The following is a 65,580-nucleotide window of genomic DNA, read 5'->3' on the forward strand; positions in this document are numbered from 1 at the left end:
TCAGCCATATGCAGACACATGTCCCCATATCCCCTCCCTCTTGAGCCTCCCTCCCAAAGTAATAGCCTTCATCTCTTAGGATTTTACAGTTTCTAAAGCTGCTTGGTGTGTATTATCTCACTGAATCTAGGAAACCCAAAGAAGCTTCTGTTGGCCAAGATCCCAGGAGTGTACTTTTAGGAAGAGTTGACGTCCATCTCAACCCTTCTGACCCTGATACTGATCCACTTCTTGGTTCTCCATCATCATGCAAGTACCATCCATCCACAATTACCACACCCTATCATTCACTGGTCACCCATCCCATCTCTCACAAAGCAAACACACAGTATATTCTGTTTGATGGTCACTGGTTCGGTAGCCCTATAGCCAAGTGGGAAGCTTCTGTGCTTATTGGGAGACACACTGCCCACGTGTACTAAGTATACAACTAAGCATACAACATTTGGAAAAATCACTTAAACACTTTGAGCCTCTGCTTTATCACATGAAAGTGGAAATAATAAGTGCCCACATCACAAACTTTTGAGTACTAAGCAAGGTAATTCCTTTTATGTTCTTTTTTTCTTCCTATGACCTGTCTTACCCTCTTCAATTCTCTGTTCATAAAAATTTGCATATTTCCCTGCTTTTAAAATTGATCATTTTATTCCCAAGCTTAAAATCTTTCAATGATTACTTGTCTCTGAAAAATGAAGCCTAAACTCCACATCAGGACTTCTAAGATTACCCCTGACCTGGCCCTGGACCACCTTCTCACTTTCTGTCACTTGGTCACTCCAGGGTCTATGTGCTCCAGAGTCTAGATCCTGCCCTGGATGGCATGAATCCTGAATGTTCCCTTCTGTGTCACCAAACTTTAATCAGGCTTCTTCCTACTCTAGACCCTGACCTCCCTTTTCTTAGAGCACTTACTTTAGAAAACTTGTAAATTTTTTCTCTGCCTCTTTGTGATGAATGCAAATCTGTTTTAGAGACTCTTGCAAGTTTTACAACCCAGGACTGTCTTTGTCAAGGGCTTGGAGCCATCTCTTTGAAGTGTAAACCTCCAGGGAGATAGCACCCCATTTTCCAGTTTCTGTTGGAGGGTTGGAGCTAATTGGTGGGATTTGCTCCAAGTTGGAAAACTACCTCCTGTCACAAGGGTACAAGAAGCTTTGCTTTTTCTTTGGGTGAAGCTGACGAATCCTGACCTTGAAAATCCCCCTGCCCTGTTTCAGTGGAATTAAGGTCAGACTGAGTTCCGACCTCTCTCCCCTATTACAATAGCCTGGAATAAAGTCGTGCTTGCCTGTCTACATTTCTCTGGTGCAATTTTTGCTTTGCCCATCCCCAGATGGAGCCTGTGGTATGTTCACGCCTACCTTAGCCCGTGTTCTCTCAACTTGGAACCGCTTTCTCTCTCCTACCCACAGCTCTTCAGGCATTCCTATGTCAAAGGATTTACCACACAGCTCACTGTGCTTGCTTCAGCACACTACCCGCTTGGACTAGGAGTCTATTGGAGGCAGAAACTGTTTCATTCAAATTTTTGTTCTTACAGGTTAACCGAGTGTTAAGTGCTCAGCAGACCCTCTGCAAATGCTTGGTGCCTATCAAGCAGAATAAACAACTTCTCATCCCAGCAAACTGACTTTCAGCCTCTTATTTTATTGAGCCTGAACAAGTAAATTCAAGTCAAAAAGGAAGTTGGAATTCAAAAGGAAATCCCACAGATAAACCAGGAACAAAATACTAGTATTGCTGGTCAGCAAAGATGTTGAGAAAACTAAAACTGTATGGTCTTTTTGTGCAAGAGATAAACTACCCTGGTCACGGGAAGTGGTGGTAAAAACAAAGGCAGTAACTTCTCACGCTTCAAAAGTGTAGTTCCTTCCAAATAAAATAGAAATAGCTCTTTAATATTTCCATATAGGTTAAGACTTCAACACTTTTCCTAAGTATATTTTAGACATTAATAAAGCAGATGTTGAAACAAGATTTTGGGTTGTGTGTAGGCAAAATCCCATCTTAGTTTGGTGACCACACCTAGCCTGGGGAACATAGGTGCTCAAAGAAAAACAAAAGTGGAGTATATACACACTAAGCCAAAGTTATCAGCACTTCATTTACCTGTGCCCTAAAATATCTCAAAACTGAATAAATATGAATGAACGTTAATTTTCTAGACAAACCACCTGTAATTTTTAGCAAAAGTGTTTTCAGATCAGCCAAAACAGAATTTTTCTTCTCCAATTGAACATAAGTACATAGAATATTAACAGCAAAGAAAGTCATATTTTCCCAAGGAAAGGGCAATTCTACTTGTACAGACTTCATCCCAGTTTGAGAATGATGAGATCTTCAGAGGAAATAATGGTGTTCCTGTGGGGTGCTCTGACATCTCCGATTGCTCGGCACCTTGATATTAAATTACTCAGAGGTCCCATTGGTCACTGTTTGTTAACGCACATGGAACCAGCAAGGGAACTGGCAACTGAAAAGTATTTTCCGAGAAAAAGCAAAGATACTCAATTAGAGTTTTAATAAGAAACCCAGGAAAGCTCAACAAGAAAATAGTTAAATTAACTTCAATTTTATTATGTTTAATCTTTTTCCAAGGTAGACAGGAAAGAAGCTTAGATGTAAAATAAATTAATTTTATACTGTTTTAGAGACTTCATATGGATATTAGCCATGACCTTTAGAAGTCACATTGGTTTTATCTATTTTGGAATGACAGTAGCTAAAAGTTAAAAGCTAAAACTAATAGTGGGAAGGATAACTGAACTATATCCAATCACTTAAAATTTTTGACGTGAGGCAGGGACTACAGAGTCTAAGATCACATAACTAGCCTCTTTCATGTTACCTAATTGACTGGAGAGTAGTCAGTTTATTTCTCAGTAAACTGTCCCCCACATGGAACACTTTGGGATAAATATTTTGAAATTTTTTCATGGCTATGTGTTCATATGTGTTTTAAAATAGTGTTAACTTTGGCAAGGACCATGTGCATCCCATTTATTGTGCTATGCATTTGCTAAATTGAATGGTTGATGTTTTGATCTTATATTATTGGACTTTTCTATGGAATTTGACTCTTTAATGTTCCCCTAAAAAATGCTGTCTTCCAAATCCAAATATATATATATATATATACATTTAAATGTGTACTCAATGAACCCAAATGTCTGTTTCTCAATCAGCTCAACTTCTTCTACTACCGAATTTTCTTCCCTTGCTCTTTTTCTCTTGCCAGGTTGAGTTTGTGGTTCTACATTCCAAGTCTGGGTCATTGTCCAGCCTCCATCTCTTTTCTCTCCCATATCTAAGTTTTCTTGCAGATTTTTCGTTGTACATCTCACAGCTATTCTCATCCCTCCATCCCCATTGTCAAGTGCTGCCTTGGATCAGGCTCTCATTATATGTTTTTCAAAAGTCCCCCCCTGACATTATTACTTATCATCCATCCATCTACAATACTACTATCTGATTAAGCCTAAAACGCTGTTCTGATTGTGTTGCTCTTCCGTGTAAAACTCTTCAATAGCTTCCCATAACTTACACAATAAAATCTAAGTTCCTTGCAAGATTATTTTTCCATATTCTTTTTCATTATGGTTTATTACAGGATATTGAATATAGTTCCCTGTGCTATACAGTAGGACCTTGTTGTGAGACCTTTAAGAATCAGCTTGTCCATTTCTGCAAAAAAGGCAGCTGGAATTTTGATAAGGATGGATTGAATCTGTTAAGAAGCAGAGAAAAGGAGAAACAAACAATAGAAACAGAACTACAGGTGAGCCAGACACTGGACTTATTAGATAGAGTCCTTGCAATAACTTATTAAATAGAGCGCTTGTCAGGTTCAAGAAAAAAATGACAACATGGAGAATTTCACCAGAGAATTATAGATTTAATGTTGGATATTTAGTATAAATAATTGTAGAGCATCTGTGTGAACACTTAGCTTTTGACAAGCAGCTGGAATAGAGAAAGATCCTCCTAATCCAACCTGGAATTAAGTTTTGCAACATATGCATCTGTGTCTCCCACCTGAGTATGATTTTATTTTCTCTCCAGTCTATGGCTGCAAGAGTATACCTCCTGGTTTTGAGGCAGGTTTGGGGCTGCAGATTTTAGAAGTCATGGGCGATTTCTGGTTTGCATTTTCCTGAGGATGCAGTGCTTCTGGTATTCCAGCATCCAAGCTAAGAGCGTGGGATGTCTGATAGGGTGCCTTGTCCTTGCAGGTCTGAGACTCAGAGTCATGTCTCTAGCTCGTGAAACCTACGAACCCCTGTTTACTCCTCAGTCCCTGAGGAACTGGCGTCCCCGGTCCTAGCTGGTTTGGTAGCCTGAATTTCTCCTGGTGCCGTGAGATAGCCAAGCTCGGCACAGTCTCTGCTCTCTGCTCAGATTTCTCCTTGGTTTCTCAGTTCCTGTCCAACTTAGTTTAAATACCAGCAAACACCTCAGGGGAAATGCAGCAAGGAATGTCAGGCTCGACTTTCTCTTCCCTCTCTGAGCTTGGACCCTCAGTTTTGGCTGCCTTGGCTGCTTTCTGATGTCTCTGAACAGATTTTCTTTTGGGGGGTGGGTGTGGAGAGGTAGGTGAGAAGTATTGTTTTGGGTGTTGCTTTTCTAATTTTGGAGGATACAGAAGGCTTGCTTTGCTGGAATCTAGTCGCTCATTAGCTGGAAACACAAGTATCTGCTAGAATATTTTAAAGCAATCCCCAGTTACGGTATCATTTTGTCTGTAACTGCTTCAATATGTATTACTAGCAGATATGGTAGGTTCAATGAGTTTAACACAAGTCTGTTATAAAAATAACAATAATTAATATAATCTAAATATCAAGTCTATGTTCAAATGTTCAAAAAAAATTGTCTCCTGAATTTGGATGCAAATGAGGCCCAATCTTTGTATTTTGTTGATGTCTCTTTTAGTCTATAACAATCCCCTATTTTATCTCATGTTCATTTATAATAAAAAAGTAATCATTTTTTCATATAAAATTTCCCATATTCTGAATTTTGCTGTTTGCATTCCTGTCATTTAACTTATCCTCCAATCCCTGTATAACTTGTAAATTGAAAGTTAGGTATAGAGGTTTGATTATGATCAGGTTTTTAACAAAAATACTTCAGAGTACGCAGATAAGGTTTTATGAGCCTACTCTTAATGATATATTATATTGACCAGTAGGCCCAGGTGTTACCAGCACAAAACATTTTTAGGTGAAAAAAGACATTGCCAAAGACATACAGTATATGCCAGTTTTGTAATTCCCCTGTAATCACGGTGGCTCTCTTTAGGTGATATTATCAATGGCTTCATTTTGCTTAGTGTGTTTTACTTTTAGTTATAATTGCACTTTTATTCAGTTTTAAGGGACATATAAATTCATCTCAGAATATTCAAGCACTGTTAGAGAAACAGTGCCTGCCCTAGAAGAACTCACATGCGTAGAAAGAAAAATAATAAGACACTATTTAACAGGGTAGAGTAAAAGAAACATCCACTGGAAGTCTCACCCTGACCTAGTGTAAAGCAATGGCTCTCCAAGGGGTGGGACTACCCTTGGTGAGCACTGTGGATGGAGTGTCATGTACCCCCTAAATGCATATGCTGACATCCCAGCCCCTAGTGCCGTGGTACTAAGAGGTGGTCTTTAGTCAATAGCTGGATTCTCCTGAGTCCTGCTCAGCTTCTGACAGCCTTCCTCCAAGAGGACGATCTACCCACTCAACCTCCTCTTCCAGCCTGGACACAGGCTGTGCTACACATGGACAGATCCCTCACGCCTGGGGGTGCTTTGATTTCCCTTCCAGCCTGGGAGTGAAAGAGTGTACCTCCCACAGAGCATTCCTGAACGTATTCATTTTGTCAACTGTGACTTAGACAACCTGGTTATTGTCTTTGTGGCCATATTTTATAGCTGTTTATTCTCTCTCCCAAATTAGAAAAAAGAATCTCTGCTTGATTTCAGCTCCCTGTTGGCCCAGGGCTGCTAAGAAATCTGGGTAAGAGGTGCTTGGGTCCAGCCAAGATAAGGCAGGTGCCATACTAGCTGGACTTTGCACCACTCCACCCTCTACGACCAGTCACTGATTCCTACTGGACGCAAAGTACAGTGTGAGGTATTAGCAGCTAAGTTTGGGAGGACCTCGAAGGTAAACAAAACGTGGCTCCACCTCTGAAAGGAATTTACCATCCTGTTGGAGAAATCACGGTGACACCAGAGTTGACAATGCCAGGAGAAGGCTTCTTATCCCATTGCTTTTGAAACATGAGCCACTATTTACCCCAGCCTCTCTGACAAGCCCCTGCCCCTATTTCTCCAACCTATCCATTCTGCCTCTCCTTTGGTCAATATTGACATTAGTCCAATAACCGTTATTGAAAGGGGCCTGGGAGATGGGGCTCCTCCACGTTTGGGGAAACAAGATAAACACACAGAAGTATAAAAGTGAGGGATGTATTCAGAGAAAAGGCAGTACCCCACAGTCTGAGTAGGGTTTCAGGGAGAGAGATGTTAGTAGATAGGACAGTAATTAATTAAATAAAAACATTAAATCAAAGGTCGTCTGTAAATCTCCTTACTCTGCCTAATGATCACACAACGGAAAAATTATGGGTAAGTACAAATATTCTGTAAGCTCTGTCCTATTTCCCCACGGAGGGGTTATGTGATCTGGCCACAGCACAGATGGAGGTGATGGAGACCTCATCCTGGAATTAGATGGATACAGTCAAGACTGATTCCCTGGCTAATGCTCCTTCCAGATCCAGAGCCTCTCCGCGGCCCCGTGTGCCCCTGTGACATTTCCTGTGCCCACACGAACTTTCTTCTTTCTCCTGCCCTTACGTGTTACCTCTCTTTGCCCTACATCAGAGTGCTCTGACTCGTACCATTAACTGCAGGCCTCCTTGAAGTCTCATTTCCTCTTCTAGTTTTATTCATTCATTTCTTTATTTCTTACTGAAACACTCTTTAATGGCCTAGTAATTTCTCCACCTTTTAACAATTACCTTTAATACTCAGGTCTCTTTTCTGAAAACTCATCGTATTTTTCCTAGTCCTTTGAATTCTCATCAGTTATTGCATTTCCCACAATCAGCAGCATGACAGTGGTTCAAAGACTGGCCATTAGAGCCAGATGGCCTGGTTTAAAATTCTACCACCTCCACTTAGCAGCTGTGAAAACTTGGGCCAAGTCCCTGCCTCGGTTTTGCGGCCTGTAAAATGGACACAGTAATAATACCAACAGAAACGGTGTGAGTAATACATAAATGACGCGTATAAAGTGCTTAGAACGGTGGGAAGCGTAGATTCAGCTCTCAGTATAGTTTAGCTATTTTTATTATGATTGTCTTTGGCATGGTATGTTATCTCCATACTGAAAAGTTATTTTCATTGTTAGCATGTACACGCATGTTACTTTCACGTTAAACGTCGCGGGGCGGCCTCAGTCGCGGTAAAAGGAGAAAGAACAGCACGCTGGTGCTTAGATTGTTTGAGGCGATTCGGCCCTTTTGCGATGTTCTATGCTGCCACCTGCTGGAACTCTCGGGAATTGTTCCCCTCAAGAGGAGGGGAACCTTGCCATGCTGTTTGATATAATTTCACATTTACACAAAATAAAGTAAAACATATTACTCGAAGCATTCAGTCATCTAATATTCATCTGAGCAACTTGTCTCACTGGGTGGCTCTAGTGAATAACTGAATGTGATCTGAAAACCCTCAGAAAGGCATGTAGTCTTCATATTTATGATAACGACTGTAAATGCTCTCTTAGTTATAAGATCCGCACTTCAGGGGACATTTTAATGGAAAGCGGAATGTGAGATAAATGTGACATTTAGAAGATCCTATTTTTTAAATTAAGTGAATTTAAATTATTGCTATCATAAAACTGTTTTCCTCTTGTTATTTAGAAATACTTCAGTATAAAATGAGGAAAATGATTAAACAAATAGGAGACACTGAGGTAAAACATCAATAATCTCTATTCAGAATGTTAAGGAGAATATAAAATATATTAAAAATTTTTTTCCATTAGTTCCAGTAGTTATCAGATTTTTGTTTCACAGAGTCCAGGGTTCTATAATATTTTTGTTATGTGCTATGGCTAAGCTTTGAGCCAAAGTGAGAGATAAATCCATATGCAAGCGCAGAAAATAATATTGGAGAATTTCATAAGTAAAGCTTAGAAAGTATAAGACCTCATGATTTAAAATTTCTTAACACCAAACAGAACCTTAGAACATGTGACATCTCTCATAAGCGCTTGAAGACAGCGTGGTCCCTGTCCCTTGAAGCTCACAAATCCCAAGTAGTGGAGGGTTGGGACACATCTCTAAGACTTAGTAATATTAGCAAATTAGCCTATATCCCTTAATAATCACTAAATCATTAAATACTGGATTCTGTCTAGAAGAAGCACAGGTGAGGGCCAAGAACACCAGGTGAGATGATGTGACAGGTCCTCTCCTAGCTTTTCTGCTGAAGAGGTGTGTGCATCTGGGCACAGCTCTGCCCCACTCAGGACCCTAACCTATAGCCTGTGGGTTTTGTACCACATGGTGGTTAACATGCTGGATGTCAAGAACACAAGTGAAAGTCAGATGAAAGCTATGAAGCCCTTCCTGGAAAAATTCTCATGTCCATCCCTCACATACACACACACACATACCACACACCACACACCACACACACACACACACACACACACACACACACACACACACACACTCTTGCCAGATCCCTGAATAGATCTCTTTCTTAGACTGCTTAAGGGTAAAGAATCCATGACCGTATCATACGCAAGGAACTTTCCAGGACTAAAGTCCAAATAGGAAGTGTAGGCATCATGATGGCTAATGTTATGTATCAACTTGACTGGACCACAGGACACCCAGACATTTGGTCGCACGTGATTGGGGTGCGTCTGTGAGGGTGTCTCTGGACGAGATTAACATTTGAGTCCGTAGACTAGGAGAAGCAGATGGCCCCTCGCGGATGCGGGTGGTCCTCACTCAGTCCACTGAAGGCCCGAATAGAACAAAGAGGCCGATTGAGAGGGAACTTCACCCTGACTGTCTTCCAGCCGCCACATTGCTCTGCAGCTGCTTTAGGGCTCGACTAGGACTGGAACGTACACTACCAGCTCTCCTCGGTCTCCAGCCTCCTGACTTCGGAACGTAGCACTTCTCAGTCTCCGTGGTGGTGTATATAATCTTTATCATAAGTCATATGTACATATGCGTGTATTCTGGAGAATCCTGACTCCTACAGGTATGTAAGAGGAGAACCCACACTCCTGGAACTGGGAAACTGGAAGACTGAGACAACTTAAATGTTGTGCGTGTTTCCCTCTTCCTTGCCCACCAGGTGCAGTTTTGCGATGGCAGGCACTCACACTGAGAGACCTTTCCTAATACCCTCAGGAAGCCTCAGAACGTCTACCTGGGGCATAGCAGGAGCACCTGCACCCGGGCGTAAATGTGACAACACACACGTTTGTCGGGAAGTACGTCTGTCCCACTAACAATTCCAACTTTGTCTGAGTCATAAGTATTAGTTGGTACTTCTTATCCTTCACAGCCTCATTGTAAAATACGTGACCCCCATTTATTCCCAACTTCCTGTTAGTGGTCTGCTGTGAATCCACAATGCATCCCTGTATGTATGGCCCTTTTGGGTGTACTTCTAGACCGAAGGTCTACAGAGGGAGAGCCTGACTCCCAAATCCTACCATATAAGAGCACTCTGCCTTCCTTGTGTTTGGTGCCTCAAGTTCATGGCCATGTTTATTTGCAGGTGACTTGGATCGTCATGAAGACACACGGACTGAGAGTCAGGGGAACCCCAGAACGGGCAGGGCTGCTTCTTCTCAGTGGGCACTTATCCTGAGCGTCAGGAGGCGTAGCTCACAAATGAGTGCAAGATGTGCTCAAACTTATTATTATTTTTTTTTTTTAGTTATTTCTGAGATATACATTTTAAAGTAATAACTAGAATTATGCTTTATAACATTATACCAGAACATATAAGATTTTTAGAAATTTCATGTAATGTCTGAAACATTTATCTTAACATATTTCCATACAAATAACCCAAAGAAAGTTTAGTATTAGTTGGTTTTTTTGTTTGTTTGTTTATACTGCAGTTTCTTATTAGTCATCAATTTTATACACATCAGTGTATACATGTCAACCCCAATCGCCCAATTCATCACACTACCATCCCCACCCCACCGCGGTTTTCCCCCCTTGGTGTCCGAACGTTTGTTCTCTACATCTGTGTCTCAACTTCTGCTCTGTACCATTTTTCTAGGTTCCACATACATGCGTTAATATACGATATTTGTTTGTCTCTTTCTGACTTACTTCACTCTGTATGACAGTCTCTAGATCCATCCACATCTCAACAAATGACTCAATTTTGTTCCTTTTTATGGCTGGGTAATATTCCATTGTATATATGTACCACAACTTCTTTATCCATTCGTCTGTTGATGGGCATTTAGGTTGCTTCCATGACCTGGCTATTGTAAATAGTGCTGCAATGAACATTGGGGTGCATGTGTCTTTTTGAATTATGGTTTTCTCAGGGTATATGCCCAGTAGTGGGATTGCTGGGTCATATGGTAATTCTATGTTTAGTTTTTTCAGGACCTCCGTACTGTTCTCCATAGTGGCTGCATCAGTTTTCATTCCCTCATTGTCTTGATCACTGTTTCATCCTCAGCATCCACACCATGCCTGGTACACAGCTGGTGCCTGATGAATATTTGTTAAAGGATATAGATCACTCATCTTTAATTAACTCTTGTGAAGAAAAATCTCTTCTTAAAAAATCCTTTCTGTGGTTCACACTGAAACCACCTCTTCTGTGTGTTTTCTACAAACCATAATATGGCTTGATCAATAGATTCATACTTCAATTTTAACAATTTAATAAGTCATATAGATTTCAGTTATTTTTCCTCCCTGAGTTTCTTTTCACACACATCACAGCCTTTCTGACACTAGGACCCCATATTTGAACCATTTCTTTGTACTTCTTTGTGAAAATTCTTCCCTGACCTCCAGGGCAGGATTAGATGTCTCTCATGTGTTCCTTTGCACCCTTGTCTCTCCATATACCCCTTTGATGTCAAGGCCTCATTTTGTCTTTCTGTTGAACAAAACCATGAACTCTTTGAGACAAGGACAATGTCTTATTTTTGTAACAGTAGTGCCTATCATATAATAGGCCCATAATTTATATCTGCTGTATTATTTAAAGACAAACATACAAATCAATGAATGTCAAAACAGCAAGACCAACAAAATTCATTCTTGACCAGTAGGTGGCAACAGTAGAAAAATGTCAAAAGAATGACCCCTGGGATGTGACCAGGAAGCCTTTGGTGTGGGGTCTGGGTTGGGCTACCAGTTTTGCCAGAGGAAGTCACCTTATATATTAAATTTATTAATATAAATTTAGTCGCTCTTGTCTAGATGCCCTCCAAATTTGCTGCACCTTTTTCCAGCTTCAGAAATCTGAACTGGTTTAATTATTCCATTTGTAATAATATTTTTGTTGGACCTCTTGTCCCAGTAGCCTAACTTGTAAAATATTTATTTTCAAAGAACTGATAAAAGTGTTTATATATTTTTCTTATCTAATTAAGCTATAATTTGAATACATATATGATACATGCCCCGATTTGAAAGTATACTTTCCTATTCCTGAATATTTGTGGATTTGGAGAAATTCTGCCTTTAATAACAACCTGATATTGGAGGAAGATGAAGTTACCCAAAACAAGAAACTGTTATCACTGAACACGGAAGCAGAAATGAACGTGAACAATTTTCCCTTCAGGTTTAACCACGGTCCAAACATTCTAGAAGAAGGGACACTCTGCAATAAAATTAAGAAAGAATGTTCCTCTCACATTTATTTACATAAATTCCCATCCTTTGAATAAAACTATTTAGACTAGTGCTTCTTTTACAGTGCAAATGAGTCACTCGGAGAGTTTGTTAAAATGATGCAGGGAAGGGTACGCTGGGACGGAGTGAGAGAGTGGCATGGACATATACACACTACCAAATGTAAAATAGATCGCTAGTGGGAAGCAGCCGCATGGCACAGGGAGATCAGCTCGGTGCTCAGTGACCCCCTAGAGGGGTGGGATAGGGAGGGTGAGAGGGAGACACAAGAGGGAAGAGATATGGGGATGTATGTATATGTATAGCTGATTCACTTTGTTATAAAGCAGAAACTAACACACCATTGTAAAGCAATTATACTCCACTAAAGATGTTTAGAAAAAAACCCCACAACAACCTGGCCAGCCATGTGACCAAGAAAAAAAAAAGTGATGCAGGGAGTCCGGAGTCCGGGGTAGGACCCGAGGTCCTGCATTTCTCACAAGCTCCCAGGTCAGGCTGAAGGTCCTGGACCATGGACCACAATCTCAGCAGCCAGTACCTAGAGCACAATTATTTCCAGCACTTCCAGGACAAGAATAACCTGTGTCTGTATGTTAAGGGTATCTGATGGCCTCAGGTTGAATCTTAAGGATATGAATATTTCTTAGTTATAGTTGACTTATCTTAATACACTTAGCTATTATGTTGATTATTTTTTGCAAAGACAGTCATTCCCTGAAATTAATGTTAAATCTCTTCCTAAGGTAATCCAACCTGCAATATTCTACTAATGCATAACAAACTCTCCCCAAACTCAGAGGCTTTAAACGACAGTAATTTCATTGTATCTCACAATTTTGTGCACCAGGAATTCAGGCAGGCATTGCCTGAACATTCAGTTAGTCTGGTCTCCCGGGTCCAAGATGTCTTTATTTACAAGTCTGGTGCCTTTAGAGCCATGGCTAGAAGGCTGAGCTCGTCTGGGCCCCTCTGCTGTTCCCCAGTTTCAGGACATCTCTAGACGGTCTCTTCAGCAGGGCAACTGGACATCTTACACGATGGTTCAGGTTTCAGGATCAAGGTGGAAACTGCCAGTCCTCTTAAAAGCAAGTCGTGGCCTGTCAGGGCATCACTTCTACCGTGCTCTGTTAGTCAAGACCATCACAGGCCAGTCAAGGGTTCCAGGGAAGGAGAAATAGGCTTTCCCCCGGACAGGACGAGTGTCAAGGAATGTGCATCCATCTGGAACCTCCCACAGCTGCCTAATCTCAGAGAACAGATGGACATCATGGAACCAGTGCACATCTGTGTATTTGTGTTAAGTGGTAGGAAGAACTGGAACATTTATACTGTTTTTTTCCTCCTTATAATTAATTGGTCATATATTCAAACTGAATTTCTTTGCATCTCTCTTCAATTCACTTGACTGTTGTACAAGACGGAACGCATTTACGTTTGCAAATACATTTGTTAGTGTTGAGATATGTATCTCTCTCCTGGCCTCAATTCTCTTCTCCTTAAACTGAGTAACAACGCATGTGACTGCTAAGCCTCCTTGGAACTCCATGATTCCAAGATATTTCATCTATTTTGTCATCTCGTGTAATAGACTTATAGTAGTTTTAAAAAATATTTAATATATTTAATGTCTCAAAATTATACCAATCCAAACAAAAAAGTATGTATATGTACTTATATAATTATATATAATAGTATTAATACTATATTATATATATTATTATAAATATTATATATAATTACCGATATATATAAATTATATATATTATATGTATATTAAATATATATATAATTACCTATTTATATCCTAACTCTCTGCCTCATCCTTATTTCTGGCAAGTTCTTCAAGAGCTTCTGCACAGTTTAAGTATTGCTTACTTAAAGATTTACCACTTTAATTATAGCATCCTCCCTCTTTGAAAATCCTTTAGATGTTTAGGGAAATCTTACAGCTCATTCAAGCCCATATAATTTATTTATATAACATAATTTTAAAGCTTAACTAAAACCTTCCTCAGTTCAAATTATGATTGACTGTTTTAAATCTTTTGACCTTTTTCTATTTCGTATTAAACATACTCTCGCAGCTATAATTTCCAAAAAAAAGTTAGAGCATAAAAAAAAATTGCACCCATTTACTACAACCTCTAGCTCCCTCTAAAACTGAGTGATAGTGAATCTTTGGATTGACGTTCAAACCTAGAACAGGGAAGAAAAAGAAGGTTACATTATCACAAAAATATCACAGAATTTTCTAGATGTTTCTTTAAAACTGCTGGTATGTAGTGACTTTTCAAGAGAATGAAAAAACATGTTTGTAACTCAGGCCAGAAAAAGAAAAGGGCTGGGATTAGGAGAACCAAACATCTGCAGATGCGTTAGGTTCAGGCAAAGAGCAAGATGCCTGATGAGAATACAATACAAAACAAGAGATGAAAGGTCAAGATGGAAAAGCCAAGGTGCAGAAGGAAAGGAGGAAGTACAGGGTCTGAAGATTCGGGGCTGATGCCAGCCAGGGGCCTGCAGGCGCCTTTCAGGAAATGCAAACGCTCAGGAAAAGCAGGGACTTGCAGTTGATGTGCCCAAACTCTTGTTCATCCCATTTTAGATGTAAAATGGAAACACTTTAAAGATAGTTCTTAAATATACATGGTTTTATCTCCACATTTGGAAAGTAGCTGTTATGGGCTGAATTGTGTCCCCACCCCATGCCAATTCATATGTTGAAGCTACCTTAGAATGTGACTATCAGTACTTAAGAAGGACCTTTAAGGAGGCGATTAAGTCAAAACGAGGCCCTAAGGGTGGGTCTCATCCAATCAGACTGGCATTCTCATCCGGAGAGGACACACAGATAGGAAGGATATAGGCACCGAGGAAAGACCACTTGAGGACCTTGATCATCTGTCTGGCTGAGGTGGTGTCTCCCAGGTGTCTCCACCATGACGTTACGCTTTTCCTTCTGTGTACACAGTAAGGAAACATTTCAACCACCCTGAACCTGTTTCCTACTGTGGTAAAATATGGACAAAACCCCCTCACACTGTTTTGGAAGCAATTCTGTGAAATGATGTTTTCATTCTGCTGATGGACCCGAGCAGCACCTACTCTACACTTACCCTGAGCAGGACAGGGGAGCTGCCTGTGCACACAGATTTCACACACACACACACACACACACACACACACACACACACACACACACCCCTGCCCCCCATCCCAGCCCGGGCCCAAAGCCAACAAGTGTCTTCTAAAGCGCTCTCTTCCAGCCCATTCCCCGTGAGCTGCAGCCCCCAATTTCAGATTCCATCCCCTTTAATACCTCTCCTCGTTTTCTTAGTCAAAGAAATGTTGAGTCATAACAGCCATCACTTAATACAGTCTTCAACGGTACAAAAGTCTACCATACTCTCCCCAGTAAATCTTGTGGCCACTTCTATTCAAAAGTCTGGAAAATAATAAATAGCAAGTAATTTTTTTATCATCCCTTGATTTCCTCTTCCACTGGTATCAGTTCCATCAGTTACTCATCAGCAACCTTATGGAATATTTACTTAGCACCTTTTGGACACTATTACTGTTTTTCATTCTAACACTACTAAGATAAAAATACAAATTTAAGAGTAATAGTACAGAATATCTAATCAACTGATGATAGAAGTTTACTATATAAATTATAACTGAAGTGGGAAAATTCCCCCCAAAATAGGGGTAAAAGATTAAATTTCCCTGAAAGAACTATTAAGACTACTGCAGCTCTAGATAAAACAGAATGCTTAAGTACCTTTTTTTTTAGGCTAGAAATACAGTAAGAGTTCAGAGAAAAGGAAAGATTAGAGAAGGCTGTTGTGAATGAAAATGTCACCTGCCATATCAGTAAACAAAGGACGTTGCAGCCATCAGGTCACTGCAGCGGCCCCTATGGTGAGCCCTGAGGGGATTCGGGATGAGAAAACACTGGATACTAACCCCAGAGAGCTAAGGTGCATATGAAAGGAATGATTTCAATGAGCCCAGACTCTTGCATCTTCTCATACATAGAAAAGCACTGAATTCCTTTACTTGAGATGTCTGGTTTTCTTTAATTAACAGCAATCTTTTGATGTTCCCACTGCCTGGTCCGTGTTGCAAAAACCCCTCTAGATCCTGGCTCCTTCCTCACCTCTTGGGAGCCGTCCCGCAGAGCTATCTAGGAGACTGCCTCCCGGGCTTAAGCCCTCAGGAAGTCTGCTGAATAAAACGTAATTTGCAACTTTTAGGCTGTGTTTTTTTTTCTTCAGCCGATGGTGTATGGAGCAGGTAAGAGTAGGAGTGAGCCACATAAAACACGATGGGTGTTTCCAGGCAGAGAGGGGGGTCAAGGGTGCTCTAAAATCTCTGTGAACATAAGGAAGGGTGTATATAATAATGATACATAGATCTTTCCTGGTTTTTTACAGAAATGATTTATTATAGACTGATGGGCCACTGGGAAGCCTGTTGATTAGAACAAAGATTTCATGTTGAGAAATTGGAGCTTAATTTGAGCATTAAAGAGGAGACTATGGTGAAGAGATGATGGAGATTACTGATAAATAAAGAATGAAGGTTCCAGCGAAGGTTCTTTCTTCCATAGAATGACAGGAAATGGTGTTCTATGGTTTCTCAGTCCCAGGACATTATTTTTTCTAGTTGCCCTCTCCCTTCTAATTTTTATTTGTTGTCCTTAATAGGTGCAATCTTCAAGCTAGATTTTTGATTAATACAGAAATGCTAAACTGTACTTGTCATTAACTCATAGTAAAAGTTCCTGAGAGAGCACTGAAGAAACCAAGAAACCTATGACTCTGGTACAATGCATTTGATATATGTTTCTAGCTTCATAATTTATACTTCCTATTATTTACACAAAGGACACTTGGTGAATTTTTACTTCTTATCTTACTTTATTCTGATATACTGTGCTACAAAATCAGTTCTTTGTTTAAAGAACGCAGAAAAATGTGTATGTAAGGTTCATTCTCATAATATTCTATTAATTCTATTCTATTCAATTCTGTTGTATTCAATTCTATTCTATTCTATAGTCTGGGCCCAGTCACTCCTTCCACATTAGCAGAAGGACTGGAGCGAGGGTCTGTGATACTACAGGCCCTATTTGGTATCAGCAACACCACCAATGGATTAGAACCAAATTATACCTAACAACTTACAATTAGAATAAAATATAACTCCTGCTTTCCCATTAGTAAAAAACTTGTGAAATAATAAAGGAATCAGAAAAATTAAATCAGCCAAAAGAAAAAAAAAAAAAGGACATACCTTATGAATTCTACCAGGAGAGAAAAATAAGATTTCTGATTTCAGTGTTCAGTGTCTCATTTTTTTAAAGTTCATAACAATTTCATTTCCCTGGAACTTTTCCCTCACTGCAAAAGTACTAAAAAATTTAGGAAAACACAAAGAAAAGGAAGTACTCGTAATTAACGCATTTACATATAATTGGTGTTCATATTTTGATATATGATCCACAGGTTATATTTTTTTCTATGCAATTAAGTATTTTTAATTGCATACTGTTTATATCATTTTTGTACACATTGCATGCTATGAAATCTTCCTTAATAATTTAATGTCTGTCTATCATATCATTATATGAAGTACTTTATTTTACTTACCCATTTAGATCCTTCCCAAATTTTTCTCTTACCGATAGTATTATGATAAGCATCCTTGCACATACGTCTCTCCATATATATGGAATTTCATATTGAAGAGTGTTGCTAGCCAAGAATTAGATCATGAAAAATGTAACCTCCTCATTCTCACTATGTTCAAATAAATGAGTATGGTTAAAATTATGCATATCATGCCTACCTCTCCCATCAGGTATTTGATGGTAACTGATAATTAGTAACTGCTCCTACAGTGATCTCATTTACACTAATAACAAGTTCAAATAAGGTTGAAATTTATTGTCCTGTTCAGTGAATCATGAGTCTGTCAGCTGCTCCTACCAAGGCTGGCGTTTGAGCCTGGCTGTTAACAGACTGTCTGAAAAAGTATTTTGCTGATTATCTTCTAATGAACTTATTCTTCGGACACAATAGTATAAGAAATACATCACCAGATTTCTCTACTGAAAAAAGTGTAAGCTGATTTTACATGAGGATTTCCAACACAAAAGGGGAAACTCCTTCAATTAATAAGCTTACATGGAAGGAAAACCAGGAAACTCTGGGGAACAGCCATTTTGAGCTACCTTTTGGAGGAGAAAACTGTATCTTCTCCAAGCATTTCCTCTGGTGATGTTGGTCAGAGAAAACAACACTGCTGAGTGGAGAATAAATCCATTTGGCATTTACTGTGCCCTTTAATTTTCCATCTCATCATCTGAAATTACAAAGTATCCATTATGAACAAGTCAGATCTTATCTTTTTATCTGTAGTTACAATACAAGGACCAACATCCAAGGGTGCTCATTGTCAGTGCAATAAGACAAGGAAAGAAAACAGTGGGTCTCTGTTGTAATTAGACAAGGCTCTTAGAATTAGCACTTACTCTTGAAAAACAAACACAAAATATAGTTTGAATTTAGCTTGGCTATCATGCCAAACATAAATGCCAGGTAAATTTAACCTTTATAAAAATGTGTCAAGAAAATAGTCAAGGCTTCTTCATCTAGGCTGTTTCAATGAAATAACATCCTTAACTCCAACAATGTTTCTCCATGATTAAACTGGTATCATTCGTGTGCATTTTTTCAATAAACGAAAACATTTTTATTTTAAAATATTTTATTTCTATGTATCTAATAACCAAAAATATGATATAGTTTTTCAATACCAAATCAATATAAAAATAATGTTTGTTTTCTTACCAGAAAGCTGCTTATGACATGGTCACAAGGCAAGGCAATAATATTCCCTACATTCCTGAACAGAGTCATGGTGTGAGTATTGGAAAATGCTAAGGACTATGGTAATTATAGATATTAGTATGAACAGGTATTTCATTCATTAGTCCTTCCTTGTTTTCAATAGATAATATATACATACTACAAAGTTTAGACCCTCACGTTCCTTTGCCAGAGGAGACACTGTGACAATTCCTGTGCAACCTTGAAGAGATGTGATAGCACATATAGGCATACTAGTATATATCACTCTTAAAAAAATAATGAATGGCCACAGCAATCAGAGAAGAAAAAGAAATAAAAGGAATCCAAATTGGAAAAGAAGAAGTAAAGCTGTCACTGTTTGCAGATGACATGATAATATATAGAGAGAATCCTAAAGATGCTACCAGAAAACTACTAGAGCTAATCAATGAATTTGATAAAGTAGCAGGATACAAAATTAATGCACAGAAATCTGTTACATTCCTATACACTAATGATGAAAAATCTGAAAGAGAAATTAAGGAAACACTCCCACTTACCATTGCAACAAAAAGAATAAAATACCTAGAAATAAACCTACCTAAGGAGACAAAAGACCTGTATGCAGAAAACTGTAAGAAACTGATGAAAGAAATTAAAGACGATACAAACAGATGGAGAGATATACCATGTTCTTGGATTGGAAGAATCAACATTGTGAAAATGTCTATACTACCCAAAGCCACCTACAGATTCAATGCAATCCCTTTCAAACTACCAATGGCATTTTTCACAGAACTAAAACAAAAAATTTCACAATTTATATGGAAACACAAAAGACCCCGAATAGACAAAGCAATCTTGAGAAAGAAAAACGGAGCTGGAGGAATCAGGCTCCCTGACTTCAGACTATACTACAAAGCTACAGCAATCAAGACAGTATGGTACTGGCATAAAAACAGAAATATAGATCAATGGAACAGGATAGAAAGCCCAGAGATAAACCCATGCACCTATGGCACCTTATTTTTTTTTTTTTTTTGATTGTTTATTGCTTTTATTGATCTTACTATTTTATTTTATTTTATTTTATTTTTTAACATCTTTATTGAAGTATAATTGCCTTACAATACTGTGTTAGCTTCTGCCTTATAACAAAGTGAATCAGTTATACATATACAATATGTTCCCATTTCTCTTCCCTCTTGCATCTCCCTCCCTCCCACCCTCCCCATCCCACCCCTCTAGGTGGTCACAAAGCACCGAGCTGATCTCCCTGTGCTATGCGGCTGCTTCCCACTAGCTATCTATTTTACATTTGGTAGTGTATATATGTCCATGACACTCTCTTACCCTGTCACATCTCACCCCACCCCCTCCCCATATCCTCAAGTCCATTCTCTAGTAGGTCTGTGTCTTTATTCCCGTCTTGCCACTAGGTTCTTCATGGCCTTTTTTTTTTTTTCCCTTAGATTCCGTATATATGTGTTAGCATACTGTATTTGTTTTTCTCTTTCTGACTTACTTCACTCTGTATGACAGACTCTAACTCCATCCACCTCATTACAAATACCTCCATTTCATTTCTTTTTATGGCTGAGTAATATTCCATTGTATATATGTGCCACATCTTCTTTATCCATTCGTCTGTCGATGGACATTTAGGTTGCTTCCAGGTCCTGGCTATTGTAAATAGAGCTGCAATGAACATTGTGGTACATGACACTTTTTGACCTATGGTTTTCTCAGGGTATATGCCCAGTAGTGGGATTGCTGGGTCGTATGGTAGTTCTATTTGTAGTTTTTTAAGGAACCTCCATACTGTTCTCCATAGTGGCTGTATCAATTTACATTCCCACCAACAGTGCAAGAGTGTTCCCTTTCCTCCACACCCTCTCCAGCATTTATTGTTTCTAGATTTTTTGATGATGGCCATTCTGACCGGTGTGAGATGATATCTCATTGTAGTTTTGATTTGCATTTCTCTAATGATTAATGATGTTGAGCATTCTTTCATGTGTCTGTAGGCCATCTGTATATCTTCTTTGGAGAAATGTCTATTTAGGTCTTCTGCCCATTTTTGGATTGGGTTGTTCGTTTTTTTGTTATTGAGCTGCATGAGCTGCTTGTAAATCTTGGAGATTAATCCTTTGTCAGTTGCTTCATTTGCAAATATTTTCTCCCATTCTAAGGGTTGTCTTTTGGTCTTGTTTATGGTTTCCTTTGCTGTGCAAAAGCTTTTAAGTTTCATTAGGTCCCATTTGTTTATTTGTGTTCTTATTTCCATTTCTCTGGGAGCTGGGTCAAAAAGAATCTTGCTGTGATGTATGTCATAGAGTGTTCTGCCTATGTTTTCCTCTAAGAGTTTGATAGTGTCTGGCCTTACACTTAGGTCTTTAATCCATTTGGAGTTTATTTTTGTGCATGGTGTCAGGGAGTGTTCTAATTTCATACTTTTACATGTACCTGTCCAATTTTCCCAGCACCACTTATTGAAGAGGCTGTCTTTTCTCCACTGTATATGCTTGCCTCCTTTATCAAAGATAAGGTGACCATATGTGTGTGGGTTTATCTCTGGGCTTTCTATCCTGTTCCATTGATCTATATTTCTGTTTTTGTGCCAGTACCAAACTGTCTTGATTACTGAAGCTTTGTAGTATAGTCTGAAGTCAGGGAGCCTGATTCCCCCAGCTCCATTTTTCGTTCTCAAGATTGCTTTGGCTATTCGGGGTCTTTTGTGCTTCCACACAAATTGTGAAATTTTTTGTTCTAGTTCTGTGAAAAATGCCAGTGGTAGTTTGATAGGGATTGCATTGAATCTGTAGATTGCTTTGGGTAGTGGCACCTTATTTTTGATAAAGGAGGCAAGAATATACAATGGAGAAAAAACCTCTTCAATAAGTGGTGCTGGGAAAACTGGACAGCTACACGTAAAAGAATGAAATCAGAACACTCCCTAACAACATACACAAAAATAAACTCAAAATGGATGAAAGACCTAAATGTAAGGCCAGACACTATAAAACTCTTAGAGGAAAACATAGGCAGAACACTCTATGACATAAATCATAGCAAGATCCTTTTTGACCCACCTCCTAGAGAAATGGAAATAAAAACAAAAATAAACAAATGGGACCTAATGAAACTTCAAAGCTTTTGCACAGCAAAGGAAACCATAAACAAGACGAAAAGACAACCCTCAGAATGGGAGAAAATACTTGCAAATGAGGCAACTGACAAAGGATTAATCTCCAAAATTTACAAGCAGCTCATGCAGCTCAATATGAAAAAACAAAATACCTAATCCAAAAATGGGCAGAAGACCTAAACAGACATTTCTCCAAAGAAGATATATAGATTGCCAACAAACACATGAAAGGATGCTCAACATCACTAATCATTAGAGAAATGCAAATCAAAACTACAATGAGGTATCACCTCACACCAGTCAGAATAGCCATCATCAAAAAATCTAGAAACAATAAATGCTGGAGAGGGTGTGGAGAAAAGGGAACCCTCTTGCAGTGTTGGTGGGAATGTAAATTGATACAGCCACTATGGAGAACAGTATGGAGGTTCCTTAAAAAACTAAAAATAGAACTACCATATGACCCAGCAATCCCACTACTGGGCATATACCCTGAGAAAACCATAATTCAAAAAGAGTCATGTACCACAATGTTCATTGCAGCACTATGTACAATAGCCAGGACATGGAAGCAACCTAAGTGTCCATTGACAGATGAATGGATAAAGAAGATGTGGCACATATATACAATGGAATATTGCTCAGCCATAAAAAGAAATGAAATTGAGTTATATCTAGTGAGGTGGATGGACCTAGAGTCTGTCATACAGAGTGAAGGAAGTCAGAAAGAGAAAAAACAAATATTGTATCTAACACATATATATGGAATCTAAAAATAAATAAATAAATAAATGGTTCTGAAGAACGTAAGGGCAGGACAGGAATAAAGATGCAGACATAGAGAATGGACTTGAGGACATGGGGGAGGGGGAAGGGTAAACTGGGACTAAGTGAGAGAGTGGTATGGACATATATACACTCCCAAATGTAAAATAGATAGCTAGTGGGAAGCAGCCACATAGCACAGGAGATCAGCTCAGTGCTTTGTGACCACCTAGAGGGGTGGGATAGGGAGGGTGGGAGGGAGACACAAGAGGGAGGAGGTATGGGGATATATGTATATGTATAGCTGATTCACTTTGTTATGAAGCAGAAACTAACACACCATTGTAAAGCAATTATACTCCAAGAAAGATGTTAAAAAAAAAAAAAGAATGGTAAAAGAATCTCCACTGTGTCCTGCAGATTTCTTTTTTTACTCTGCTTAATATATCTCAAAGATACTTCCCTACTGGTAAATACAGTAGGGAAGTATCTTTGTTTTTTTAAAAATAGTTTTATGTTATCATGGGCTGATATACCATCATTTATTTAACCAAACGTCTGTTACATTTAATTTAATTCCTCTCCTTCATTAGAGTGTAATTTTGCTGTAACTATGCTATGCTTGTAAATGTATGTTTTTGTATGTGTGTAACAACTTCTGAAAGATAAATCACTGAAAATTCATTAAGTTGGCTAGAGTATAAATACATTTAAAATTTTGATAGATGTTGCCATTTCCCCCTACAAATAATCAGTATATACATGATGTAAATATTTGCATCAAAAAAGCATGAGGATATCTTTTTTTTCTCACATTCTTATCAACACAATTTATTATCAAAGTTTTGGTTTATAAATTTGATAGCAAAAAGAAAAATACAACTTTAGTTTGTCTTTGTTATGGATGAGGAGGATATCTTTTTATAAGTTTAATAGCCAAGTGTTTTCTTTGACATATCTTTGTATCTTTTTATATTTTTGAACAGTTTTACATGTAGTTGTATTTTTTTTTTATTAAATAGTTGATAGCCTTTCTTATGGGAGCTCTTCATATAATAGAGAAAAAAGTCATTTTCCTGCTATTTTGGTACAAATATTTTTCCTGTGTCACCTCCTTTGACTTATGGCATTCACTGTAGAGTATTTTTATCAATCATATAAATTAAATTTAGCAATCTTTTCTTCTCTGGCTTCTGTTTTCATTTTTGTTTTCAATACTTAAAATACCCTTCTCCTAAATTTGTATTATTTGTGTGGCTTTGTTTTCTTACTTTAAATATCTGCTTTATCTGAGATCTATTTAAGCAATAAGAGAAGGTTTGTTTTCTAGATGATTACACAGTTGCCTCCAAACTATTTATTAAATAATCCATGTTTTCCCTCATTGACATGAAACGTCACCTTTATTAAACACTGAAGTTCACATATGCGTCCATCAGAATTTGGCAAAGCCAAATCTCACAGCTCAGAATTATTTACCCCAGTATGTCACTACAGATACTTTATCCAGATTGAAGCTGAGTTAAAGATAACATTGTTATTTAAATCTAGAGGTTAGATTCTACCTCCGAAAAGGAAAATGGTCACACTAGGTAAAATCAAGAGCCATATTGAAATTTAAAGACATTTGTACTGTCAAAGGATAAAATTATATTTATGGGACATGATTTACACTTCATACCTAGAGAAAAAACCATACTGTATTATACTCAGTTTCTTGGTTTCTTTAGATTTTTGCAGTTCATTTTATTGTCTTCATTTTATCAGACCCAGTCCGAATTACAGTGACTCCCAGGCCAGAGAAAACCAGTTTATAAATATAAATAGTAGAATTTTTCTATAAATTGTTTCTTTATAATAATTAAAATTGTATTATGGATTCTTGCTACTCCCCGCCCCCCGCCCCCCCCCCCCCCCCCCCCGCATACAGTGCTGTGAAATTGGAAGAAACTGACTCCTGTTTAGCAGACATATCCCAAAGCAAAACCTATAGTTTTCTTAGTCTTAATGAGCCAAGTTATACACAGTCATATCCCAGCCATTGAAAACTGGCTTAGGTCCTGATGCCCATCTTTCTCAGTATAAACGTTCCAGCTTATCAAAAATCACGCAGTGCCTCTTAGGCCTTTGAGGCTTGGCTGTGGTCATGAACAAGGAGGAGCACAGCACGGTCTTCCAGAATGGTAATTAATAATACGTAGCATTTACATACGATTTTACATCTTCAAAGGACTTTGCAATCACTAATTAACCCACTTACTAACCCTTTTAAAGGAAGAAGCGGGGATTAGCTTTCGTTTTATTAATGAAAAACTGGCTCGCAATAAAGCTGTGATTATGCACGGTCTTTTGGAGTTACTCATAAGTAATATAAGGTCTTCTTTTGTTACATTTCAGGTGAATCTTTGTCCACCTCACCATTATTGACATTTTGGTCTGGATCGTTACTTGTGGGGAGCTTTTCTGTTCGCAGTAGGATATTTAACGGCATACTTGGCCTCTGCCCACTAGATGCCAGTCACACCTCACCCCCCCGTCTTGACAATCAAAAAGTCTCCAGATGTTACCAAACCCCAGAAGGGCAAAAATCTTCCCCAGCTGTGAACCACTTCGTAGGAGAAAGGGCCAGAAAAGTTTGGTAATGCCCATTACAGGGTTTTCCCTTACAAACACAGTTCTTTTCTCCAATTCACATTCTATTATTACCATGTATCACAGAACCTCTGCACCTATTATTTTTCCTTCTCACATTATGGACAAAAATAATAACTGATAAGATAGTGTTCTAAACATAGTCATAATACGTATGCACACGTGTGTGTGCGCACACACACACACAGGGTCCTTACAATCACTGGATAAACCAGTTACCACTATTACCCTATTTTATGCAAGAGGAAACTCAGACACATTTTCCTAAATGGGAAAAGAATTTGAAAAAGAATAGATACATGCATATGTTTAACTGAATCACTTTGCTGTACACCTGAAACTAACACAACATTGTTAACCCACAGTACTCCAATAGAAAATAAAAATTAAAAAAAAAAGATGTTTGTTTGAGAAGTCAGGAATTCTACTATAAAATATCTTTAGATGAAATCATGTGATCTAAGATGACTTCAAAATAATTCAGAGGTCTATAAATATGACAAAAAGATTGATCATTGATAATTGTTGAGAATGGGCGATGTGCATGCAGGTTCATTATGCTATCCTCCTGGTTGCATTTAAATTTTTTTCTATGATTAAAAAAATAAGTTATGGTTGGACACATTATGTTTGAGAGGCCCATGCGACTTCATGTGGAGATGTTATGTAAACGGTGAGATATGTGAACTAGAGTTAAGCAAAGAAATCAGGGCTAAAAAAAGTGGGTGTTATTAGCATATTTAAAGCCACGGGGCAGGATGAGAACACCTGTGGATTGAAAGGAGAGAGAACAGGTCTAGTACTAAGAAACTGAACTCTCCAAGAAAATCCAGAAAGGCATTCTTGCCAGAATTTTGCAATGTGTCTCAAGTCACTGGAAAATACGTAACTATGAATCAGCAATTCCATTTCTACAAATGTAAACAACTGATTACAAAGCTCAGTAAAGAAGTGAAGGTGACTTAGTGACATACACTAAAAGCCAGGCAATAAGGGCCAGTTGGATACATTACAAACCAGTCAATGGAATATTGTGTGGCAATTAAAAATGATGTAGATATAGTTTAGTGACCTGTAAATATTCTCACAATTTATTAGGTGAGAAAAGCTACTCATAGAAAGCATTATAGCTTATTTTATACTTATTTGTTACACTGTAAATATGCATTTTGTGCTTTCCTTACCATCAGTAACCTAAAATAGATGTTATTATCTTTGGTGGTAAAATTATGTACTTTTCTTCTCACTACACATACTTGTATTTTGTAATTTTTCTCAATAGACATTATATAAAAATATACAAGTTTAAAAATTTTAATGAAGCTCAATCAGTAATATGAAATTCAAAGGACCTGAAATAGGAACTGACTTGAATCAGTCAAAAATTATATTAATACCGTAATGTCTATTTGACTGAAATAACTATTATGAATTGTTTGAAAATAAAGATAAGAAATTATTTTAATAGCACATTAAATATTTTATTTAAATTAAGAAATATAACAAAATAACATACATTTGTTCCATGGGTTCGATAAAATTTTTAACTACTTAAAAATAATCTACACACAGTTTCTCAGGTACCAAATTCCAAGTATTTAATTGATGTCATAAAAACATATTTTTCAAAATGTACAGGCTGCATTCCAAAATTTGGTATATTTTGGTATTTATATATTTGGTACATAAATCCAGACATAATATATATATAAATACTTACACATACTATACAAACTTTACATAACCTAAGGGTAAATAAGTCACTTTAAAAAGTCAAAGCAATGTACTTCTCTGTAAAGAAAGTTATAACACACATGCCATTCTGACACATTCAATGGGTTATACTAAAGAAAATCACTCTTTGTGAATACTATTTATACTGAAGTACAAATTCACATAAAAGTATTTTCTTTAAAACATGCTCTATTTTAGAAAAAACATTAAGTGCGGGCCAAGTACTTTTAAAATTGCAAGAGATTTTAAAAATCAAACTGATCTAACTTTAAGTTTTTAGACTGTTAAATCTCATTCAACTTCCCCTGATTTAGCTAATGACATCATTAACAAGGTATGTATTCATGAGCTTGACTTAACCTTAAAAAATAAATTTGTTCACATTTAAAAGAGAATTTTAGCCTTCAACTTAAAAAGACATATATTTACAAGTCCAATTGTAACAATTCTGATTTTTTTCTTGCAATGCTTTTATTAGACAAAAACTATTATTAAAATTTTTATTTGACTTCAGAAAATCCTCTTTAGGTCACTGTTTTTAATGACTCTAAAAGCTTCTAAATCTATTTTATTAATATCTGAGTCAAAATTCTAGATTTCTATAAGGAGACTGTAACGTTAAACATTTTATTTCATCTTGGTTATAAAAAAAATCAAATACTACACTGTTAAAAAATTTTTTCTTGACATTGGGCCATTGGGTGTCTTTTCTATATCAAAAGTTATGATTACTGTGTTTCTATATCTAATAATACTGCTTAAGCATAGATTTTAAGAGATTAAAATAAAATGTAGTTTAATGCGTCAGCCAGATCAGAGGCTTCCCTCACTAGGAAAGCTAGCTTCAAACCAAATATTGATTTTCCTCCTGTAGTTCACTCTTGTCTATTGATTCAGTTACCCAACGTTCTTGTAGGATTTTAAACTTTCTCTTAAGAGTTCTTCGAAAAGCTTTAAAGTCTGCAACCCGACTCTGATCCTCCCCAATGATGACATGAGACACTCCCTCAGCTAAGCAGGAAACTACTTTTGCTCCATGAAATTGAAGCTCCAGGGCTGTGATAGCTAATCTTGCCCCCTCGAATTTAGTATTTAAGTCATTAATAACAGTATACAAGTCCAAATAAACGGTGTGGTGTCGAAACATGCTAAGAGGAGTGTTGTCCCAGGAATACCGGTGTTCCAAATCGGCAATCACAGGACCCATTTCCCTAGGAGTCTGTTCACCAGCATTTTTAATTCCCGAGAACACTTCCTTCAGTTGGTTCAAATCTGTATCGACAAAGTAACTATCCCCGTAGCAGTCGTATTCCCGGGCGAAGTGCTGTTTTGTTGATGGGCACATGTGGATCATGAAGCGAGGCTGCCACGGCACACAGCTTTTGGTCTCTAAACACTCTAACAGCCACTCCGGCTTGACAACATCGTGTTTATCAGAAGAGATGATGTTTTTCACTCGAATGTTCTCAGACCCTGCAATCACACAGTATGTGTCTGGGCCTGGATTTTGGACTATGTAACCACCAAATTCTGCGATTCTGTTCTCCAGATCAGGCTTTGGATGGCTGTTTGTTCCACTCATGACACAAAACTCCACATCTTCAAATATATTAGAAACTTTGTTTACGTTAGAAAGGTTGGGTGCTTTTAGGTGCTCAATAATTCCAATAACTTTCTTCATCTTTGGGGCAGCTTTCCGCTTTTTTTCTTGTGGTTCATCATCATCACCCACATAAAGGTGTTTAGACGCAAGCTTTCCAGAGGCTTTCCCTCGAAGTTGTTCTAAGTCCTCCAGAGATGTACATTCATGCCATTCTTTGTCTTCTCTTATCTTCTCAATTCGTGGAAAACGCAACGTGCAGCCAGTTTTATACATATCACTGGGGACGATCTCTGTGGCCTTAACCTGAACAATGACCGAATTCCAAGGTTCGATGTAGACCTCTGGCTTCTCTGTTCCACATAAAATGCAACTTGGTGGAGCTTTCCTATGAAAAGGCTTCCAGTGTTTGGCCAACTTCAAACCCAGGTCATACAGTTCTTTCATGGTGTAACCTGAGCCAACACGACAGAGAGTATGAAACACTGATGGTTTTTCACCAGAAGGGGGTTTCTCTGACACCGCACACAAAAAATGAGACATCATTCCACCCCGGGAACCTTTCCCCCAGTAGCCCCCCACAATTAAGATGTCCAGTTCATCCATCAGCCCATTTACATACTCTGGTTTAATTTTTAACCATCCTTCACCTCTTTTATCTGGCTTGTAAATGGACAGAGGATGTTTTATCATGATCCCCTCTTCTCTTTTATCTATTGCTTCATTCAAAGCATCAATTACTTCTTTCTTAGTATGAGCTTGTGTTTTTTGCACTATTTCTATTCTACCTGGTATTGGTGTAAAAACACTATTAAGAATTTCATACCTCTTTCTCAGTGTCTCCTGCCCTAGCTTTTTATCATTAACCATCAATACATCAAAAACACAGTAACAAGTTTGCAGATCAGAATCTTCTACCATTCTTTTAATATCAAACTTATTCCCCTTTTGCATAAAAGTTTGTGTATTAGGGTTGTAGGCCATCATCTCACCATCGAGGATGCAGTTTTGAACATCTGTTTTGAATGTATTATGGATGAACGGTGTAAGGGAACCTTCCTGTGGGGAAGAACCAAACTGATCCTCATAGTTATATCCATTGCGGGAGAAGTACCGATACATGTCCCCATCCTTGTGCATTTGCATACGCTCACCGTCTAGCTTGGTTTCGATGTAGAAACTCTGGTGTTTCATGTCCTTCTCAATTCGCTCGATATCTGCTATAGTGGCCAGCATGGGTTTAAAGGCAGAGAATAAAGTGATAGAAATGTCACTGAGCCCAACTGAAGGATCATGCAGTTGCCTACAGACCTTTTCCAGATCTGTGGTGACATTATGCAACTCAGCAGCATCATTATGAAAAACAGAAAATACAGTTTGCTGACTAAAACCAAGCTTCAAGTCCTTTACAATCATCCGTATCAGCCACTTTTGTTCAAGTGCTGAACTCTGAGTTATAAGCTGAAGAACACTCTTCTTTACTAGGTCCTTCCTTTGGGCAGCATTATTGTTGGCAATGGAGTCTAAAATGTCATTTACCTGCTGTATGGTTAAACTTCCCTTCTGTAAACATCTGGGTTTCAACACAAAGTACGCAATCATCGCAAAGTCTCCAGCATCTCCACGAGTTCCGGTAGGTGTTCTGTAGTTTAGAAGTTTGAGGGCATCTTTTCCTTCTCGAGGTAAGTTAAGCAATTCAATATAAAGCTTAGCAAGCATAGTTTCTTTGATGCCATAGGCCATTCTCTCTCTTTCCAGCTGAGGAAGAATAAGTCTCATGGCTGGATAAAAAGAATCTGTGACATCTTTTTGGTTCTTATGAAGGGCATCATGAAAGTTTCTCCAAGAATCTAAAAATTCTTTGAAGTGTCTGATTTTTTCTGCACGTCCTTTACTTTTCTGTATTCGTTCTAAAGTTGAACATAAATCTGCAAAAGGAACGTGAGATGCAACAGTCTGTGAAGTTTGTGAGGCAGCCATGGAAGAGATGGTGAATCTTCGGGTGGTTTATCTGATAAAGCAAAAAGAGAATAACTGTAAAAGATAAAATTCAACTAAATTTTAATGTAAAGACCTTACAGAAAGTGCCCGGTTCATAACAAATGTTTAATAATGTTTGTTAAATGAAAACAGACCAATGTTACAAATGATGTCTCTTTTCAACCTCTACATTGAATGATAATCAACTATTTTGTTTCAAACCCATTTCACTTCTGGGCTCCTGCGGTCTTTTCTTATATTTCTCCTCTTTTTCTTTCAGACCACCACCACACAGCACCAGAAACAAACTTTTTTTTTTTCAATTTACAAACAATTTTTCCCATTTTATTGTTTTATTTTTTATTAAAGTATAGTTGATTTACAATATTGTGTTAATTTCTGCTGCAAAGTGATTCAGTTATACATATGTATATTCTTTTTTATATTCTTTCCCATTATGGTTTATCACAGGATATTGAATATAGTTCCCTGTGCTATACAGTAGGACCTTGTTGTTTATCCATTATATGTAAAAAAAAAAAACTTCCTAAAATCATGTTTTTAACAAATCGCTAGCTCACTGAATTGAAATTCGGCTGAACTGAACTTCTACATAGATAGGGTCCTTTCCCCCAAATAAGTACCCTCTTCTTCCAGACAAAGCCTATGACTATGTTTACTGTCACTTCTTCACTGCTATGACAAATCACTCTAGCATTCAAAACCCAAATCAAAATATCCTCCCCATGAAATTCTCACTTTACCTATCTCTTAACTCTATTATCATAGTTACTTACAGTTTTATAAATTTAAATTCATTAGTGCACTTTTCTGGCTGATAATCCCATGCCAGTAATCCCAAAACCACTTGCTGACTATATATGGGCCACGCATTGTGCTATGGGCAAATACAGTGTGTTTCTGCCTTAGGAGTACATTTTGCAATGAAAAAGAGATGTAATGGGAACAACTATAAAATGCTAAGTGCTTTAACAAAAATATAGCAAAAGTAAAATGTCATGAGACAGAGCTTTTCACTGAAATATCTCCTAAAAGTCAGAGAGGAAATAACAGGGGCCTCATTCTAGACCCTAGACCCTGGACTAGGGTCTAGAATATTTGCTAAGGTGGTCACCACAAGCATAAAATTTCTTTGAAGTTTTAAATAATCATGCAAATTCTATTGGAATCTATAAGATATCAGAATATGGTTTAAACTATGTAACACTAAAATATACTAACTTTTCCAAAAAAAGATTCAAGTAAAATGTGCACTCTAGGAATTTAAGCCATGTTTTAGCTTGTGGTTTCCAGATAACTCCTGGCATATCCCCATGTAGCCCAGAGGGCAGGGAGTCAGAGCAGCTTCCAGGGAGTGGGGAGGTCTCTTGTGGCGCAGAGTCCATGAAGCTCCCGGCCCCAGCAAACAAAAGAGAATCACACAGTATTATCAGCACGAGGCTACACTATCTAGCAGGAGAAATCACATGGTTAACTACAATACCACGTTTACTAAACTGTCAGTCTCTGGAGGTTAGAAATCATGTTGTAATCTGTGCCACTAGCTCCTGGCACATAGTAGATTGGTTTGTTGAATGAATTACTGAAACCTACAGTTGAGTTCCTGGAAAAGCACACTAGGGAAGGCCAGGAGCTGATCTCTCACACACACACACACACAAGTGGTGGGGTAGTTTGGTTAAAAACACCCAGCAGCTATGACTGCTCTGGGGAAGGTTAACAAAATCCATTTGGGGGCCTATGGGGAAAAAAACCCCTCACTTCTCAGTCTAATTCCTGACAGAGGAAATCCAAATTCTACGGAGTCCATTAGGCTGAGATAAACCCAGGAGAGACCACAATCCTGGGTCTTTTATCTCTGAATACAGGAACTGCTTCCCCTTGCTGTGTCTCATTTGAATAACTGACTGCCCCACCTGGTTAGGTCTGTTCACTGTCTCATCTCTCAAAACATGCTCCCTCAACCCAGCGCATTACAGTGTATAATGCCCTGTTTACAATTCATATATAATATATACCAAACGAAGTATGTTAAGAAGTACTTCTTTGAATGTTCAAGATTGGTATAGGGTTTCTGATTTATCTGTAGATTCTATTACAGTCTCAGAGTCAAAGTTTCCCTGAACAAGTCTCAGGCAAAGACTCAAATTACTTTATACTAATGTTGAAATCCACATAATGATGTAAATATATATGCATCGTAAAACTGCTACATAGATAACAAGGATTCCAAAATTAGTACAAAATGAATAGACTTCAAATATTTTTACATATTAAAATTGTACAAAAAAGTCGAATATTAGGATTTCCACTGCTTTTTAAATACTCTTTTAATTTTATTTTCTGGATTCTGGGGATTTTAGCTGATGTTTTTGATTTGTGAAAAAGCAATACAAAGAAGTTTGTGGTTAGGGCTCAGGCTCTGGAGTCCAATAAATCTGAGTTTAAATGTGGAGTCTAACACTCCATAGCTGTGTGATATGGGGCAACTATTTAATTTCTCTAAGTTTCAGTTTCCTTAAGTGTTAAGTGGGGTTGATAACTATGTAGAAATTAGGATGATGCCTGAGAATTCACATAAGATGCTTAACACAGTACCTGGCATTTAATAAGCCCCTGATCGATTTTAGTACTATAATGCGTGTTGACCCAAAGGACACTCAACACATGAATATTACAAAATACTAAGCGGATAAGAAGAGAGGGGGACGATTCATTTTGACAAGGATAAGCAAAGCTTTCAAGAGAATATATACAAATAATTAGTACAATAATGACTCATCCATTCAGCTGCTGCCTATATACAACAAGACACACTAGCAAGGTTTTATTCGGTGAATATGGGAGATGACTCAACGCTCTTCTACTGGAGAGAAAGGGATGGCACAGGTGAAGATTCCTTCGTGCAACCCTCGACAAGACAGAAGGGTTGACAGGAGCCCACCTTCCACAGCACTTTGTGATATTCTGGGAGAACCTCAGGAGAAAGAAATTAGGGGTGAGGAAAAGCCAGAAAGCTGTGGGAGGCGAGAAGTTAGTGAAAGACAAGGTATAAGAAGAGAAACAAGCGTATTCCCTCCCTGCAAAATCACTGGACGGTCCACCCTACCCTCATCAACGGATGCCGGGGGAGCCCTGGCCCTGGGCAAACCGTTACCTCTGAGTCCAGGGGTCCCCAGCTGGCGGGGCGGGCGCCGGAATCAGGTCATTCAAGCAGCCAACACGACTCCTGAGAGTCAAAGGCGGGGGACACTACAGTCCCCTCGCCCCACGTCCCAGGGGGTGCGGTCCAGAGCAAGAGCCCCGAACCGGAGACCGGGCTTCTAACGCGGCGGGTCGCCAGGGTGTCGGTGCCCCTTACCCGGGGACCCGAGGAGGATGAACCGAAGGACGAAGAAGAAACCTGAACTCTTAAGACTGTAGCATTTCCTGGACTAAGAAGACGCGACACGGCCCCCTCCTGTTCGGCCACACCTGCCCAGCCTCCGCCTGCCCAGACTCCACCTCTGGATCCTCCGTGGAATCCGAGGCCCCTCCCGGGCCGCCACACAAACCGCCAACCTGACCTGAAGCCGCTGCTGCCGCCGCCGCCACCAAACCGGAAGCGGGAGCACCGAAGGCCCGTTCCGCCAGCTGCTCCCTGCGCAGGCGCAATCGCTTCCTGCGGACGGAGCGGCCGTGACTTCACGCGGCTGATGTACGCGAGCGCCGTCGCCACCTGCGGGCCCAGAGGCTGTGACGTCAGGAAGATGATGTGCGCAGGCGCGGTACCTTTCCGGAGGCACTGGGAGGACCGCCCACCTTGCTGGGCTGCAGAGGCCCCGAGGGAACCGGGGTTACAGTGTGGTTGCCAACACATCTCCCGTTGGCCTCAGCAGCAGGTGCTCTTTGCAAACGGTTGGCCCACGAGAGTGGATTTCGTCGCTGAGGGAGACCCCCAAATACTTTGTGCACTGGCTCCTTACTGGGACTTTGAGCCTGAGCCTCTCTGCTTAGGCTACTCTTAGCAAGTGACAGCCTGTCAAAGTTCTGCTCCCTATGTGTAAAGAGTGGTACCATCACTCATTTCCGCGGTTGTGAAAGCACCCAGGGGAGAAGAGGGCATCTTCCCTCCCAAATCGTCTGCTGTTTCATTTAGGTGGAAAAATATGCTTTTGCAAAATTGTCTAAGGCAGTTCTTTCCTATTTGTTTTTCATGATGGTGCAACTGTGATGTGAGCTCTTGTCTCCTAACACAGAAATAATACATAATTCACAATAATACATAATATATAATTCATAATACAGATACAAACAGTTGCATACTCAGAAATCAACAATGGACTCCTAGTTTCTATTCAAGGATTCAAAATAAAACTGTTCCACAAATCTCTACTGAGCACCTACTATGATATTGTAAATTGTGCTACATACAGAGGATTGAGAAATGAAAACAACCCGAATCCTTGTGTGTGTCTTTCCAGGAGCTGTGGCTTTCTACCAGTATCTTGCTATGGTTTGTCCTCTTCCACCATGGAGAATTGAGAAATTATTCATAAACTGTAGGAGGAAACAACTTTTAGAATTACTTCATTTTAGCATAAAATATTATTGCTTTAATATGAAAGTGAAATTTTGCTACAACAAGCTCTGAGAATACATTTTGGAGTTTTAAGTGCCCTTAGGAGTTGTCTAATGTACAAAAGCCTCTTTTTACAAACTGACACACATTTAATCCACAGTACTAATTTGTAGTAAAGCTAGACTTAAGGCTCCTTCTAGCTCAACAACAATTATATGTCACATCAGCTATGTTATCTATTTTTCTAAAATCACTTGAGTCATAAAGTCACATGGTACTGTTTTGTGGGTAATTTTTCCACCTACTAGTCAACTTAATTATCAATTTACTTTGGAGGAGCACCCAATACTGTTAAGTTAGAGGACCCTCCACGTGCCCATCTTTTGCGAAGGCATTTGTGTACATTTTTGTACCCTGTTCAACATCTACTGAGCTTGTATAATGTCGGAGATTGCACTTTGCATTAGTGATATAAGAGGGGAACAAGGAAACCAGACAAACTCCAGACAACCAGACAAAGTTGTTTCAAATCCCCGTCTCCAAGTTACCATGTTATTTTAGCCTTCTGATGCTTGGTTCAAAGAGAATCAAGAGTTTTTCATTGAGTATCGTCTAGAGTTGCTTTGATTATTAGCTTATTTTTGTAACTGGTCGGTCTACCATGGTGGGTGGTGCTTATCAGATGATGCACCACCTGATAACAATTCCTGATAATAACAGAAATTATTATCAAGAGCCTCTCTGACCTGAACCTCTCAATTTGGTAGCAGATTCCAAGCTTTAAAAAACACTGTTACATATCCTCTGTATATATAACACAGGGTACAGAGAATAGGGAATGACGGGGGTGGGGTCAGACATCTATAAACAAACAATTGAGTACAATTTGGTGCGCAAGGCGGTTGTCAGTGAAGGTAATGACGCTCCAGCTTCAGGGGCCCATTTGTATGGTCACTTCCAAGGCCTCGGGAGGGGCCCTAGCAATGTTTTCACGGTCTTGTGCTTCTGTAAAATTTGCAAAAGTAAGGTAATGTTCCATTCTTTTTCTTTACAAGGTCCGTCTAAATGGCACAAGTTTCGGGCCTCATAAAACATGCATCCGCCCGTGACGGTCCACTCTGACAAAGGTAGGAGCGGCCTGGGTTTGGGAGAAGACAAAAAGAGAAACAAAGTTAAGGAAGCGATTTAAGTGCCAGAACTCACTCCTATACCCCTAACAACCGACTGGGGCAGACACCGTTTCTTCGGGAAGACATGCGTCCTGCAGGCGGATCCGGCAGGCTCCGAGCTCTCACCCCGGAGGCCTCGGAGGCGGGGCGAGAGGCCTCCCGGTGATCGGAGAGAAGAGAGGCTGCGGGTCAAGCCGCCGCTGCGTACCCGGCCCATCGCGAGCATGCGCGTGCGGGCGGCCCGTTCCCGCGGTATCTTGTCCGTCCGGGCCGCCGTCGCGGGGGGTGGGGAAACTCCTCCGGCCGCGGGCTCTGCGCATGCCCAGGAGGGCGGGCCGGCTTCCCACTCCCGGGAGGAAGGCGAGAGCAGGTGATGTGGGAGCCGGCGGGGGTATTTGCCGGCTACACCGAGCGTGGGCCGGAAGTGGAGGAGCCGAGAGCGGCGCCGCAGAAGCTCCGGGCTACACCGTGGCGACGGCGGCGGCCCCTCGGCTGGAGGAGGACGATGAGGAGCGACGGAAGCGGCGCGGGGGGACGCTACTGCGCGGCGCCGGGTTCCGAGTCCGCGGCCGACTGCGCAGCCTGCGAGCAGGTCTAAGTAAGTGCGGTGCGGGCCGCCGAGCCGCGGGGCCGCCGTGTCCCGGGGCCGCGGGGGGCGGCCGGCGGGGGCCTCCCGGGAGCGCGGGGCTGCGCGCCCAGGGCCGTGCGGGACCGGACGGAGCCCGCTCCGCAGCCTCGCCGGCCGAGGGAGGGAGAACCCCAAACGGACGCCGGTGTGGGAACCGAGGCGCGCCGATTCCCGACCGCCCTCCGGTGCGGCGCCGGGACGCTGTCCTAGAAGGTGTCTTAGAATGCGCTGTCAGTGGTGTTTCCAGTAACGTGTACGAACCGGCGCGTGGACACCATCCGTCCCCAGCCCAGCCCTCCCCCGCACACAGGAAAAGTGCAGCGAAAATCCCAGCTGCCAGGTGTGAGGCATGGAGTGCTCCTGATCCTCTCACATCAAGAACAGGTTTAGCCCTGCGAATTCCGTGGCAGGAACTTTGGGGTGTTTATGAAACAGGGCGGGAGCACCCCATAGAATTGAAGTCAGTTTTGCTGTAGAGTCTTGTCAACATGTGTTTTCTGCAAAATGCATTACGAGAGTTATTGCCCAAGGTATCAGAACCCCAAACAAAGTCTTTTATTCGATAGCTCTTTGACTTAGGTTCACCATGTTACAGTAACTGCATAGAAAGGCACAAGGAGATGTGGGCTTTACGTTTTGGTGCTTGGTTTTTCATGGATCCTCTCCTGGTATCTTTCGGCACGCGTTAAGAACTTGTGTGCAAGCGTGGGTTAATCACGTATCTTGCTGAGAGGTTAAGTTTTATTCCACGAGCTAAGAGCTCGTGGTTGACCATCTAGTGGTATGTCATAGTTGTCCTGCTTACGCCCTAGACGGCTCAATTCAGTAGTTGTTAATAGAGACTTACTGTGTGTCAGACATTGCTCTGTCGACTGAAAATACGGATTTGCATAAGATGATGTCACTGTCATCAAGGAACTCACAGTCTCTGTAAAGCAGATGAATTACACTACGGTAGTGAGTGCCGCCACATGAATTTGTACAAACTACAGGATGTGGAATGGTTGGCAGTAGGGAGTAGAGGACCAGGGAAGGCTTTCTGAAGGAGCTGCTACCTGAGCTGGGTTTTGACAGGAAAAAATAAGGCAGCGCCCTCATTCCTTCCTGTGTGCACCTACTCAGGTGATCTCCAGTGAGTCCTACCATTATTTCATCCAGGTCTAGCAGACCTTCTGGTTGTACTTACTCTGCTCTAATAGATAATAACATGTTTTAACTTTTGTCTCGTGCAAGTAGCTGCATGTATTAACACACTGTGTTACAGTTGATCTCAGCCATGTTTCAATTACGTGTTTGACCCCCTTTTTACACACCAGGAGACATATATTTAGAAAGCTTAAGTGAGTTGTCAGAAGCCGCCCAGCTGTCAACATACAGAGCCTGAAAACACCCTCCTTCCCACAGCACGACGCTGCCTACCACTGATAGGTCCTTTGGAATGATGAAAGTGAGCCAGCTTATGAATATCTGTGCATACGGACCTTGGCAAGCCTCCTGGCTTCTCAGCCTCACCTCGGGCCTGAACGAGAGCATTTACTAACCAAGTTGTCCTGGGTCAACATTGTGACTTTAGAAGTGGGAACAGGAAACAATCCAACCTAACCTTTTTCTGTGATCTCTCCTCTCTGGTCACTTATCTCAGGAAAATCTACTTCTGTTTCTCTGTTTTTCTTTAATTTAGAACTCGGTTGTTACTCAGAGATTCTAAAATCTTTCTAATTATTGTTTAGTCACCTCAGGAATGTTTGAGGCCCTTATGTACTCTTTTTAGAATAAACCTAAAAAAAAAAAAAGGGTTCTAGTTTTTCTAATTAAGATTTTTTCCCCCTCAAATGATAGACTGCGTAATAAGTTATTACATTTTATGTTGCTGTTTCGTATAAGTCTCAGCTCCTACAGCAGTATATTGTACTGGAATTGCAAAGCTGTAGTATTCCCAGGGTGTGAACTGTGTGCATTTATGAGCTCGCCTGAGAATCTTACTTCTTCTGTAACACGGATTTTATAAGAAAATTATAAATAAATTCTAAGTTTCACCCATTTAGTTAATAGTATTTAGAACACTATCCCGTCGTGAGTTGGAAACTTCCTGAATTTCATTATCAGTTTTAATTCTAACATCACTGTTTGCATTTTTAGCCTTGTGGATCTATTTTTTTTAACCCTTTTCTTTCTTTGATATTTATAATCTCAGAATAAATTGTGATTGGCTTCCACAGTGACAAGAAACTGTTATCTTTGTTCTCTCAGAGTTGACTATATTTGCGAAGTCTTCTGTGCTTCAAGCGAAAGGGAAAGCACAAAAATGCTGCTAAGTTGCTGCCTGGTATAATGTTCCAGATGTCTGCTCAAGCCGATTGAAATCCCAGTTTAAATCCAGCATCTCTATAGGCAGTTACTGTTGATTTGCCCCATAGGACTATTAATACACACTTTTTCATTATTGATGACACGTGGGTAACCATTAGGGAAATAGATAATTCATCCTGTGGTGTCTCCAGCACACTGATAGTGGCTGTTTGTGTTTTCATTTCAGCTGTGCAGCTGGCATGGTTTCTTAACTTTCCAGTGCTTAGCAGAAAAGGAGATCCATTGATGCAGCAGGGCTGAATCTGCTTTCTCTATTACTTGAAATGTGATTGGAAGCAGTGAATTCCCCTAGAGGATACCATTCTCCGCCTGTGATGTAGACATTAGGCGTGACACATGAATTTGCTTTCCACTTTTTAGTCTTCCCTTGAACCTACACATGGTTTTGTCACTTGTCAGTATGTTTCTTTAATGTACGAGCAATTTTTATTTTTAAACAGGATGTTCCTAAAATTATCAATCGAGATGGATATAAAGGCCTTTAAAATAATAGTACATTTATGACTTTTTAAAATTATATTTATAATTGGTTACTCTTTAGTCAGATTGTTTTTGGGGAAGTCATATTTAATTCATGTATAGGTAAAACATCTTTTATAGTTTTCAAAGACCTTTTACTGTTGGCAGAATCAGTAAATGAATATATACTGTGCAATACAATGTAAACTTCTGCATTTAAAAAGTAATGAGAATAATTAGCATTTACTTTTTTTGTGTGTGAGACAGTTCCAGCCTTCCTTAAAGTATAATTTTATCTTCCATTGAAAGAGTAATGTATTTGTTCAGTTTACTCTGCTAGTATTATTGGGGCAGTCATAATTAAATGTATCCATTCCCATAGTTTGAGTTTTAGTTCTTGATATATCTAAGTTGTTAATCTTTATTTATTTTAAATTTTTGGATAAAATATTGCTAAATGAACAAAAATAAGTGGCATAGACAGCTGTTTGATGGAAAGTAAGAGAAATTCTTAACCCTAGAGTTGTACTTTGTCCTGTTTTTAAAAAATTGGCAAAAATTTCCCCATGGTTTCTTTAAGTATTCAAGCATAATGAAATCCAGAGATTACTAAAATTATGTTGTGAAGGACACATAGTTAAGGTTTTCTTTTTCTTTTACTCTGTTTAAGGACAGTGTGATCTTTCTCTAATTTTCCTCGGCTCCTCTATAATTAAATTTATGTTAGACATATACAGTTATATATATGTCCATGATTCCTGAGTAGATCGAGGGTTACTGAGTAGATCATGAGCTACTTAAGAATAAGACTGCGTATTTATAAATTTTAAATAGTCTACAATGTCTGAACACTATGATTCAGATAGCAGATGTCTGCAAGTATTGGTGGCATTGTCTTTAATCTTTAAATAGTATGATAGGATGCATTGGAATCTGATGAGGCTGGGAAACCAACCCTGGGACCATTTTGTGGTCTGGGCTGGGTTTGAAAACTCCCTTGGGGGACGTGTAGTTGTGTTCTGAGAACTCATATGATTGAGGGTGGGCATATGTTTGGTATTGATCTCTCTATTTTTTTAAGCCTCAGCTTATTGAACAGTTATTTAAATATTTTCCCTTAGAAATGGAACCATTTGCGATCTTCCAAGTACATATATGAGGGAGCACATAAGGTGATTACAGGAGGTCAGATGCACATGTTCATCACTCACTCAGTTGACTTGTCACTCAGCTCACACTGTAACCAACATGGTGGTCCTGACAGCTTCACAGCTATAAATTGTTTATATTTTTAGCCTTAAATGGGTTATTGTGTACTCACATGGGCTGATATTTAAAGATAGGGAGCATATGGAGCAATAAAGGTGAACAAAACAAGTTAATGACTATAAAATTCTCAAGATGATCATCATCAGATTTCTACTTTTCATTCATCTGATCAAAGTGCTTATAGAGTATAAAAAGATATGACTAATATTTCAAAACCATTCTTTTAAAAAGAAAATCATAATTAGATTTACTTTGTCTATACATTATAATAAAAATTAGTCATGTTTTTAATAGATTATTTCTTGAGAAGTGCTCACTAATATCAGTATGACACCTCTAACCACTTCATCTAAATAAAATGCACAAAAATTGTTTTTAAGGTTGATTTTTTTTCATTCAGATATAAGACCTGTGCATGTTATAATAATGTACCTATTACTGATATTGTAACATAGTTAAATTTACTTTGCATGTTATTTTATATGTAGCTCTAGAATCAGTTGTTTTTAAAAAAATGTATTTGTTTACACATCATGTTTTTTTTGTTCATAATTAACATAAAGCATGTAAAACATTAGATGAGGAGGATTTGTTTACTTTTGGATAAGTCTGTTGTTAACGAAGCATCAGGTACTCAAGGAACAGATAAATTGAGATTATAGATGGAGTAGACATGGAGAATGGGAATAATTCATAAGCAAGTATGATGGTTGGAGCCATGAGAAAGAATGAAATCCCTGAGGGAAAGAAAGGTAAATATACGGAGCCTTGGAAAATGCCTACATTTAGGTGTGGGTCAGAGGGAGAAACACAGGGATTTGATTATACTGGAAGCTGAGGAAGATTCCAGGTTTGGTGCTACTTAGGGGTACGGTGTTGCAGTGTGGATTGAGAAAAGTCCATTGGCTTTATTAGTAAGTGAGGTTTGCTTTTTATGAGAGATCATCACAAGAGCTCACGCATCAGATTCTCTGCTAGTGAGTAGTTAGCAGTTACTGGGGTGGTTGAAGCCATAGATGGGCTTTAGAGACATTTGATATGTGAGAGCTGGTGTGATAATTTGGCAAAGGCAGAATTGAGAAATGGGAATAAGTGAGGTATTTATTTAAGATGTAGGCATAAGATTAAAAACAGAGTAATAATGTAGAAGAAGAATGGCAGATGAAGGATATTGGTTGACCGAGCTTGTTCTTTCCCTCTAAGCAGCCTTTTTAATTAGTATAAACATTGATTTCACTTGGAGTATATTAAACTCACATTTCTCTTGATTGTTTATGATGCTAAGATGTTATCAGCAAGTGCATTGCAGCATGCAAAAGAACCTGGCAAATAACCATCTCTTCTGGCAACACATTTCATAAATTCTCCTCATAGGATGTACTTTTTAAGGGGTAACTAATTGCCTTGCTTATTCTGCATGACCAGCAGCAATGGTGTTGGATTCAGCTGGACATTCTCATTCTCAGAAGACCATACCTGGCACCAGCCTCCCTCTGCTGTGTGGAAAGACGTGGATAGGAAACCTGGCCTGGCAGCATCAGGTATATTGTTCCAAGTAATAGCTCAGGTTAGTGGAAAGATGGCACTTGGGTGGGAGCAGGTGCCACCGTGAGTTAGCTGCTTCGTGCTCCACAGGAAACGGTATTTTTTGTTGCAGCGCAAGGGCATAGCGAGCAGGACTCAGCAGAGGACACAGAGTGTCCCCTCTTTGCGTTGCCGCTGGGCATTGCAGCGCTGCTCACTGTCCTCTCAGTCCAGGCTTAGCTCACTAGCAGGGGTCAGGTTTACCGCACAAAATGCTGCTGAGAAACATAGCGGAATCCCACCTTTATGAGGTTTCCAGGGAAGCAGTGCTAGAAGGTTAACCAGAGGTCACTTTTTTTTCATGGAGGAGAAAAGGTTTTTGTTTTTCTATTTTTTAAATTTTATTTATTGATTTTTGGCTGCGTTGGGTCTTTGTTGCCGTGCGCGGGCTTTCTCTAGTTGCGGCGAGCGGGGGCTACTCTTCGTTGTGGTGCGCGAGCTTCTCATTGCGGTGGCTTCTCTTGTTGCAGAGCACGGGCTCTAGGTGCGTGGGCTTCAGTAGTTGTGGCACGTGGGCTCAGTAGTTGTGGCTCGCGGGCTCTAGAGCGCGGGCTCAGTAGTTGTGGCTCACGGGCTTAGTTGCTCCGCGGCATGTGGAATCTTCCTGGACCAGGGCTCGAACCCGTGTCCCCTGCATTGGCAGGCAGATTCTTTTTTTTAAACTTAGAGCCAAAGATACTGTGTCCAAGGTGGGGATTAAGGAGACGTGTGGAATCATGCTATGGAACTAATTATGGATGTGAATTTAAAATTAATTCTCTCTTTTTTTTTTATTTTATTTTATTTTTGGCTGTGTTGGGTCTTCGTTTCTGTGTGAGGGCTTTCTCTAGTTGTGGCAAGTGGGGGCCACTCTTCATCGCGGTGCGCGGGCCTCTCACTATTGCGGCCTCTCTTGTTGCGGAGCACAGGCTCCAGACGCGCAGGCTCAGTAGTTGTGGCTCACGGGCCTAGTTGCTCCACGTCATGTGGGATCTTCCCAGACCAGGGCTCGAACCCGTGTCCCCTGCATTAGCAGGCAGATTCTTAACCACTGCACCACCAGGGAAGTCCGAGAAAAGGTTTTGTTAACCCTTTATTCAAACTAATTTTTTGGCAAAATAAGTGGAAAACTTACTGTTAGCTCTAGTATCTGTGCAGTGGACTGTACCCGAGGCAGTGTTCATTTTTATTGATCATCATAGCATCTGGGTTTATGTGAAGTTGTCTTTACATCTCAGCAGATGGCTCTAGTAATTGTACTTTGTTGATAGTTTCAGCAAATTTATCAAATAAAAAATCCTCCCTATATTGTTTGATAGGTCCAGTTCCATTAAGAGCATGGAGGTATGATATAGAAGGAGGAGCAGAAATTATTGGCTAATTGGGTTAGGAAAAATAAGGCAGTTCGTGAGTGGAGGTCTCTTTGTAAACCACCAATATGCCGTAATGTATTAAAGAGAAGAGACACACACTCTAGAACAGTTTTTATTAACCTGTCCTTAAAATTGACTTCCATTTGATATTCCTCAAAATGAATTGACTTTTATTGACTTCCACAGTTTAACAATCCATTGCAAGATTACCTTTGTTTATTGCAAAGTCATTTAATTAAGGCAGCTTTTCAGGAATGCTTTGTGGAAAACTGCAAGGTTAATCCCTATTGTTCCTAACCAATAATGGACTCAAATATGCCATTTTTCTGATGTCCAGTCTTAAATATATATGTCTGACACTCAGAATGCAGTTGTGTTTTCTTAGAAATCTAATAATTCAGATACATTACTGGATTGTTCATTTAAAAAACATTTTAGTTTTGAATATATGTAAAGTGGTGTACTACCCATAGGGATACAGTAGTGAAAAAGAAAAACACAGTTCTTGGGCTTACAGATTTAAATTCAATATTGTATGTTGAAAAGATTCTGAAGACAAAGCAGCTGTTATAGGAAATTACCAGTGATTTAAGAAGCATCCATACCATGAACATAATGAGATTCTAAGAGACTCAGAAATAGTTAGATGCTTTGAAATCAGAGATTAAGAGCTTTGGGTCAAAAAGGCTTGATTTCTTGTCTTGTGTCTAGCATTAATCAGCCTTGTAAATGTTAGCAAGTTGCTTCACCTCTCTACCTGTTTTTTTTTTTTTTTCCATCTGTAAAAGGGAAATAACATTACATGCTTCCTTAAGTTGTGAGGATTAAATGACTTAAATTGGAAAAATGAGTCAGCTGAAAATTAATGAAAATTGCTCAGACATTGTTACAGCCCTCAGAGATGCCACCAGAGGGTGAGGTATGCTGGGGACTGTGGTTCCTGACGGAGGAGCCCAGGAAGACGGCTGCTGTTATTCCCTAACCGTGATCACAGGGAGACCACACGTCTGTCCCAGCCTCACTTCACTTCGAAATATGTCATCTCAGCCAGTGAGCAGGGCTCCGGATATTGAGAGCTAGCGCATCAGCAATTCCCTATTCCGGGGTTAAAATGCCCTTAAATATTTCTGTAGTTACAAATGGGAGAGCTGGTTGGATCAACAGTGAGATGCTTGAGCACAACTTATTTCAGAAGCTCTCACTGGTCATGGATCCTGTCCTGTTCCCATCCTCTGGAAGAAAGAGGAGAAGGGAGAGCCCAGTGCGAGAGACCAAAAGGTTGATCCCTGTACAGAGCTTGTGATTTCTGGGGAAGAGCTCAGAAACTTGTTTTCAGGAAATTTCTCAACAAAAGATTTGACTGTCATGTGATGCTGGCATTTCTCATGTTCTCAGGCATTTCTCATTATATCAGGTTAGATTTACTGTATATATTATAGAAAGACCTTTAAAAAATAGATGTTTTGCCATAATTTCCTATGAATGATCATAAATATATGCAAGCAACTGTGTGTTTAAAAAAGCAAATTTATCTTTAAACATCTAGTTGCAGTTCCCAAGAAGGACAGAAAGAAATAGGGTGATGTAAAAACAGAGATGATGGTAATGATGATGGTAGCTGTTTACTGAGCCTTTTCTGTGAGTGAAGTCTTGTTTTGGAGGCAGCAAAAAAAAAAAAAAAAAAAAAGAAAAGAAATAAAAGAGGCTTCTTTTTTAAAAAAGATATTTTTTCAAAGTTTGAAAATCGAAAACTTTAACTATATAGTTTAATCTATGTAGGTGGTTTGAATTTCAGAATACGCCCTGTCCATGTATTAGGAGCTTTATGTTTTATTTAGTGTTGTATTAGTTTTTTATAAGAACTTTGATTTGAAAACTTGAGTCAATTCACTCCTGATTATACAGGTTGTAGGAGTGCTTTGCCATGCCCTTATCAAATTCCTAGATTTTTTTTTTCTTATAGGTGCTTGGTAAGTTCTAATTTTGATGTTAATTCAAGCAGAACATGGTTAAGAATGTAGTAGTACAGCCAGAAATACTAGTCTCAAAAGCAAGTGAAGTTAATATATCTACAGCATTTGTAAGTGCTTTTTAATTAATTTTATTTGATAATGCTGACCAGCTGTATAAACAGGCATTTTTAGAATTCTCATTCTACTGAAAAGGAAATTCAAACTGGAAATAACTGATACGATTATTTAACAAATATATGGTAGAGCAGACTTTAAGCGTGATGGAATTTTAGTGTGTTTTTTTCTACTATATCACCAAATAAGTGATATTTGAGTTACTCATCTCTCTGATACTTCTGTCATAAACGATTGGCTTGACTATGAAAAAAAGTACATTTTTTCCCTAAAGAAATATCTTAAATGGTATCTTATTTTCCAAATGATACAGTGCCTTAGTATATTTGTATGTTATATCCCAAACCTTGTTAATCCTAATCATTATACAAAAATTATTTTATTCTGATGTATAAAGTAAATGCCAGTCTGTTTTCAAATTTTCCTAATACAACTTCTGGGTACAAATGAAAATCATTCTCTTAAAGAAATAAAATTAAGTAAGCATTAGATGAAAAATTTAAGTGCTCAGATGTGTTATTCAGACTTATCCACTACAGTGAAGGATTATAGAGTAGCCCTGTATAATTTAAGCTGTTGATGAATAGTGGTCAGAGATTGTAAACAGCATTGATTATTGACCTGGAACAGTTATTCAGTATTCAGTGTAATTGGCTTATTTGGCTGCTGTAGTGTAGTCTCTTTCAATCTGGTTCTTATCCAGGTCTGACACCTAATGCTCAGGTATTGCTTCTGTAGTTGTTAAGCTTGGATTTTTGTTTTACCTCACATACCTGCTTTTCTCTGGCTTAACATAGTGCTTATTGTAATAAAACTTGCTGCAACTGGGGGGCAGTGTTGATTTTAGAGAAACTTCAGAAAAATGCTACACTGTTGGTTTATGTTCATAGAGAGTTATTTGAACACAAATTCAGATTTGAAAGTCCATGTTTAGCGGAATAGTAAAATATTTTTGGTGAGATAATAGTGAAAAATCGAATCTATTAAATCGTCTAACTCATCTTTGTAGCCAGTATAATTTAACTTGGTTTTCAGTGTTTAAATCTAATTTGATGAACTAAAATGCCTCACTTATTAGCTTATGGCATACAGTAAAATTTTAAAGATAAGTCATTAACAATTATTTATTAAATTTAAGAATAACTTCTTTATGGTAGCTTTGTTAGTGAGTAAAAGAGAATGTAATTTTTAAAAATGGTAAATATATAAGTAAATGAGTACTACATAAGAAAAATTGTAACGTCTCACCTCTTGCGCCTTTTTAAGATGACACACATAAACTTTATTTGATAACAAAAACAATGACTTCTGAAAGCTTTTCTTTTGTAGTTTCTTTACATCAGTTATAGTTTTTAGCAAACTTTAAAAAGATTTTTCTCCAGTAAGTCGTTTTCTTCATTTATCTCTGGTTCTGAAATAGAATTTCTTTGTCTTTGTTTCACACTTATCCCCCAAGTGTTTATGGCCTTATCAGTATACTGTAGCAATCTTTGTTTACCCACTGGTATGAAATTGCAGTAAGGGCGCTATAAAAGATTGAGCGTATTTCACAGTATTAACAATCTAAAGTTTCTTTTTAATCAGATATGAAAGACAAATTATTAGACTTTTTCTTAAAAATAATACAATATTAGAAACTAGTGTTCCATTTAAATTATTTTTTAAATTTAGCTGTGAGAACCTCCAAATAGAAGGGAAAATATTTTATATTTTTTATTTTAGTTTAATTATAATTTTTTTCTATAATGTGAAAAAGAAAATTGACAATAAATTCTATTGGATTGGTCTTGATAAGTTAGAATCTGTTAACTACCTCTTTAATAAAATTTGCCCTCAACCTACCTAGCTCAGTGAAGTTGTAGGATACAAAATCAATATATAAAAGTCTGTCATGTTTCTATATGCTAATAATGAACTGTCAGAGAAATTAAAATGATCACATTTACAGTTCCATCAAGAAGAATAAAATAGCTAGGCAGAACACTCTTTGACATAAATTTCAACAATATTTTTTTGGGTCCATCTCCTAGAGAAATGGAAACAAAAGCAAAAATAGACAAATGGGACTTAATTAAACTTAAAAGCTTTTTCACAACAAAGTAAATCATAAACAAAATGAAAAGACAGCCTATGGACTGGGAGAAAATATTTGCAAACCATGAGACCAACAAGAGCTTAATTTCCAAAATATACAAACAGTTTATACAGCTCAATATCAAAAAAAACCAAACAAACCCGCAACCCAATCAAAAAATGGGCAGAAGACCTAAATAGACATTTCTCCAAAGAAGACATACAGATGGCCAGTGGCACATGAAAAGATGCTCAGCATCACTAATTATTAGAGAAATGCAAATCAAAACTACAATGACATACCACCTCACACTGATCAATCAAAATGGCCATCATCAAAAAGTCTACAAATAATAAATACTGAAGAGGTTGTGGAGAAAAGGAAGCTCTCCTAAACTGTTGGTGAGAATGTAAATTGGCGCAGCCATTATGGAGAACAGGATAGAGGTTCCTTAAAAACTAAATATAGAATTACTCCATGATCGAGCAGTCTCATTCCTGGGCATATATCCAGAAAAGACGAAAACTGTAATTCGAAAAGATGGATGCACCCCAGTGTTCATAGCAGCACTATTTACAATAGCCAAGATGTGGAAGCAACCTAAATATCCATCAACAGATGAATGGATAAAGAAGATGTGGCGCGCGCGCACACACACACACACAGTGGAATATTACTCGGCCCTAAAAAAGAATGAAATAATGCCATTTGCAACAACATGGATGGACCTAGAGATTGTCTTAATTGAACTAAGTCAGACAGAGAAAGATAAATATCATATGGTGTCACTTATATGTGGAATATAAAAAAATTATGCAAATGAATTTATTTACAAAACAGAAATAGACTCACAGATATAGAAAGCAAAGTTATGGTTACCAAAGGGGAAAGAGGGGGAGATAAACTGGGAATTTGGGATTAACAGGTATACACTACTACATATAAAATAGATAAACAAGGACCTACTATATAACCTAAGATGCATTCAATATCTTGTAATAACATAATGCAAAAGAATCTGAAAAAGTTATATATATGTATATATATATATATAAAACTGAATCACTTTGCTGTACACCTAAAACATTGTAAGTCAACTATACTTCAATTTAAAAAAAGAATAAAATACCCAGGAATAAATTTAACCAAGGAGGTAAAAGAATTGAACACTGAAGACTATAAGACATTAATGAAAGAAATTGAAGGATACACAAAAAAGTGGAAAGGTATTTGGGACTCATGGATTGGAAGAATTAATATTGTTCATACTGCCCAAAGCAGTCTACAGATTCAGTACAATCCCTATCAAAATTCCAGGGGCATTTATCTCAGAAAAAAACAAATAGTCCTAAAATTTGTATGGAACTACAAAAGACTCTGAATAGTCAAAGCATTCTTAAGAAAGGAAAACAAAGGTGGAGACATCATGCTTCCTGATTTCAAACTATATTACAAAGCTATAGTAATCAGAACAGTATGGTATTGGCATAAAAACAAACACATAGATCAGTGGAACAGAATAGAGAGCCCAGAAATAAACCCACACATGTATGTTAATTAATTTACGACAAAGGAGCCAAGAATATACAATGGGGAATGGACAGTTTCTTCAATAAATGATGTTGGGTAAACTGGGTAACCACATGAAGAAGAATGAAACTGGACTACTGTTTTACACCATACAGAAAAATTAACTCAAAATGGATTAAAGACTTGAAATTTAGCACTAACTCAAAAAGATACATGCACCATGTTCACTGTAACGTTATTTACAATAGCCAGGATACGGAGACAACCTAGGTGTTCATCGATGGATGGATAAAGAAGATGTGGGATGTGTGTGTGCGCACACACACAGTGGAGTATTATTCATCCATTAAAAAGGAGGACATTTTGCCATTTACAACAACATGGATAGATCTTGAGGACATTATACTAAGTTAAGTCAGAGAAGGACAAATACTGTATGATCTCACTTATGTGTAGATTCTGAAAACAAACAAAACAACCCCATACTCATAGATAGAGAGAACATATTGGTTGTTGCCAGAAGCTGGGGGTAGTGAGCAAAATAAGAGAAGTGGGTCAAAAGGTATAAACTTAACAGTTGTAAAATAAGTCATGGGGATGTTATGTACGGCATGGTGACAAGTTAATAATACTATATTGCATGTTTGAAAGTTGCTAAGCGTAGATCTTAAAAGTTCTCATCACAAGAAAAAAATTTTGTAACTATGTATAGTGATGGATGTTAACTAGATTTATTGTGATCATTTTGCAGTATATACAGATATTGAATCATTATGTTGTACACCTGAAATTAATATGGTATATGTCAGTTTTACCTCAAATTAAAAAATTGCCCTCACCTTACCTAGCTGACCAGTGGGTGCACCAGGAGCCTTAGAAGCATGCTCCTTGGTCTCCAGGCTCTTCCGCCTGCAAAGCTGGGACACGGCCACTCCACTTATGCTCCAGAGCCTTTGTTCCCTCATATAAAAAATTGGGAACATGGCATCAACTTATTTTTCTGTCAAATCAAGGAGAATACATGAATGAAAGTACCTGCATTTTTTTAGAAAATGAATATAGTTTGATGAATATTTGTGTTTCATATATACAGCAGTGGAGGGAGAAAGGAGACCTTGAGAACTGAAGGGATGAGGAAAAGTAGAACAATCGATTTTGTGGATGGATTGATGTAGGTTTCCAGGAATTCACCTAGTACCATGATTTATTACATCATGGATCTAACTTTTAAAATAATAGATATATGTTGAATTACTGATTCTCCCTATCTCTGTCTCTCTTCAGGACGCTTACGGAGAGCCACAATGGAAAAGTACTGGATGCTGTGGAACTTTGTTGAAAGATGGCTAATAGCTTTGGCTTCATGGTCTTGGGCTCTCTGCCGTATTTCTCTTTTACCTTTAATAGTGACTTTCCATCTGTATGGAGGCATTATCTTACTTTTGTTAATATTCATATCAATAGCAGGTATTCTCTATAAATTCCAGGATGTATTGCTTTATTTCCCAGAGCAGCCGTCTTCTTCACGCCTTTATGTTCCCATGCCGACTGGTATTCCACATGAAAACATTTTCATCAGAACCAAAGATGGAGTGCGTCTAAATCTTATTTTGATAAGATACACTGGAGACAATTCGCCCTATTCCCCAACTATAATTTATTTTCATGGGAATGCAGGCAACATAGGTCACAGGTTACCGAATGCATTGCTTATGTTGGTTAACCTCAAAGTTAATCTTTTACTTGTTGATTATCGAGGATATGGAAAAAGTGAAGGAGAAGCAAGTGAAGAAGGACTCTACCTAGATTCTGAGGCTGTGCTGGACTACGTGATGACCAGACCTGACCTTGACAAAACAAAAATTTTTCTTTTTGGCCGTTCCTTGGGAGGGGCAGTAGCTATTCATTTGGCCTCTGAAAATTCACATAGGATTTTAGCCATTATGGTGGAGAACACATTTTTAAGCATACCGCATATGGCCAGCACTTTATTTTCATTCTTTCCAATGCGTTACCTTCCTTTATGGTGCTACAAAAATAAATTTTTGTCCTACAGAAAAATCTCTCAGTGCAGAATGCCTTCTCTTTTCATCTCTGGACTCTCTGACCAATTAATCCCACCAGTAATGATGAAGCAACTTTATGAACTCTCCCCATCTCGGACTAAGAGATTAGCCATTTTTCCTGATGGAACTCATAATGATACATGGCAGTGCCAGGGTTACTTCACTGCCCTTGAACAGTTCATCAAAGAAGTAATAAAGAGTCATTCTCCTGAAGAAATGGCAAAAACTTCATCTAATGTAACAATTATATAATGTTTTTCTTTTTGATTAATGCACTGTATTTTAATTTGTGCAGAATGATAAAGAATGTTCCTTTCTAGAAGTGTGTTATATCTGTACTTGTCTGAAGAGTGACATTAAACTTTGAAAGGACTTCAGTGCTCCTTTAAAATGATCCAAATAGTTTTTTACATTTGAAGAACTATAATTATCGGGATTTCATACATTTTCATCGAACCTTTCAATGTGGTTATGTATCCATACCTTTAGTTTAATATGCTATCATAATAGCATATTATATTCAAAAGTTTCTTGTTGCTAAAGTTGTGTAATCTATGTGACACTTAGATTAATGACTAAGTGTGGAAGGAGACATGTAAACAAGAAACCTTTGGGTATTATTCCTTTAGTAAATATTGGGACAATCATGGTAAGCAAACTTAGTTCTGTAATTGCATTTTTCACCTTAAAAGTTAAAATGAAATGCATGATGGTATTTTATTCCTTGACTTATGCAATGCAATGTTTTTAATGTAAATACTGATCATATACCAATGTATATGGTAACCTGGGTTATATCTATTTTTATGTAAACTCTATTTTGTTTTTAGCAAGAAATGAAATTGAGGCCTATGTGCAGGTTGCCGTTGAATTTTGCTCTGGTGAATGCTGAGATCCAGCTTTTTCTTACAAATAAATGGGACCCCATTTTCCAATATAAACGTACCATGTTTTGTTAGGTACAGTCTGGATCATGGCATGTAAAAATAGAAATTGAGAATTTTACTGCAGCTTTGATGTGCATATTTGAACTTTTTAACATTTGTAATTTTGGTGGCAAAGAGAATTTTAGCTTCTGTCGATTTTGTAAGTCTACAGCTGAACCACTAATAGCAGTCATAATGAAGATTAGAATCTGTTAAGAATTAGGAAGTCTTATCATTACATTATTGTACATACTGTTTTACAAGAATTCCCACATTTCATTTTTAAGTCCAAGTATCTAGGTATATCTATCCCACTAAAGCCAGGATATCATTTATTGGACTTTCTGAAAATAAAAGTTACAAAAACAAAAGTAAATGAAAACTATATTCTTTGGTCTGATGTTTCAGTTATGAAATAGAAGAACTGCATCAAAAGACAGCTTTAGGAAGTCTTATTTATTTTCTACATGTGAGAATGTGTGGATAAAGGAACTCTAGAGCTTTTGATCACAGAACGTGTGACCACATTCAACAATTAAATGGCTGTAAGTGGGAAGTAGTATTTAGACATATAGAAGGTAAGAAAAATCTTATCTAAAAAAAGAGCCCCTTAAAACTTACAGGATTTACCTTAAGATATATAAGCTAAGTTGTTTCAAGCAGTCCTCAAAAATTAGATGTAATTGAGCTCTGTACGTTATGTCAGCTTTAACATATGATATTCTGAGTATTTTAGCTATATTTATTGGCTTTGTGCAAGCAGCTAGGGCAGAGAAATAATGGGTCAATAATCTTGACCTTAATTGAAACTCTTTCCATGGAGATAGGGCTAGAAATACTTTTGCCAAATAACATTCTTATCATTCACTTTATGTCAGTATTTAGAAAAAAATATAGCAAGTGTGATTTCTAAAGGATAATGTTTTCTATAAATTGTAAAAAAGTCATGCGTTTTTAAAAGTTGGAAACGCGTATTATGGAAGGTGTATTTTGTATTTATAAATTCACTACAATTAAAGGCTACTTTTCATCTTGTCAATCATTGCTATGTAGAATGACTATCCTAAATAGTAATGTATTAACAAGAACGTTAATACAACAAAATGTAGTGTATTTAGACATGAGCTTAAATGGCACACCTTAGACTTGTATCATTCTTTAAAGTTTACAAAGTACCTTATGTTTTCATGTGATGATTTAGTCTAGTACACTATGGAGGAATTTATCAACTTTAGTTACAAATATTATGCTGATGAAGTATAAAAAGCTTTTTCTTCATCAGTGTTTTGTTTTATGCTGCTCTTTTTTTTTTTTTTTTTTTAGTATTCCAGGTTTATTAACAATCCCCGCCTCTTCTTTTTGACCCAGGACTTAAGAAGTTGTGGAGTACATGTGTCCCATCCCTACCTTCATTCTCCTCTTTGGGTTGAGGAGCCTTTCTTTCTGCAGCAAAAGGAAAAGGTGTCTAGGGTTGTAGCACATCTTTCCTTCCTAGCTTCCTTCTGTATTTGAGACTGGTTCCTTAGATGGGAAGGGGGTAGAAGACAAACTCCTATTATCAGGGGTCCATGAAGCCTTTGGCATCATTTTTAATAAAACGTGAATTTTTCATGAGTCACACCTTCATTTTGGGCTCATCTCTTAGTGGAATAGGTGTGTGTCTATCTTGTTTATTAATTTCTGGCTCATTGATGTAAGAGCAGCTGTAGGAGTTTCTGAATGAGTTTTTAAGTAATTAAGCTACTGGAATTTGGAAACCCTAGAGTGATTTTAAGTATGGCAAGATAAAATCCACTGAGATCAAAATCCATTATTTTAAAAGGGATTATTGGGGGTAAAACGGCAAAAAAGATCCTAAAAAAAGATATTGCAAAATACAGGAAGAAATCATTTGTAACAGATAAAAGAATATTAATAGGATAGAAACAACTGGAAAGGGAAATGTGACATCATTCTTAAATGTAGATCTAGGAAATAATTAGCTGGTGAGGTTGGTGAAAAGGAAGCATAACATGTAAAACATCATTTGAACTTAAGGTGCTTCTAACAGAGAAGGCAACTGGAGCACCTGATACTGCATCTACCCTATGTTTTTGCAAACACTTTGTAAAATTGGTGTTTTCATTAAAATGGTGTTCTGAAATTTGTTATGGGGCAGGTTAAATTTATTTTTTCATGACTGTAGACAGTTGATAATAACCCAAATTCTACCTTTGGTAATGCGTCACCAGATTAATGATACCGTAATATTTATTGAGAATTCATACCACCTGATGCTTTCATACTCATTTCTTAACGTTTATAAGATTTGGTTTGAGGTGGGTATGGGCTTGTTTGGTGGAATTAAAGAATGAAGGCCATATTCAGTTTTATATAAACTATCATGCAAGCCCAGCCAAAGTGTAGTTTTTGACTGAGTCCTGTCCTTGAGGTTAGGAATAAATAAGGTAAACCTTAAAAGAGAGTGTCGCAGAAGTCACTTTTTAAATTAGATCATGATTGAGATATACTGAAAACCTCCACTGACCTCTCCCCTCTCTGTTTTTCTCATTATGTTTGACAGCAATTATGGAGAAAGAAATGTGAAAAGAATTAGTCATAATGCTTTTGGATTATCCTTAAATTTATGTATTTTCATATCACTCAGGTAAAGTTGGGAAATGACAGAGCACAGACATATTTTTTAAATCAGAGTAGAAAATAAAAAGCACTTCTGTTGACTTATATTGCCATATGTGCACATCATCTCAGCTAATCAGAAATAGTATATTCATTTGTATGACAAAATAAATGCATTCATCCTAATAGTAGTCAACACATTTTGCCAGATGGTGCAAATATACCTCCATTTATATTTTGTATCTTAAAAATGTAGTTTAACAATAGGACTGTGTGTAAGAGACACTTCTTTTACGGAAAGTGTCATATATACATATGTAACAGGGATGAGTGTGTTGTTTAACATCATTTATAACAGAATTTCTGTCAGTACTCCGTATACTGAAAATTCAAGTTGTTTTCAACCTATTCAGATACGTTCAGGATAAAATAAGTTAATCCAACTTCATAATGTAAATCATATTTTTGTTATTTGCCATATTTTATTTGAAGCAGTGATAAAATTTTATAATTCAAATCTGAATGTTACAGTATATTATGTGCTAATCATGGCAAAAGCAAACATTTACATTTGTGTTTTTACAATAAATTTCTTTTAAAATACACTTTCTATTTTTCTGTACTGACATATGCAATAAATTGATACATTAAAAGTTTGATTAATGTCTTAAGATAGTTTGTATTCAGTCTTTTCTATTAACCTAGATTATATGGTAGGACATTAAAGCTTCCTTAATGATCAAATAAACTCCTGAATTTGTACTGAAATTAATTTTTATTGTACTAATGGTGTGAATAAAAAGTAGAAGTTAGATTTATTTTCCCTCTCCTCGTATTTTTCTCCCACATACATTTCATTTAGGCTAATATTAAATATTTTCTATATGCGACCTGCTGGTGAATGAATAGATCCAAAGCATTTGATTAGTTACATTAATCTAGGAATGAATAGATTTTAACTGTTCATAGTCATGTTGTCTTGAGATTTCATAAAGTGCCTTTTCATGAAATTTGCTTTTTTTTCTCTTATTAGTACTGTGTTAATGATTTGGGATGATTACAAAAATGGCCTAATATGCATTCGACCTTGAGGGGGCTGTAGCTTGCTTTCCCTAACCAGAAATTTGCATGCTTGAATAGTGTCACAACCAGCTGGATGATAGGAAATGTATGACAAACCTTAAATGGCCCCCTGTAAGTGCAGATGAGGAATTCACCTAGTGGAGACCATTTTTCCATGGGTAGATCTGGTGGGAAGAAGCATCCCTCATGTGCTTCCCTGAGAGATCACCAACCTGAATCCTTTAGATAACTAGTTCTTATTTTCAAGCGATAATTTTTTCACATTCCTATTTCACTCTTCAGCTCTTGCTTTACATCCTAAAGATGATGAGCAGTTGGATCTGGTTAGACTGTAACTCCTGTCTTACGAAGGGGAAGGGAGGGAAAAGATACCCTTTGAATACCTACAAGTGTAGAATGTGTTAATGTCATTGAACCCTCACAGCAAACTGCCTAGTAATTTGCACATAAAAGTCCCATTTTATAATAAACAGGCTCAGAGTGGTTCAGTAATATGCTCAAGATTACCCAGAATGGAGCCGGCATCTGAATGTGTCTCCAGTTCTCAATCTAGGACAACTGCACATTGCCTCATTTACTCAATGAAACAATTTGTTTTTATCCATGTTGGAGTTGATTTAAGACATTGAAATGAAATTAAAAGTGACTATGTATAGAAAACTAGGAATATACAAGAAACTACACTTTTTTCAGAGTAGTTAAATGTATGTCCCTGCAGGAAAATGTAGACGTTAATTAACCTCATAAGACTTCTCATCCTCTTCCCTCAGCCTTTTATAGAAAAATTTAGGAGTCATCTTCCTCGTGAAGTGAAACTGATATATTTGATCTTGCTGTTTCTTTTTCCAATAAGATTTATTTTCCCAGCCTTTCCACTATTACCATACCACCATACCAGTCCCTGGAATTATTTTATAATAGCTGAAGTTTTAATTGAATGCTTGTTATGTACCCAGTATTGTTCTGACTCCTTTTTGTCATTCTTTTTTTTTTATTTTTTGGCTGCCCTATATGGCTTGTGGGATTCTAGTTCCCCGACCAGGGACTGAACCATGGTCCATGGCAGTGAGAGCGGAGTCCCAACCACTGGACCGCCAGGGAATTCCCTGTCATTTATTCTTGATAACTGAATGGTCTATGGTCTGGTGTCCAAATCCACTGACCCCACTCCTCCATGTTTGTCCTGTTCTAATTTGTCAGAAAAAATCTGCATGCCTTTCCCTAAGAGCATTTAGTGACTTCATTTCGCATTAAAGTCAAGACTTCTTGGTCTATAAGGTCCTTCACCAGCTAAACAATCTCGTTGTGAAAGAAGTTTTCTCTTTCTGTTTCATAAGCCAAACTCATTCCTCCTCTATGCGTTTACCTATGTCCGGTGCTTTAACTGCTAGGTGGAATGTCCTCTCACCTTGCTAGGCTCCCAAGCTCATCACCCGAATTCAACATTGTACTGGAGGTTCCATGCAGGACAGTTAGGCAGGAAATAGAAAGCATCTAGATAAGAAAGGGAGAAGTAATATTATATTTACAGATGATGTGAGCTTGTGTATAGGAAATCCTAAGGAATCCACTAAAAATATGAGAACTAATAAACTCAGCAAGGTTGCAGGATTCAAGATCCATATACAAAAATCAATTTCATTTGTATACACTGTCAATAAACAACCCCCAAATGAGAGTTTTGTAGCTTGGACTATGTACCCCAAAAAGATAAGTTGAAGTCCTAACACCTGGTACCTATGAATGTGACGTTACTGGAAATAGGGTTTTTGCAAATGTCATTAAGATGTAATTCAAATGAGATCCTTCAGGAGTAGGGTGTACCATTAATATAATATGACTGGTGTCCTTATCATAAAAAGAGAAAAGACATAGAAACAGACATACATGGAGAGGAGAATAACATGTGAAGACACAGACAGAGGAAAGATGGTCGTGTGGCAATGAAGACAGATTGGATTTATGCAGCAGCACCAAGGAATGGCAAGGATTTCTATCAGCCATTAGAAGCTAGGAGAGAGAGTATGGTCCTGCTGACACTTTGATTTCAGATTTCTCTCATTCAGAACTGTGAGAGAATGAATTTTTGTTGTTTAAGTCACTTAGTTTGTGGTTCTTTGTTATGGCGGCCCTAATATATTTTTAAAAATTCCATTTACAATAGCACCAAAAATAATGAAATACTTAGGAATGTACTTAGCAATAAAAGCAAAATGTCTTCTCTGCAAACTACATAACACTTTTTAAAGAAATAAAAGAAGACAAATAAATGGAAACTAATCACATATTTGTAGATTGAAAAATTTATTATTGTTAAGATGGCAATCAAAGGATCAATCCAAGAAGAAGATATAACAATTGTAAATATTTATGCACCCAACATAGGAGCACCTCAATACATAAGGCAAATGCTAACAGCCATAAAAGAGTAAATCGACAGTAGCACAATCATAGTAGGGGACTTTAACACCCCACTTTCACCAATGGATAGATCATCCAGAATGAAAATGAGTAAGGAAACACAAGCTTTAAATGATACATTAAACAAGATGGACTTAATTGATACTTATAGGACATTCCATCCAAAAACAACAGAATACACTTTCTTCTCAAGTGCTCATGGAACATTCTCCAGGATAGATCATACCTTGGGTCACAAATCAAGCCTTGGTAAATTTAAGAAAATTGAAATCGTATCAAGTATCTTTTCCAACCACAACGCTATGAGACTAGATATCAACTACAGGAAAAAAAAACTGTAAAAGATACAAACACATGGAGGCTAAACAATACGCTACTAAATAACCAAGAGATCACAGAAGAAATCAAAGAGGAAATCAAAAAATACCTAGAACCAAATGACAATGAAAACACGGTGACCCAAAACCTATGGCATGCAGCAAAAGCAGTTCTAAGAGGAAAGTTTACAGCGATACAATCCTACCTCAAGAAACAAGAAACATCTCAAATAAACAAACTTACACCTAAAGCAATTACAGAAAGAAGAACAAAAAGAACCCAAAGTTATCAGAAGGAAAGAAATCATAAAGATGTATATGTATAGCTGATTCACTTTGTTATAAAGCAGAAACTAACACACCATTGTAAAGCAATTATACTCCAAGAAAGATGTTAAAAAAAAAAAAAAAAGATGGCAGTACTCCCCAGTTTGATCAATGGATCAAAACACTCCCTATCAAATCTGTCTCTTTTTTTTTTGCAGAAGTTAACAAGATGATCTTAAAATTCATGCATAAATGCAAGGTATCTAGAATAGCTAGAACGATCTTTAAAAGAAGAACAAGGTCAGAGGTCTCATATATCCTGATTTTAAAACTTGCTGGAAAGGTATAATGGTCAAGACATACAGGCATAAGGATAGACATATAAATCAATGGCCTACAATTGAAAGTCCATAAATAAATATATATTTACAGTTAACTGATTTTTGACAAAAGTGCCAAGATAATTCATTGTTGAAAGAACAGTCTTTTAGCAAATGGTGTTGTGTCAACTGGATATTCACATTCATACGAATGAACTTGGACTCCTACATCTTACCATATAAAAAATTAATTAAAAAGGGAGTAAAGACCCATGTGTAAGAGCTACAGCTGTAAAACTCTTGGTAGAAAATGTAGTCACATCTTTGCAACTTAGATTAGACAATGGTTTCTTGGTATGACACAAAAAGCACAAAGGACAAAAGAAAAAAAAATAGATTAATTGGGCTTGATTAAAAAAAATATTCCTCAAAGGACATTATATATTATCAAGAGAGTGAAAGACAACTTATAAAATGGGAGAAAATGTTTGCAAATCTTATATCTGATAAGGAACTTGCTTCCAGAACGTGAAGAGCACTTACAACTCAATGATATAAAGACAAACAACCCAATTTAAAAATGGGCAAAGGCTTTGAATAGACGTTCTCCAAGGAAGACATACAGATGGCCAATAAGCACGTAAAGAGATGTTCACTCTCATTAATAATAAGGGAAGTGCAAATCAAAACTACAATGAGACACTTGTTCATATCCAGTAAGACAGGTATAATCAAAGAGACAGAAAACAATGTGTCAGCGAGTGTCTGCGAGGATGTGGAGAAATTTTGAACACTCACATTGCTGGTGGGAATGAAAAATGGAGTAGCCACTTTGGAAAACATCTAGCAGTTCTTAAAATGTTGAAAATGGAGTTAGCATATGACCAGGATCTGCACTACTAGGTATGTATCTAAGAGAATTGAAAATATATGTTCATACAAAAACTAGTACATGAATGTTCATAGCAGCATTCTTCATAACAGCAAAAGAGTGGAAACAATCCAATAGCTAATGATTGAATAAATAACATGTGATGAATCCTACAATGTAATGTTATTCAGCAATGAAAAGAAATGAAATTCTGATAGATGCTACACATAGACAAACCTTGAAAACATGCAAAGTGAAAGAAGCCAGTCACAAAGGACTATTCATTTGCAAAGTCCAAAATAGGCAACTCCATTGATATAGAAGGTAGATTAGTGGTTGTCTGAGTGTAGGGGTATTGGGTGGGGGGGAATGGGGAGTGACTGTTAATGGATATAGAGTTTCTTTTGGGGAAGATGATAATGTTCTAAAACATTGTTGTGATCAATCTGTATCACAACTCTGTGAATACAGAGTTTAAATGCATGAATAGTGTTGCATGTAAATTATATTCAATGAAGCTGTTATAATGGGTGAGACTAGGAATATTCTAAGTAAAAACTCTTGGATTTAAATGATGGTAGTGGATCTCAAGAGAAGTGGATGGATTCAAGATATACTTGGGGTGTAAGCGATTGTGGGAGGTCCAGAAGACTAGAATGAATACATCTATATCTCTGCCTTTCATACCTGGTTGATTAAAAGAACCCAAGAATGTTTTGGGAGAAATATCAGGAGTTCAAGTTAAATTCATGATGAGTTTGAAGTGTCTACTAAAGAAGGTATGAGCATTCTTCATCCTTTTCAGCTGCCTAGCACCTGCCCTTTGCTTTGGCAAATGTTCCATCTGATGGGTCAGAGCTGGATGCTCCTCTTGCAGCTGTGATGACCCAGACTTTGTCAACCAGGTACACTTGGTGTCAACCAGGTAGAGGCTGGTGATGTGGGAAAGGAAGGCCATTATAACATCCATGCTAATGTGGCAGTAGCAGTGAGCCCCAGCAGCAGCCAGATGCAGATTTCAGAGCCTCCAGCACCTATGCTTCTAGCAGCAGGTACCCAGAGCTATGACTGCAAGTGGTGGTCTGTGCCCAGTTGTAACAGCAGTGGTATTTTTATGGGCTCACTTCTGTATTGTGATTGCGAGAGGTGTATATATTCAATCCTCCAAACATGATTAAGCATGATTCTCTAATTCTTTCCATAGATTCTGCAAGTTACCCTAAATCCTTTCAATAGAATCCTTTCTATCTGATTATCTAGAGATGGTTTATGTTGCTTGCACCTAAGAGAAACCTGAGTGGTATAACATCCAAAAGAAGATGCTGAAAAGGCCGTTAGGTTTGGGGAAAGAGATCGGAGCTGAAGATACGAGTGTGAATAGCCATCAGTGATACTGTTGATACAAGAATTGGTGGTGCACAGCAGTGTGATTGTACCTAATACACTGAACTGTTTATCAAAAAATGGATGAAATGGTAAATTTTGTGTTATGTATATTTGTCCACAATAAAAAAAAAGAAAAACAAGAAGGAATGGATGAGAATGTTTAGGGCAAGAGTCTAAAAGGAAAGGAGAACGTAGGACCTAGGCTGAGGCATTTGAACCTTTAAAGGATAGGAGAAAGAGATATGTCCCTAAAGGAGAAAGAGAATGAGGTGTTTTATTCAGCTCTGCGGAGTAGCTGGCACTGGGTAGTCTTGGAACAAGGTTTGTAGCCTTGTTCCAAATCTGAATGAATGAATGAGTTTACTCCTCAGCTGGGGAGCTCCTGAGCTTGTTGAGTGTTAATTGCATCTGTAATTACACATGGGTTATAAAATTTGGTGTATAGCATCATGGTGAACAAGATTAGCAGTTGGGGTCATGGCATAGAACAGCTCCTTTTATTATAGTGCAGAGTCCACAGGAATCCAGGGTCCAGGACGGGGACTGAGAGACACAGTACTGTTTACTCTGCACGTAGTCAGAAACAAGGCGCCGTTGCCTAAAAACACTTTTATTCAGTCTTCACCTACAATCATATTCCCGACATACAGTCTAATTCAGTTTATTGTTTCTCTGACAAGTGAGATTTCTTCATGAATTTGGGCCACGTTCTGTAGCTATTATCAACAACCTTCACTACGATCGATTTCCACACCTTTCTTTACTTAGTAACGTCCACTCCGCTAAGGTGGCAATAAAAATAATGGCAAAGTTAAGTCTTATATTTTGTTTTTTTCCTTAGCTGGTTACTTAGAGGTGGCAGAAGTGAACATATATATGATTAGGATAAAGAGCAAGAAAGAGAGATGATGGCATTTAGGTTTAGACTTTCTGTTACTGTGAAATTTTAAGATTTGGAATTATAACCACTCATTGGCCAAGAGCAGATGATCAAGGCAGTTTTTGATAGTATTGACTCTGCTGCTTTTGTAGCAGCTGAGAGACAGAGACAGACAGACCGACACAGAGTTTCTGGCCTTTTTATTCTGTCCCATTGACTTCTCTACCTTTATTTCAGTACCACTCGCTTACTTATTAAAGCTTTCTAGAACGTTTTGAAATCGTTTAGTGTAAATCCTCAACATTTATTCTTTTTCAAGATTTTTTCACTATTCTGAATCATTTTCATTTCCATACAAATGTTGAAATGTTATTTTCTTTAAAAAAAAAACCCTTCAAATTGATGAACTATTTGTTTGGGTCAAATTAATATCTTAAAAATATTCATCTTGAGGCTTTCTTTAAGTTCTCTCAGCATTCTTTTTAAATTTACAGTTTATCTTCAAATAATTTTAGACCTCTTCACATGAAATTTGAGAACCTATAAATGGTACACTTATGTTCTTCCCCCTCTTGCCTTTGTGCTATTTTGGTCATATATTTTGCTTCTGTATATGTTATAAATTTCACAACTGTAATTATTTTGTTATTAGTCAGTTATCCTTTTTTCTTGTGCTAAAAGTCACAAACATAAAATTTACCATCTTAATCATTATTGAGTATATGGTACCTTAGTGTTAACTATATGCACTGTGCAACGGATCTCTAGATTTTTTTTCATCTTACAAAACTGAAACTCTCTACCCTTTGAACAACTTCCATTTTCCCCCTCCCCAAGCCCCTGGCAACTATAATTCTACTTTCTGTTTCTTTGAATTTGAATACTTTACATACTCCATGTAAATGGAATCATGCAGCATTTGTCTCCTTGTGACTACTTCACTTAGCATAATGTCCTCAAGGTTCATCCATGTTATAGCATAAAACAGGCTTTCCTTCTATTTTAAGTATTCCATTGTATGTATACATCACATTTTCTTTATCCAGTCATCAGCCAGTAGACATTTAGGTTGCTTCCACCTCTTGGCTATTGTGAATAATGCTGCAATGAAAATAGGTGTGCAAATACCTCTTTGAAATCTTGTTTTCAATCCTTTGGGATATATACTAGGAAGTAAGATTTGCTGGATCACATAGCAATTCTTTTTTTTTTTTTTTTTTTTGGTGCGTATATATATATTTTTTAAAATTAATTAATTAATTAATTTTTGGCTGTGTTGGGTCTTCGTTTCTGTGCGAGGGCTTTCTCTAGTTGCGGCAAGTGGGGGCCACTCTTCATCGCGGTGCGCGGGCCTCTCACTATCGCGGCCTCTCTTGTTGCGGAGCACAGGCTCCAGACGCGCAGGCTCAGTAGTTGTGGCTCACGGGCCTAGTTGCTCCGCAGCATGTGGGATCCTCCCAGACCAGGGCTCGAACCCGTGTCCCCTGCATTGGCAGGCAGATTCTCAACCGCTGCGCCACCAGGGAAGCCCAGCAATTCTATTTTTAATTTTTCGAGGAACTTTCATACTGTTTTCCATACTATCTGCGCTATTTTACATTCCCACCAACAGAGTACAAGGGTACCAATTTCTCCATATCCTTGCCAACACTTTACTTTCTTTCTTTTTTCTTAATAGTGACCATTGTAATGGATGTGAGGTGGTATCCCATTGTGGTTTTGATTTGCATTTCCCTGATGATTAGTGATGTTGAGCATCTTTTCATGTGCTTGTTGACCATTTACAAATTATCTTCTTTGGAGACAGGTCTATTCAAGTCCTCTGTTGATTATAAAGCAGGTTATGGGGGGATTTTTGTTGTTGTTGGGTTGTAGTTTTTTATGTATCCTGGATACTAATTCCTTATCAGATCTGTGGTTTGCAATATTTTCTTCCATTCTGTAGATTGCTTTTTCGTTTTGTTCATTGTTTCCTTTGCTATGCAGAAGTTTTTAAGTTTGATGTAGTTCCATTTGTCTGCTTTTGCTTTTTATGCCTGTTCTTTGGGTACCGTATCTAAGAAATCATTGCCAAATCCAACGTCGTGAAGTTTTTCCTGTATGATTTCTTCTAGGAGTTTATAGTTTCAGGTCTTACATTTAGGTATCTAATCAATTTTGAGTTGATTTTTATATATGGTATAATATAAGGGCCCCATTTTATTGTTTTGCATGTGGATATTCAGTTTTCCTAGCACCGTTTGTTGAAGAGACTATCTCTTCCCCATTGTGTAGCCCCAAAAACTTTGTCAAAGATCATTTGACCATAGATGTGAGCGTTTATTTCTGTGCTCTCTCTTAAATGCTGTTCCATTGGTCCATGTGTCTGTTTTCCTGCCAGTACAATACTGTAAATTTGTGCTATGTTTTAAAATCAGCAATTGTAAAGACTCTATAGTTTTTTTGTTCGTTTTCCTGTGAAGACTCTAGTTTTGTTTTTTGTCTTTCTTAAGATTGTTTTAGCTACTTGGAGCCCTTTGAGATTCCATATGAATTTTAAGATGATTATTCCTATTTCTGTGAACAATGCCATTGATAGTTCGGCATGGACTGCATTGAATCTGTAGATTGCTTTGAGTATTACAAGTATTTTAACAATATTAA

The 65,580-nt window shown here is 38.0% G+C and overlaps 2 protein-coding genes across 7 annotated transcripts; one reads left to right on the forward strand and one right to left on the reverse strand.

The window, feature by feature from the left end:
- Nucleotides 1-27,706: 27,706 nt before the first annotated feature.
- On the reverse strand, nucleotides 27,707-34,352 carry LIG4 (DNA ligase 4). Of its 4 annotated transcripts, none has more exons than XM_059902527.1 (2): nucleotides 34,265-34,352; nucleotides 27,707-30,708 (listed from the first exon to the last, which is right to left on the reverse strand). In XM_059902527.1, the coding sequence occupies exon 2, from the start codon at nucleotides 30,675-30,677 to the stop codon at nucleotides 27,942-27,944; it is 2,736 nt and encodes a 911-aa protein (XP_059758510.1). In that variant the 5' UTR covers nucleotides 30,678-30,708; nucleotides 34,265-34,352; the 3' UTR covers nucleotides 27,707-27,941. The 4 variants fall into 4 exon arrangements, with proteins under 4 accessions (XP_059758510.1, XP_059758511.1, XP_059758513.1 ...); XM_059902528.1 differs by lacking the exon at nucleotides 34,265-34,352 and adding an exon at nucleotides 33,856-34,258; XM_059902530.1 differs by lacking the exon at nucleotides 34,265-34,352 and adding an exon at nucleotides 34,203-34,235.
- Nucleotides 34,353-36,787: 2,435 nt separating this feature from the next.
- ABHD13 (abhydrolase domain containing 13) lies at nucleotides 36,788-54,399 on the forward strand. 3 transcript variants are annotated; one of them, XM_059903010.1, is made up of 3 exons: nucleotides 36,788-37,026; nucleotides 42,580-42,695; nucleotides 51,066-54,399. In XM_059903010.1, the coding sequence occupies exon 3, from the start codon at nucleotides 51,086-51,088 to the stop codon at nucleotides 52,097-52,099; it is 1,014 nt and encodes a 337-aa protein (XP_059758993.1). In that variant the 5' UTR covers nucleotides 36,788-37,026; nucleotides 42,580-42,695; nucleotides 51,066-51,085; the 3' UTR covers nucleotides 52,100-54,399. The 3 variants fall into 3 exon arrangements, with proteins under 3 accessions (XP_059758993.1, XP_059758992.1, XP_059758991.1); XM_059903009.1 differs by having other exon boundaries at nucleotides 42,583-42,695; XM_059903008.1 differs by lacking the exon at nucleotides 42,580-42,695.
- Nucleotides 54,400-65,580: the final 11,181 nt, after the last annotated feature.

The sequence above is a fragment of the Balaenoptera ricei genome, chromosome 18 (genome assembly GCF_028023285.1).
Source record: "Balaenoptera ricei isolate mBalRic1 chromosome 18, mBalRic1.hap2, whole genome shotgun sequence".
Taxonomy (NCBI): Eukaryota; Metazoa; Chordata; class Mammalia; order Artiodactyla; family Balaenopteridae; genus Balaenoptera; species Balaenoptera ricei.

Bases quoted from the DNA above. Each gene is read 5' to 3' on its own strand.
- LIG4 (XM_059902527.1), bottom strand. From the start codon at position 30,677: ATGGCTGCCTCACAAACTTCACAGACTGTTGCATCTCACGTTCCTTTT.
- ABHD13 (XM_059903010.1), top strand. From the start codon at position 51,086: ATGGAAAAGTACTGGATGCTGTGGAACTTTGTTGAAAGATGGCTAATA.